This window comes from Miscanthus floridulus, chromosome 4, assembly GCF_019320115.1.
Source record: "Miscanthus floridulus cultivar M001 chromosome 4, ASM1932011v1, whole genome shotgun sequence".
NCBI classification, from domain to species: domain Eukaryota; kingdom Viridiplantae; phylum Streptophyta; class Magnoliopsida; order Poales; family Poaceae; genus Miscanthus; species Miscanthus floridulus.
Window position 1 is genome coordinate 94516508 of NC_089583.1, and position 69792 is coordinate 94586299.

The 69792-nt window shown below is 45.8% G+C and overlaps 7 protein-coding genes across 16 annotated transcripts; 2 read left to right on the forward strand and 5 right to left on the reverse strand.

The window, feature by feature from the left end:
• Window positions 1-13321: 13321 nt before the first annotated feature.
• On the reverse strand, window positions 13322-14638 carry LOC136552169 (homeobox-leucine zipper protein HOX6-like). The gene is made up of 2 exons (XM_066543701.1): window positions 14172-14638; window positions 13322-14005 (listed from the first exon to the last, which is right to left on the reverse strand). The coding sequence occupies exons 1-2, from the start codon at window positions 14532-14534 to the stop codon at window positions 13643-13645; spliced, it is 726 nt and encodes a 241-aa protein (XP_066399798.1). The 5' UTR covers window positions 14535-14638; the 3' UTR covers window positions 13322-13642.
• Window positions 14639-18703: 4065 nt separating this feature from the next.
• Window positions 18704-21115, reverse strand: LOC136550045 (EIN3-binding F-box protein 2-like). The gene has a single exon (XM_066541478.1). The coding sequence runs from the start codon at window positions 20893-20895 to the stop codon at window positions 19099-19101; it is 1797 nt and encodes a 598-aa protein (XP_066397575.1). The 5' UTR covers window positions 20896-21115; the 3' UTR covers window positions 18704-19098.
• A 7835-nt stretch (window positions 21116-28950) lies between these two features.
• Window positions 28951-29539, reverse strand: LOC136552170 (small ribosomal subunit protein bTHXm-like). The gene has a single exon (XM_066543702.1). The coding sequence runs from the start codon at window positions 29451-29453 to the stop codon at window positions 29187-29189; it is 267 nt and encodes an 88-aa protein (XP_066399799.1). The 5' UTR covers window positions 29454-29539; the 3' UTR covers window positions 28951-29186.
• A 2180-nt stretch (window positions 29540-31719) lies between these two features.
• Window positions 31720-40792, reverse strand: LOC136550047 (uncharacterized). Of its 6 annotated transcripts, none has more exons than XM_066541479.1 (7): window positions 40101-40792; window positions 39849-39955; window positions 39527-39729; window positions 38707-38785; window positions 32970-33075; window positions 31995-32114; window positions 31720-31916 (listed from the first exon to the last, which is right to left on the reverse strand). In XM_066541479.1, the coding sequence occupies exons 4-7, from the start codon at window positions 38781-38783 to the stop codon at window positions 31881-31883; spliced, it is 339 nt and encodes a 112-aa protein (XP_066397576.1). In that variant the 5' UTR covers window positions 38784-38785; window positions 39527-39729; window positions 39849-39955; window positions 40101-40792; the 3' UTR covers window positions 31720-31880. The 6 variants fall into 6 exon arrangements, 2 of the variants coding, with proteins under 2 accessions (XP_066397576.1, XP_066397577.1); XM_066541480.1 differs by having other exon boundaries at window positions 38678-38785; XR_010782153.1 differs by lacking the exon at window positions 32970-33075.
• Window positions 40793-41188: 396 nt separating this feature from the next.
• On the reverse strand, window positions 41189-48882 carry LOC136550049 (kinesin-like protein KIN-7J). The gene is made up of 14 exons (XM_066541481.1): window positions 48795-48882; window positions 45515-45707; window positions 45333-45422; window positions 45132-45232; window positions 44904-45017; window positions 44718-44799; window positions 44546-44613; window positions 44396-44461; window positions 44168-44292; window positions 43682-44015; window positions 43432-43548; window positions 42453-43346; window positions 41948-42249; window positions 41189-41841 (listed from the first exon to the last, which is right to left on the reverse strand). The coding sequence occupies exons 1-14, from the start codon at window positions 48831-48833 to the stop codon at window positions 41529-41531; spliced, it is 2838 nt and encodes a 945-aa protein (XP_066397578.1). The 5' UTR covers window positions 48834-48882; the 3' UTR covers window positions 41189-41528.
• A 3329-nt stretch (window positions 48883-52211) lies between these two features.
• LOC136550050 (B-box zinc finger protein 18-like) lies at window positions 52212-55694 on the forward strand. Of its 5 annotated transcripts, none has more exons than XM_066541482.1 (5): window positions 52212-52584; window positions 54723-54850; window positions 54947-55062; window positions 55142-55369; window positions 55473-55694. In XM_066541482.1, exons 1-5 carry the CDS (start codon window positions 52508-52510, stop codon window positions 55557-55559), a joined length of 636 nt encoding a protein of 211 aa, XP_066397579.1. In that variant the 5' UTR covers window positions 52212-52507; the 3' UTR covers window positions 55560-55694. The 5 variants fall into 5 exon arrangements, with proteins under 5 accessions (XP_066397579.1, XP_066397581.1, XP_066397582.1 ...); XM_066541484.1 differs by having other exon boundaries at window positions 54735-54850; XM_066541485.1 differs by having other exon boundaries at window positions 52216-52584; window positions 54754-54850.
• A 7178-nt stretch (window positions 55695-62872) lies between these two features.
• LOC136552171 (auxin-responsive protein IAA26-like) lies at window positions 62873-64271 on the forward strand. The gene is made up of 5 exons (XM_066543703.1): window positions 62873-63010; window positions 63140-63267; window positions 63407-63497; window positions 63604-63723; window positions 64179-64271. Exons 1-4 carry the CDS (start codon window positions 62880-62882, stop codon window positions 63677-63679), a joined length of 426 nt encoding a protein of 141 aa, XP_066399800.1. The 5' UTR covers window positions 62873-62879; the 3' UTR covers window positions 63680-63723; window positions 64179-64271.
• The last annotated feature ends 5521 nt before the right edge of the window (window positions 64272-69792 follow it).

Consider the following 69792-nt stretch of genomic DNA (forward strand, 5'->3'; position numbering starts at 1 on the left):
ACTCTGAATAACAAGGTTGTTCATCTCATCGAGATCTACAATCCTTACATAGCTTATTTTCCCATTTGAGAAAGTTTTATCAAACACTAGTCACAAATTCTTGAATCTCATATAGACTGTCTGAAACTATGTCACACACTTGTCAAATTTGATCTACATTTTGTTCAAACTTTCTCAAATGAAAAAATGTACTATATAAGGATTGTATATCTTGATGAGATGAACAAACTTGGTATTCAAAACTTTTCAATTTGAGATAACCTAGGGTTTCGAAAACTAGTTTGTAGGCGTCGAAATTTAAAAATCACAAATTTGAACCGTCCAAACTTTCTCAAATGGAAAGTTGACCAAAACAACAATTGTAGATATTGCTGAGATGATCAAACTTGGTATTCAAAACTTTTCAATTTGAAGTTATTTAGAGCTCATAATACTAGAGTCAAAGTGTTGTTTTTTCATTTGACCAAATTTGACTTGGTCAAACTTGCTCAAATGAGACACTAAATGACCTCAGATGGAAAAACTCTGAATAACAAGGTTGTTCATCTCATCAAGATCTACAATCCTTATATAGTCCATTTTTTCATTTGAGAAAGTTTGAACAAAATGTAGAATTTATAATTGTGTTTTTATGATATAAAAATATAGAATTTATAATTTAAAAAAATATTTGTAGGGGCGGTTGGATCAGGAACCGCCCCTAAAAATAGATTTGTAGGGGCGGCTGGATCAGGAACCGCCCCTACAAATGATACCTAGTATAAATTGGAGGGTAGCGCACGGGAGTCATCGTCTGGGCGCTGTCTTCTCCCTCCGACGCCGTCAGGCTGCTAGGGTTTCCACCGCTGCCCACGCTGCCGGCCCCGCCGCTGGTCCCGCGCCCGCCCACACCAGCCCTCGGCGCTCGGCGTCCCGCCCCCGGCCCCTGGAGCCCGCCCCCGCACGCCGACGACGTAGGCTCCCGGCGCCCCGCGCCCGGCCCCCGACGTCCTGCCCCCGCACGCCGACGACGGGCGAGCTCCTCGGCGGTGGGTGAGCGCGGCCGCGCCCCTACGGCTTCTGGACCTTCGACCGCTTCAACTCGCCAGGCCACCGGCCGTCAGGACCCCTTCGACGACCTCATCACCCGCCACTCCGGCTCACCGTCGTCTTCTGAACACCTGTGCCGGTACGCTCCTTCTTTAGGATCTGCTAGAAACTAAAATGCATTTAGACGAATAGCTTGAATCCTTTGCTGGGAGATGCATTTAGACGAATTGTGTGTTGGTTCTATCTAGGGTTTTATTTATCTTGCTGTTGGTCGTTGGTCGAGAGCTCTGCTGATTTTGATTCTGCAAAAAGTCATAGACCACGCGTCCGCGTGCAAATGAGCCACCGACGCTCATATAGGTACTTTACCATTCATATAGATAGATAGACTTTTTATATGACTTGGCTGATTTACTTCTAGGTGCACATACAATTTTCTTCACACCACTTTTGTTTTTTCTTCACACCTACTTTTGTTTTTACCCAGGCAACCAATTGAACTGAAATATGTTTTTTTCTATAGTAAACTCTCTGAAACTATATCTACTTGGAATCAAAATTTATCAATTTTCATGCTTTATTTTTGAAAGTTATATGTTTCCAGTGTGGTTTGACTGTTTGCCCCCATGGGGCTGACTGCAGCCTAGATATTTAATCACTCCCTTGAAACAGTAGGAAATCAAAGTATTCCAACAGATTCAACCAATTTTAGAAGTCGATTTCATGATTTTGAATATGAGAGCTGAGATTGGGAGGTTCTCATTTTAGCTGTTAGAACACGCTTCCTTTCTGTGAAATAGCAAGTGGCATCCTCTTGCTATAGTGGTGATTGGGTTAGAAATGTGTTTAGAATACGAATTGTTTTAGCAGGAACTGATCGGTGGTACCTTATCTCATGTGCTTTGCTCTCAATTTGTTTCACAACAATTTGATTTGGCTGCAAGGATGGAATACTCAGTTTAGGGTGGAGGTGCTCAGTTTAGGTGTTGGAATACTCTTCCTTTCATCAAAATAGCAAGTGGCATCCTTTTTCTACTTTTAGGCGTAAGGATTGCTGCCACATAGAATCGAGCTAAATGTAGTATTGCTTATCTGTTTGTTTTGTCAATGGTTTCTATTATCGTAATTTAACTATTTAAGAAGTTATTCGGGTTTGCTATTAGAACACACACTTAGAGTGAACTAGAAAATATTGACATCATTTTGGTATTTTTGGGATTCGTCTCTACTGCTTGTGTTCACTAGCTGCTAGAAAAGGCTTTCCTGCTAGCTCTGTTTGTGTATTAGAACAATTTAGAATATTAGTAGTTGTGCACATTTATAAGACAAATCACCTTTTTTTCCTCTTGGATGGGTGTTGCTGCTGCTCATGTCAAGGCCATCATAGGATTCCAGAACCCTTTTATTCCTTGCAATGCCAGCAACCTTTGCTTCTCATACTCAGTGAGGAAGCCATAATTATTTTTTCTTGTTTGTACAACCATTTTTTGTCCTGAAAATGAAAAGGGCATCAGACATCTAGTACCCTAGTGCAATTATTATGTGGTTGAAGGAAAACAAAAAAAATCATTTCATAAAAGTTGAAGGCAACAATTATGTGGTTGTTACTTCAGCAAGTTTGTTACTTCAGCACAGCAATAACAGCAGGTGTTTGTTAGCTTTTGTTCATTCATCAAAGCTATTTGTACCCAATCAGACATCTAGTGGCTGCTGGTTGGTCTCCTACAACTCCTATTACTACTACTTGCTACTCCTACTATTACTCCTGCTCTTCTCCTACTACTCTACCACTCCTCTTCTACTACTACTCTCCTGTACTGCACTCTACTCCTCTCCTCTCCTCTACTCCACTCTACTCTAATTTTATATGGGTGAAAACTAACTGTAGCTCTATATGGGTGAAAACTAAAATGCTAATTTCTGTTGTGACCTTGTTTAGGATCTGCTAGAAACTTTTTATTTCATATAATATTACCAGTTATTTATATTTCATGACTTTTTTGCCTATGCACTTACCAGTTATCTCTATTTCATATAATATTTGGATGTTGCAGCTACTACATCCTATTCTTCATCCGACCTGCAATCTATTTGTTTGCAGCTTGCATCCTATTTGTCTACTATTATTAGGTGCAAGTGGCATCAATTTCAGCAAAAACGTAGTATTACGTTTTCTTTGTTTTATCATGATGTCTTGGTTTCCTGTTTGGTGATTTTGAGTATTAGAAATGTGGTTAGCATGAGCGAAATCATTGATTTGCCCATGTACCAGTGGCTGCTGCTGGCTGCTGGTTGGTCTCCTACAACTCTTATTACTACTACTTGGTGGCTGCTGGTCAGCTGCTCCTACTACTACTTGCTACTCCTACTACTCCTCTCTCTACTTACTACTATTGCTACTTATTATCTTCTGTCTTCTATCAACTCTTACTACTAGTGGCTGCTGGTTGGTCTCCTACAACTCCTATTACTACTACTTGCTACTCCTACTACTACTCCTGCTCTTCTCCTACTACTCTACCACTCCTCTTCTACTACTACTCTCCTCTACTGCACTCTACTCCTCTCCTCTCCTCTACTCCACTCTACTCTAATTTTATATGGGTGAAAACTAACTGTAGCTCTATATGGGTGAAAACTAAAATGCTAATTTCTGTTGTGACCTTGTTTAGGATCTGCTAGAAACTTTTTATTTCATATAATATTACCAGTTATTTATATTTCATGACTTTTTTGCCTATGCACTTACCAGTTATCTCTATTTCATATAATATTTGGATGTTGCAGCTACTACATCCTATTCTTCATCCGACCTGCAATCTATTTGTTTGCAGCTTGCATCCTATTTGTCTACTATTATTAGGTGCAAGTGGCATCAATTTCAGCAAAAACGTAGTATTACGTTTTCTTTGTTTTATCATGATGTCTTGGTTTCCTGTTTGGTGATTTTGAGTATTAGAAATGTGGTTAGCATGAGCGAAATCATTGATTTGCCCATGTACCAGTGGCTGCTGGCTGCTGGTTGGTCTCCTACAACTCTTATTACTACTACTTGGTGGCTGCTGGTCAGCTGCTCCTACTACTACTTGCTACTCCTACTACTCCTCTCTCTACTTACTACTATTGCTACTTATTATCTTCTGTCTTCTATCAACTCTTACTACTAGTGGCTGCTGGTTGGTCTCCTACAACTCCTATTACTACTACTTGCTACTCCTACTACTACTCCTGCTCTTCTCCTACTACTCTACCACTCCTCTTCTACTACTACTCTCCTCTACTGCACTCTACTCCTCTCCTCTCCTCTACTCCACTCTACTCTAATTTTATATGGGTGAAAACTAACTGTAGCTCTATATGGGTGAAAACTAAAATGCTAATTTCTGTTGTGACCTTGTTTAGGATCTGCTAGAAACTTTTTATTTCATATAATATTACCAGTTATTTATATTTCACGACTTTTTTGCCTATGCACTTACCAGTTATCTCTATTTCATATAATATTTGGATGTTGCAGCTACTACATCCTATTCTTCATCCGACCTGCAATCTATTTGTCTGCAGCTTGCATCCTATTTGTCTACTATTATTAGGTGCAAGTGGCATCAATTTCAGCAAAAACGTAGTATTACGTTTTCTTTGTTTTATCATGATGTCTTGGTTTCCTGTTTGGTGATTTTGAGTATTAGAAATGTGGTTAGCATGAGCGAAATCATTGATTTGCCCATGTACCAGTGGCTGCTGGCTGCTGGCTGCTGGTTGGTCTCCTACAACTCTTATTACTACTACTTGGTGGCTGCTGGCCAGCTGCTCCTACTACTACTTGCTACTCCTACTACTCCTCTCTCTACTTACTACTATTGCTACTTATTATCTTCTGTCTTCTATCAACTCTTACTACTAGTGGCTGCTGGTTGGTCTCCTACAACTCCTATTACTACTACTTGCTACTCCTACTACTACTCCTGCTCTTCTCCTACTACTCTACCACTCCTCTTCTACTACTACTCTCCTCTACTGCACTCTACTCCTCTCCTCTCCTCTACTCCACTCTACTCTTCTCTCCTAAGCAGCTTTTGCTACTTCTACTACTACTCTACGACTTCCCTACTACTACTGTTTACTACTTCTACTTCTGTCTGGCAGTTGTTGCTTTTTTTGGGAAGCAGCACCTGCTTTTTTTTTGCCAAATCTCCCCTCTCCTCTATTTTTGCCACCTTTCCTATCCTCTATGTTTGGGAAGCAGCAGCTGCTTTTTTTATACCTTTTCTTCTCTATGTTTGTTAAGCAGCAGTTGCTTTTTTTTTGCCAAATCTCCCCTCTCCTCTCCTCTCCTTTGTTTTGCCGATGATGAAATTGTCCAAGTCCATACATTATATGGAATATGAGCTGATGATCAAGAACTTGTGAGGAACTTGGCATCATTAGCAGCCGCCCCTACATTACCTTCTCCTCTCTTCTCTGTTATGATGCCTTGATGCTCCAAGTTCAAGATTAGATGATGATTGACATGTTTCTGAGGCCTCTACCACTGCTACTTCTTGTTTTTTTATATTGTTGTTTTATAGGACTACTTTGGTTTATAGACCTTTTTGATTTCTTATACCTTCTCGCGTACCTAAAGCACACTTTTTTGCATCTTTTAGAACAAAGCGCGAAATAATGTCGCGGACAACAGACCGTGCAGCTCGATGCCCCGAGCATGATGAGCAGCCAACCCTTGAGGAGCAAGCACTAGAGGACCAGCTTACTCAGGAACAGTTCGATAACGAGGTAGAAAAAGATCTAGAAGTGATGCTTACTCAGGAGGAGTGTGACGAGGAGGAAGGCCCTGAAGGAGAGGCTGCTGAAGGCGAAGAAGAAGAGGATGATGAGTCAGAAGAGGGATATGAAAGTCCCGAGGATCCTTTCCCACCTGAAGCAAGAAGGAGGCCAACGGAGGAAGATTTGGACAAGGATTTTGACCCGAACGAGGAGGTAGGGAAGAAGCCTTAGCTTGTAAATTTTGCTAAAGCTTTGGCTGTGTTACCTCTGCTAACACTTTGACCTGTCCTATATACAGGTCCCTCCTGAAACTCAGAAAAGACGACGTCGACGTCCGCGACATCTCGCTGGACAAGACGGAGTAGAGGAAAGGAGAGCAGAGGCAACAACCACAGAGACTGGATCACGATGCCTCTGCTCCACAAACTCAAGACACAACCACGACTACCAAGCCTAAGAGGAAATGAGGGGATAGAAAAGGAAATCTATATCCAGATAAGGCTTGCTATGTGATAACGGAGGTTGGGCCAGCAGGGGAGATCCTTGAGCCGAAGGAATTAAGAGGACGATTCCGTAATGCGATCGAGGGCCCTAGTAAGAGATAAATTGAACCCAGCAATCCCTAACTAGAAAGAGGTACCAGAGAACATAAAGAATGCACTATGGGATAGGCAGCTGAAGGTCAATTTTAGATTTCCAGAGGGTAAGCACGAATTGGTAAAAAAAATGCTATCAGGATGATGGGAGAGTCATTGCGACGTTGGAGGTCGGAGCTTAACACGAAGTATATCCAAAAGGGGTTAACTCCCTTCAACGAGTTCGGCAAAATAACTCCTTAGTCAATGGGAGGAGCTCATGGCTCAGAAGACTTCAGCGGAGGCATTGGAGCTCAGTGCTCGTAACACCGAGCTAGCGAAGAGGAACAAACACCACCATCATCTAGGCCCCGGTGGCTACTATGCCAAGGAAGAGCAGTTTAGAAAGATGGATGAAGAGGCCGCAGCTGCTGGGAATATCGATGTGACGAAGTTGAAGGTACGCTCAAGGAACTGGATATATGCGAGGAGTACAGAACCATCCGGTAGTAATCTTAAGTTTGATAAGCCGGAGACCCTAAGAGGCGGTATCAAGGATACTGAAATATGCTGAAGACAAAGAGAAGGGCTCATTCAATCCTTCTAGAGAGAGGGACGAGCTTAGCCTTAGCTTGGGAAACAAGGAGCACACAGGCCGCACCAGGGGGCTAGGGAAAAGGATGACTTGGAAGCAAGGATTCGAAGAGGACAAGCACATGTACAAGAAACTATGGCCGAGACCTGGGAGACTAGTCTTGAGCTCCAAGTGAAGGCTCTAGTTGCGAAGGCACTGGAGGAGCAAGGAATGTCTATGGAGCCACGTATATTAGTGACGCCACCGAGAGAACTGGCATTAGTTGGCAGCCCTCCTGAAAGTTCCTAGCAGCCAAGGTTCCACTGCAGCCACAACCTCAGTCGATCTCATACGGGAACCTACTAGTTGCACCTTGGTGTTTCTCAGCGGCCGGCAGAACACTATGATGGAGGTGGCAACGGGTGTTGCACATCCTCCCGGTGGCTTACACCACAATAATAACATACCGCCGGACTACACTAGGGTCGAGGTGCATACAGTGAAGCCCGAGTTCATGCAGTGGAGGATAGACTACGCAACTCCCGAGGGGCTGGTGTTACTCGGAGACGTTATGGGGCAGTTCATCCTCTGGCACAAACGGGACATTATATTGACTGCTTCTTCGCCGCCTCCCCCTCTCCCAAATTTGGAGCGAGTTGTTGAGGCCGGGGAGATATTTTCACCGTCTCGTGACCCCCACATTCCTGAGATGCCACATTCTTCCCCGCCTCCTATCGAGCATGTGCCTGATGAGATGCCACAACCTTCTCCAGCTCGTACCGGGCAAGTGCATCATGAGATGCCACAGTCTTGTCAACAAGCACAACCGATACATGAACAACGAGTGCCTCCTGAAGAAGGTGATGCACAAGAAGATGAGGACGTGCCTGAATGGGAACTCCGAAAGAAGATTCCAATCCACATAAGGCCAGTTTATGTTCCGATCAAAGACGTCTCGTCGGTGTCCAAGTGGTATTCCCATGATCAGTTCAAGCCTGAAAACCAAGTTAAAAATGTCCCATCACGGGGTTCTGAGGAGGCCGTCAGTAGCAAACTTCACCAAATTGCAAAGCAGTATCCAAATGTTGATGCCATCGAATGGTCAAAGGATTGCCCGAAAAAATATGAAAGAGGCAAGCCCTTCCTACCAAACTGGGACATCCAGCGCCTACCACTTGGAATGAGAAGGTTTCATGATTGGTACTTGCGTGTTCTCCCAACGAGCATAGATATCATACAAGCATGCTTTCCCACCGGCACATTTGGAAGCCCAACCGGGAAAATTATCTTTGACTTCAATGACATGCACACATGCTTTCACCTGGAAGAAATGGAGATGAATCTAATTCGCACGTGGTGCCTGTAAGTCCTTGTCCTTCCGATATGATATGAATGTAATCTTTGAATTTTGTTGTAACTAACCCACAGCCGTGATTTGTAGAATGCAAGTGCACATTGTCAAACAAATGCCAAGTGTGAAAGCCGGGTATGTAGACCCTCAAGCTATAGCCCAAACAAATTTTAATTACCCTAAACGGTGGACACTGGATGCCAAAGAGCTAGCAGCTGCAAAGACTCTTCGGGAGAAAGAGCGCATCCGTAGTGCGAAGCTAAGGGAAGAGTCCCTTAAGGTTGCGGCATACATTGCTCTGGCTTTCAAAAATCTCCAACAACACTCTACTATATGGCTACCATACAACTTCGAGTAAGTTCAACTATAACTTAAAGCTATGTTCGATATATTTTATTCGATGTAAAAGAGCTTATCTAGTTCTATGATTAAATCCATGCAGCAACCACTGGATTTGTATAGCCGTCGATGTCGGGAAGAGCATGGCATGGGTCTTTGATTCAATAGATAAGGACCCGGCGACATACAAAGACTTCATATCGATTCTCAAGACGTATACATATCGACAATCCTCATTAGCTTATATGTCTGTATACATACTTGTAACGTTCACTTATGCATACTAACAAGTTGTATTTGCTAAAATAATTCGAACAGGGCATTTAGGTTCTATGTCTCGCATCATCACGGAAGGCATGATCCAGCGAGGAAGGAAAAGCTGGCTATAAAAACACTATGTGCGGTAAGTGTAACTTACTTCTTCAGTACTCCGTTACATGGCTGTCAAAAGCATTACCTAATATTTTCATATGCAAAACACACAGTGCCCCAAGCAGAGGCCTGGGAGTGTACATTGTGGATACTATATATGTTCTATGATGAGTAACACCGGTGCCTACAGGAGACACCCCTTAAGGGTAAGTTTGAACCTCTTCACCCGTAGTATAAAAACTTTATAAATGGTATGAAATACTAAACTGAAACTTGTTTTCTTGTAGTGGAGAGAAGAGAAAGGAATGAAAAGAGACCCATACAAGGATGACCAACTCTTAGAGCTCGTCGGCGACCTTTGCAACTTCATATTGGACCAGATTGTACACGTGAGAGGCGCCTACCATGATCGAGAGTCTGACTTAGGTACAAATCCTCAGTACCAACACCTTCGTGAGACTGAAAGGCTAGCTCTAGGACGTTGATAACAATGTGTATGAAATTTGTATATTTAATGATGGATTGTATATATATATATCATTACGAATTGGACTTGTAATTGTACTTTATATAGTCGCGTTCGGAACGTTGGTCGCGTGGCGTTCGGCAACGCGAACGCGGTTTGGAACGTTGGTCGCAGGCCGTTCGGCAATGCGGATGCTGGATGGAATACGCAGAAACAAACAGTTCTGGTCGAATTTGAATTGTAAATTTGAATTTTTTTTTGCGGGAAAATGTACTGTAGGGGCGGTTCTAGATTGAACCGCCCCTACAAACAGGTATTATAGAGGCGGCTGGCACTACAGCCACCCCTACAAATAGATTTATAGGGGCGGTTCGTAATACCAGCCGCCCCTACAAATCTATTTTTAGAGGCGGCTCAATAACCAACCGCCCCTACAAATCTATTTGTAGGGGCGGCCTGGGAACCGCCCCTACAAATGCATGATTTGTAGAGACGGTTCGGTAGGGGCGGCTGGCCAAACCGCCCCTACAAAGGGTTACCAGCCGCCCCTAAAAATGCTTTTTGTAGTAGTGATTATTGGGTAATAGTAATATTACTTATACGTTGCCGTACCATATGCTCATTTTCTGTGTGCTCCGTAACTTGTTTGGCGTCGACACCTATTGCCATTTGACTCTTATAATGGGAGATTCAAACTAATTGTGTGTTCGAGGCTCTATGATGGGAGTGCATTGCAGCATCCTCTGATTAATAATAATTGTCTGTAGATGGTAGCTGTAGCATATTACTATCGTGGGTTCAAAAAAATAAAATAAAAAATGTGCATTACTATCGCACTGAGTAATAGCAAGCGACGTGTACATCTGATTACGCCAGAAATCTTTCACTCGATCAAACTGGCTGTACAAGTGGCTCCATTTGTCGCCGGATTAGGAAATCGATATACCACTAATCTGCATTAAACTATACACCATATTTGTTTGATCGTATCAACCATGCTTATCAGTCATAATATAGTATTTTTCTCTCATAACAAAACAGTATCAGTCGACTTATAAGCCACGTAAACACTCAAGCTAACATGGTGGCCTGGCCTTCCCCTTCTCCGATGGGGCCTTCTTTGCCTTTGACAGGGACGCGTTGCTTATAATACGTGGGTCATGAGTTGTCACGTTTGAGTGGAACCCATATCGGTTAGATGGAAGCAACGCTAACCACCCTCACGATAACACGACAAGCTCCTGTGATATTCTGGAGCCTCCCCTCATTCAAATATATATAAATATAACCTGTAGAGCCTCTCTGGATTCTTTTTTTTTAGGTCCTAGAATTCTAGTATCAAAGTATTCTAGCTAAATCGTCACCGTGTGACATGTCACTATATGCCGTGGGGCCGGCGCGGCAGCAGCTGAGGGCGAGAGAAAGAGACCTCGCCGAATAAAACAGCTTGAATTCGACGGGTTGCGTATGCGTCCGAACAAACAGCGGGTGATTCGCGGAGTGTTCGGCGGGTCTTTCAGTCAGCTTATTTGCTAGTTTGTAAGTCATGGTATAATATTTTTTTTCTTAAAAAAATCAGTTATACAAATTAGCACCAGCGGCTTTACCATCAGCCGAACACTTCTTTGGTCTTATATTAATTACCGGCAGTAACTTTTTTTTATTGCCTCTCATCTGGATAGAGCTGTAGCATCTGTTCGTATACACGCACGCCAACTCAACACACGCACACTACTTACACTACCCGTGTACAAACGAATCTATAACTACACCTAGATCTGAAGACCGCGTCTTTTTTACATTATCGAAATCCACTGATTTCGTAAGCGACGGGCATATCACGATTCCATTGTGGGATCACGCTCGAGTGTGTAACCTGTCCCTTCTTCGCGAAGAAGGCGAAATCAGCATTGGCAAAATAGGTTCAGTTACCACGTTTATTTTAAGAAGAAAAAAAATGCTGAGAGCTCTTTTTACCACGTTTGTACTGGTCGCTGTCAGGACTCTAGAACTATTGTGGGGTAAAAGTTTTGTCGCTTCTACCTACGATAAGTACGTCTCGGTAAATTAGGGCCAGGGTAGGGCAAATGAGGTCGATCTTAGTGTCCAGCGTCACGCGTTGACTTCATTTGCAACGGAGTCGTCGAGGTTCCAAGTTTAGAAATGATATAAATTGACGATCCAATCCAACATGGAGTTGGCAGAGTCGTGCATCAACCAGCATGCATGATTTTACTTAACATCAGTTTCCTCGTTCGACGCGACGGCCTCGAATCACATAATAAGCTTATTCAAGTACAATCACGGAAGCCTTCCATGAAGATTGTTGTACGAGGATGAGCGCACGTCCCCCGTTGATCCTTTCTTCGAAATAGATAGGGAAGTTATCTGAATTCCAGTCAAACGAGAAGTGACATATAAATTAACAATGAGAAACTTCATTCACATTTACTTATCATATATTTTTCCAAACACAAGTTACGATATTATCGAATCATTTCTTTTGGCAAACCCAACTTTATCATATTTTCCCGAATAAAATTGACCTAAATCAAAATTATTTGAGTGTGCCTTGCCGTGTTTCATTGCAAAGAGGGAGTAGTGTACGTTATATTTATATGTTTGCCGCGACGTCAAAGTCGATTTGGTATTTTCTTCGGGTAAAATACATTTTTGAACCATAATAACACATAAAACAGGGATAATGGATGCTCTCTAACTGTCAATACCAGAAAATTTTTATGCTCAGACTGGTTTATATAGAGTTATTTGACTTTTATCTGTTTGGAATAAATAATGAACATGACTATGAGCAATAAAACAATAGAAATATGAATAAATTAGTTCAAATAACTATATATAAATCATAAATAGGTAGATAGAATTGTTAGAAAATAAAATTGGTACAATTTTCATATTTTTCTGATTTAAAATAAATCATGTGGATTTTTAGACAATAAATTATATTGTTATTATTTTTATAAAATAGAAAACCACGATACCGGCAAGAGGATTAAATTTAGGGCCTGTTTGGATTGCAGGAAAAAATTCCTGTTCCTGTGTTTTTTCTGTGAAATTGAACTGATTCCTATAAAATTCCTACAAAATTCCTGTGAAATTCCTGCGTTCCAAACAAGCTCTAGTTTTTATAGTTGGAGGGCGTACTTCACCCGATTTCGTTGAAAATCGAACTGCTATATAAGTTGGAGGTTGAAAATGTATTTTATACTATTTTTTCAATGAACGCCCATTGAAACTTTGCTTGCACCAGTACCTTCGTTTGCCGTCCTTAACTTGAGTGCGATCCACACTAAACTACACTAGAGATCTCTTATCAATCAAATTAAAAACAAATATACAATGCATTTCGGCTTGACCTAGCTAAACAACGCGCCTTATCATCTGCATAAAAGAATGGCTGCAATGCTGCATGCATGTTACTTGTGTGATCTGTGCCACCCTGTACCCTCCCCCCGTACTGTACTCAGCCTTGCTGTTCGATTCCCTTCCCCTCTCCTGCTCGATTAAGAATCTCCATCCCCTGTCTTCGTTTGGCTTATAAGCCGTATTTTTTCAATCAACAAATAGTATTTTTTTTCATAATAAATTAGCCAACAGTATTTTCAGCCCGTCTTATTAGCCAAACACGTCGGCATCTTTTTGCAATCTGTACTTTCATGTTCTCTCTAATAGCTAGCTAGCTGTTCATCTACTATCTTTGGGAGAAAGAACGAACGAAGAAAGCAGCCATTGAACATGCTTGGCGAATAAAATTGACTAGCTGAGCTCGCATGTGACCTTCTCTATAAGCTCGTTTGATCTTTCTCTACATGTTCCTGGATTACATGATCTGACAGAGACGACAAGGTTGGAAGATGTTGGGGAGAGAAAATTTCGTTTGCATGCATGATGATCGATGACGAGAAGAAAGAAGAAACTGCTTGATGGACAGACCTGGACTTTGATCTAAATTCGTTTGCATGCATGATGATGACGAGAAGAAAGAAGAAACTGCTTGATGGACAGACCTGGACTTTGATCTACTGAAGCTATGTACACCGTTGCTCTGGGGCTGATCTGATGACCCCTAAGAATTCGTCCTTAATTACGTGCTTGGAACCGATCGAGTGGCCCGTTGTGATCGTCGTCGCATGATCTGACCTGACGATCGATCACTCACTGAGGGACTCGAATTCCCACCATTGCGAGCCGCTGCAGGTCTGCTCCGTCGTCGACGATGGCCAGCAGCTGGAGTGGAACTGGAACGGCTGGTGCTCCGGCGGCCCCGACGACGTGAAGCCTGCTGCGATCGGCTGCGGAGACGGCCGGAAGAGGGCTCCCACGTCGTCGTCCGTGAAGTGCGCGAACTTGCCAGCGCCACCGCCCTCGGACGAGTAGAGCGCGGCCCCAGCGGCGTCCGTTAACTCCTCCTTCATGCCACCGACGCCCGAGCGCACGTCGTCCCCGGCGCCGGCGTCCGCATTGCCGCCGTACTTGCCCCGCGGCTCGTGCAGCATCTCCGCCAGCTTCTCCAGCTGCACGCAACGCATTCAAGAACCGATCGATCATTAGGGCGAAAAAATGAACTGGACATGTATGCATGATCATCTGAGAGCATATATGCAACGGATCAACACGGGGCGCGCGCGCGCGAACGAACGAGAGATGGGAGATGAGTGACGAGCTTGACATCGTCCTGACCTGCTTGAGGAGCGCGTGCTTCTCCTTCTTGAGGGACTCGTAGCTACAGAGGAGCGTGTCGTAGTCGTCGCGGAGCGCGGAGTACTCGCGCTCCAGCTGCTTGGACTTCCAGCGCGCGCGCTTGTTCTGGAACCAGATGGCGACCTGGCGCGGCTGCAGGTCGAGCTCCCGCGCCAGCTGCAGCTTCTGCCGGGGCTCCAGCTTGGTCTGCGTCGCGAACATGGACTCCAGCGACTTGATCTGCTCCTCGCTGAAGCGCTTCTTGTTCTTGTCCAGCGCGCCGCCGCCGCCTTTTCCTCCCTTCCCTCCGGCCCCGCCGCCCACCTCCATCATCCACTCCGGCACGTCGTCCTCGCCGTCCATGGCCGCGCACGCACGCACGCCTCTCGGATCACGAGCTCACTTCCTCAGCTAGAGCTAGTACTAGTAGTGTTGCCTGGCTAGCTCGCTGAGGAGGAGGGAGGGAGGCAGCAGCCCGATCGATCACAGGCGAGGCGAGCTGGGCGATCGACTAGTTTAATCGGCGTGATGGCAACGGCGTGGCCAATGGAGCGCGGTGGCGTGTGCGCGCGCGGCCTGTCCCTCTCCAGTCTCTCTATAGCTAGCTAGCGAGCGCTGTGCCGCGCGGCCCCGCCCGCGTCGCTGTCGTGGGGCAGACAGAGGCCGGGAATTCGCTCCCGATCCCTATCCCTCGGGGGTGTTCGGATCGTCGAAAGACTAAACACGAGTCTAATGAAGCTTAATAGATTCATCTTATAAATTAGTCTTAATTTGTGCAATTAATTTTATAATTAGTCTACTTTTAATACTCCATGTATTCGTCCAACATTTGATATGACAGGGACTTGAGGTGTTCGAATTCAAGAACTAAAATTTAGTAGATGTCACATCGGATATTTAGATACTAATTAGAAAGACTAAACATGAGTCTAATTAGGTCTAATAAATTCGTCTCGTAAATTATTCTCAATCTGTACAATTAATTCTATAATTAATCTACTTTTAATACTTCATACATGTGTACTATAAATTTTAGAATGTGTAACCAAAACCCTACACCAACGACGGAGCCAGAGCCAGCGCCAGCTCGCATGCCGACGGCGGCCGCGATTTTTACCGGTGCCGCGGTGCGTGTGCGAGCAAGTGGTGGTGCTTGTTACGGCGCCGCGCGCGGGTGGGGCGGGCCAGGGCGTGCCGCTGGCGCCGACCCGGTTGGTGCGGAGGGAGACGTGCGTACGGGCGCGGCGGGGCGGGGCGGGATAAGGTTAAAAAACTGCCCGCGTGGCGTCGCGTTCCTGCGCTGCGTTGCGCTTGCGTGCGCGGGGTTGGCTGGCTGGTTGGTTGGGAAGATGGGCAGGAAGGGACGTGTCGGGCGTGCAGTGGCGGCGCGTCCCCGTGCCAGGCTAGGCTAGCTACCTGCCGGCCGCCAAACCCTCGCCCCTCGGGGAGCGCGGGGGGTTCCGTCGTGGTGGTGGCGCGGTTAACGACGCGCGGCTGAATTTGGCCGCGGCCGGCGGGGGTTGCAGGGCGAGTGGTGTCACCAGGTTGTTTCGATTCCGCGGGCGCTAGCTGCTGTTTCGATTCTGCGGAACCGAACCCTCGCTGCTCAAGACTCAAGAGCTAGCATACGGCTCTCAAACGGCGTCGCCGATCGAACTTGTCAACGTTTGCAGCAATCACCACCGGCGAAGTACATTTTGGGCTCCGGAGTACCATACACATATCACCATTTTATGCTCAGTACGATGCGTGGTCCGCGTTACACGTACTGTGGCTACTGGCTAGTCTACGTTGACGGCACCTATATAGACACGAAAGCGCCCAGGTCTCATTTTCAGTGACGCGCCTGCGCCCAAACAAAGACAGCAAGCAGATGGCGCGGTTGAGTTGGACTGGGAGGCGCAAGGCAAGCCAGCCCTGTTCCCACCGTATTTTTCCACGCAACGAACAGTATTTTTCTCTCATAATAAATCAATCAACGATACTTTCAATCATGGCTTATCAGCCAAACGAACAGGACGGTTATCAGCCTCCTGCACATGTCATCCAGGTGTCCTCCTTTTCCGGTGCCGCTGGCGACTTTTGCTTGGACCGTGTGTGTGTGATCGCTCGCTCCGTTCGGCAGCAAAGTCTGACACCGCCCTTCCGAGTCCCTGACCGGCTAGTTGGCTCTCGTTGATCCCTTCCCGGTTACTATCTTATCAAGTTGAGTATTATGCCATCGATGATGGCCCCTCAGATTTTCGTGTCTTGATAAGTTACCTATCGTGGACTGACTGACAAGGGCACACAGATAGAAAGGCCTTTCGCCGCAGTTTGCAAATGGACTCAATGCATAGGAAATTACGTTCAGGTGCAACGTCGGACTGGGTGGGCTAAGTACGCGCGTAGAGGCTACAGGTTTTCTGTTCATGTGGGTCTGGATTTCCCTGTCGTTTCATTAGACAGCTAAGAATTTGTTCAGTGCCGGGCCGGGTCTTTATATAGGCTAGGCTAAAACGATCGTATACATCGTGGATTATTATTGCTGACTGGTTTGATGTGAGAGAAAAATACTATTCTGACTAAAAATTTACGATCGTTTACGACCAAGCGAATAGACCGTATGTAGTTTAGGGTCTACGTTTGAACGTGGCTTTAATTGTGTAAGACGAATTTAAGTTTGGACAGGGCATGTACGTCTTCCGGCCGGCGCTGATCGGATGAGCTCGTGCTCATCCAAACTTTATCGACTTAGTACTTATCCCATCGTTTTCGACTTTTCGTCGGGCAAATAAGGCCCGGTTTAGTTTACAAAATTTTTAGTGAAATGATACCTGTAGCATTTTCGCTGTTATTTAGGCAATTAGTGTTCAATCATAATCTAATTAGGCTTAAAAGATTCGTCTCAGTGAATTTCGTCTAAACTGATGTAATTAGTTTTATTTTTTATATATATTTAATGCTTTATGCATGCGTCAAAGATTCGATGTGACGAAAAATCTTAAAAAAATTGCAAAATAAAGTGGAACTAAACGGCGTCTAAACGAAACTCGACCGGAGCCGATAGATAGCGGCGAACAAGAACCTACCCGACATGAATGCTGCCGCACGGCGTGGAGACTGTTCACGGGGGCCCTCCTGCTACGCTACGCTACAGCGCGCCGATCTATCGGCATCGGCTGGCCGCGTGGTGCTGGACTGCTGGTGATATCACGCGAGGCATATGGCCGGCCGGGACGAGACGGGCAGGTAGCGCCGCAGCGGGTGGCCAGCGAACGAACGAGAGGCGAGGAATCGGCCACGGCCAGCGACACGTACTACCGCTACAGTGCCTTCGGCATGGGCCCTGGCCCTCTCTCGATCGATGGATGGATCGACGGCCGCCGCGAGCGCGGGCGCGGAATCGACAAGGGCGGAAGGGCCAATGGCTACCGAATATCTCCGGTCCCCGACTGGCTTCTTCACTGAACCGTATGGCTGGCGAGATACGTATATCATCATAATTCATACATACATAGTTTCATACATGCCGCCATGTGTTGTTACTGCAACAAGTACTGCGGCCTGTCTCTGTTTTTTTTTAAAAAAAAAAAAGAAAAACCGATGAGTAGATTTGCTGGGCATATATTGGTAGAGAAGAATATAAACTGACAACCGCCACCGTGCTTGTCTGCACGGTGAATTGGCAATGTAAATCTGCTGCTAAGTAAGGCAGGTAAACGATCGAGACCGACCGATCCTTTTTTACTGCGTGAAGAGGAAGACTTTTCCTTTTTCTTTGTTTCTTTTGTCTGTGGTGGACGGACGTCGTGATCCTTTCGGACAAGCAGCGTAGATATATATGGTTTCTTCGACCAGGACAAGCCCTGGGATGAACAGCAACAGTCAACGCGGGCTCCGCTCCGCACAGGCGGATCGACGGGGACAATCTGCTGTTGACTCGTCCGTGATCTCATCGCCATCACTCGAGAACGCCAAGCCTTCAGGGAGGGAAGAGGACGATCATGGCGAACACTGAACAGTGCTGCCTGTACCCTGTACCTGAACCCCCCATGACCGACGCTGAAGGCTGAACAAATATGCTGTGATTCGTCGAAACCGGTGACTCCGGCACAGCGCCATGATCAAGGGTCATGGAGCTTTTCTATGCTTTGCTTGCTCCGAGGATCACAGAGATTACTACTTGTACTAGCTAGTAGATAGCTAAGCCAAGAGCTTTCTGGTCGCTCGCTTGTCATGATCAGGCACTGCTCATCGTCATAGGATCCATTACCTGACGGCAGCCTGATGGATAGGCATTAGATCCAAGAGCATGACACCATTTGAGGAGCATTTCAACGACAGGTAATGGCTAAAGCTAAGGTCCATTCTCAGCGATCAGGTAATAAGCTAATCGTCTGATGTAGCCGCCGCGTCGAGGTCAAAGCCCCGTCAACTGCCTGCACATTACCTGATCGCTGAGGCTAGCATGATCTCACTACCTGAGAATAGACTTGTCATTGAAACCAGATACAATGGGCATTTTCCGCCGTGTTCTCATCTCGACTTGCCACACAAATGAAATTAAATTATAGATGGTGTTGCCAATCATCAGAACAAAAAAATAAGCACGGGCTGTCGAGCACCTCTGCTGTGAGCAGTCACAGGTTCATAGATGCAAAATCTGGGCTACACTTTTGCATCTTTTGGCAAACAGAACAAGCAGTCCAGCACCTTATGCTCCAGAAATATAAACCGGAAAACAAAAGCAGCACAGCAGCTCAGAGGAGCTGTGAACATAAGCAGCAACAGGACCGACATTGTCAAGGACGATACCACATACTTCGGTTCCACAAGACGACAAAAGTTTCAAAGGTGAAATCAAAGTTTACGATGACCCTACCAGATTTAGCTGCAAACAGAAGCACACAGCCAAGTTTATTTTTCTTCTGGAGGTTCAGCTCCCTTAGTACTCGATTTCCCAGCGACGCTGGTAAATGGCAACAGCCTCCTGGGTGACATTAGGGCAACCTGACAAATTGATTCTCTTCAGGTTGGGCAAGGTTGATGCATGTAAGATAGCTAGTAACCTATCAGTGATCAAGGGGCACTCCATTAAACTAAACTCCTCAAGTTGGTGAAATCCTACAAGCATAAGAATCCTGATTTGGACATCGCTGATTTGAATATGATTCAAGGTCAACTTGATTAGATTGGGGCAAGACTCTCTGAGACACACGACAAAGTTGCCCCGGATGTTCGGGCATTCACCCAATATAAGTTCCTGCAGAGCTCCCTGGCATGATTGAGCTACAATGCAAACATGCCTGTCTGTCAAATGGTAGGATTGCAGTTCAACCTTTGTGATCCCATTGCTGTGCAGGATGCCACTTAAAATGAGTTCCATATGAGAAGCCTGACCACGTGCTGGAAAGCCAACGAGCCTAAGCTCCTTAAGCCCACGACACACCATGTTGACCCATAATAAGAGCAGCTCCATAGTTCTCTCACAGTGCTCCATACTGATCACCTTCAGCTTGGGACACTCACAGGCCACAGCTTCATCAAGATAGTGTGGCATTATCATGCCAAAATCACATGAATCCATAATCATTGATTCAATTGTACTGCTGATCAAGGACATAACTTCTATTGCAGCTTTATATGTAAAAAATAGGAACCTGACAAGTTTAATGGTCTTAAGCTTAGTGGGATTCATGGCATTGCCCAACAGCCACTTCAAGCCAAGTTCTGTCACTCCCCTGCAGTCATCAATTACCAAATGTCGTAGCAATCGAAAGTGAATTCTAGCAAAGTTAAGCATGCCTAGGTTCCGTAAACCTGGGCATTTCACCAGGATGAGGCTAGAGAGCTGGCGAAATAAGCATAATTGATGGAGGGCTGATGATTGTCTAGCAAAATTTATATGTGATTCTCCAGTCATCATGCCCTTGAGCTCAAGCTTGTCCAGATAAGGTTGGTTCATCAGTAAAGACAAGATGGCATCTTGCCCAATTTGAGGGCAGCTTCCCAGAGTAAGAGACTCAAGTCTCTTGGCATACTGCACAAGGGCTCTTAGAGATGCCTCAGTTATGGACAAGCACCCTTCGATACGGAGGAACTTCAGGTTTCTGCATTGCTTAGCAACCTGAGAAAGACCATCATCACTGATTGAAGACTGTAACATAACGAGATTTTCTAATGCAGGGCAGTTTGAAGCAATGATCCTGGCAGCTTTATCCGTGAGAGAGAGACAGTCAACGAGACAAACTGACTTCAGATTGCGGCATGCACTGGTTACAAAACGGATAGCACTATCAGTGAGCCGTGGAACTCCATCAACAACAGCCCCACATGGTGCACAATGAAGATCAAGATCAGTCACCACATCCCTTGCGCATATGTCAACAACAGCCGCTGCAAGCTTGACGTCATAAACGTTAGACAGATGCAGGCAAGGGTGAACGGCTTGATGAACACTGAAGGGGCCCCAAAAGTTTGGCCGCTGAGAGACCAATACGTTGGCCCATCTCCAACAGACAGAGGCACATGACTGCCGATCTTCTGGGTTTTCCACATGCCTGAATATTTCAGCTATGCAAGCTTCTGGCAGCTCATTTATCAAGTCCTGTGGAAGAATTCTTGATTGATAATTGGAATAACCTAGTCTTATATTGTTACAGGATTCATAAGCAGTTCTAAGGCAGCTTGATTGCCTCATGTTTCCTGCCATACAAACAATTTCGATCAGATTTGGTGGCATGAAGAAATAATGAACTGATTATGAATTGAGTTGGGAAATCTTTAATAAAATATTGGCATGCAAAAAACTCTTCCAAACAAAGAAATATAAATATATTGTACTGCAACATATACCTTTACTAATAATATGAATGCATCACAAAAGATACCCAAAAGAAATCCTAAACTCCAGAACTCTGTTTAACATTCCTAAAAAGGAACTTTCATTTGCATAAATAGCATGTACCACCTACTGCAAACATATAGTTTTTTTTCTAAGTGTGTTAGTCACTATCCAAAAACAGCAAAGCATGGTCGTCATCAGTTGTGTTTTACCAACCATATAGCAAGAAAGCAAAATTAACCTGATAATGTTATTGAAGATGATCTATCAATGTTATTTTCAACTGCCCAGTATAGAAGTTTGTTTACATATACTGGTAAAAGTTAAAGGCTTTGTTGTTGTTGTTGTTGTTGTTGTTGTTGTTGTTGATACTGGTAAAAGTTCAGAAAGCCTTAATTGCGCATGAATCCATCTTGTAGTAATGCATAATGCAAACTTTCCATTTCAAGAAATATATTGGGAATTTACATTTATTCCAATTTAATAAAACTAAGATTGAAGGGCAAGTTTGTTTGCTTTTTTTTATCAAAAATCTTCGCCAGGCAACCTTTTAGTTAGGCAAGGTGCAGCCAACCACCACCTCCATGCAATATGTAAACCCCGAGCAAGCTGCCTGTACATCTTGACTCATGCCAACTTCATTGCTAAGACCCTCATCCTCCACTCCACATATGAACTTGCACCAAACCAAACAACCAGATCACCAAAACACGGAAGATTCGAGAACTGTACATCTCTCTTCATTTTTCCAACAACAACAAAGCCTTTAAGTCCCAAACAAGTTGGGGTAGGCTAGAGTTGAAACCCAACAGAAGCAATCAAGGTTCAGGCACGTGAATAGCTGTCTTCCAAGCACTCCTATCTAAGGCTAAGTCTTTGGGTATATTCTATCCTTTCAAGTCTCCTTTTATTGCCTCTACCCAAGTCAACTTCGGTCTTCCTCTGCCTCTCTTCACGTTACTATCCTGACTTAGGATTCCACTACGCACCGGTGCATCTGGAGGTCTCCGTTGCACATGTCCAAACCATCTCAACCGGTGTTGGACAAGCTTTTCTTCAATTGGCGCTACCCCTAATCTCTCACATATATCATCGTTCCGAACTCGATCCCTTCTTGTATGACCGCAAATCCAACGCAACATACGCATTTCCGCGACACTTAGCTGTTGAATATGTCGTCTTTTCGTAGGCCAACATTCTGCACCATACAACATAGCAGGTCTAATCGCCGTCCTATAAAACTTGCCTTTTAGCTTCTGTGGTACCCTTTTGTCACATAGGACACCAGACGCTTGCCGCCACTTCATCCACCCTGCTTTGATTCTATGGCTAACATCTTCATCAATATCCTCGTCCCTCTGTAGCATTGATCCTAAATATCGAAAGGTATCCTTCCTAGGCACTACTTGACCTTCCAAACTAACATCTTCCTCCTCCCGAGTAGTAGTGCCGAAGTCACATCTCATATACTCAGTTTTAGTTCTACTAAGTCTAAAACCTTTGGACTCCAAAGTCTCCCGCCATAACTCCAGTTTCTGATTCACTCCTGTCCGGCTTTCATCAACTAGCACTACATCGTCCGCGAAAAGCATACACCAAGGGATGTCCCCTTGTATGTCCCTTGTGACCTCATCCATCACTAAAGCAAACAAATAAGGGCTCAAAGCTGACCCTTGATGTAGTCCTATCCTAATTGGGAAGTCATCCGTGTCTCCATCACTTGTTCGAACTCTAGTCACAACATTGCTGTACATGTCCTTAATGAGCCCGACGTACTTCATTGGGACTTTATGTTTGTCCAACGCCCACCACATAACATTCCTTGGTATTTTATCATAAGCCTTCTCCAAGTCAATAAAAACCATGTGTAGGTCCTTCTTCTTCTCCCTATACCGCTCCATAACTTGTCTTATTAAGAAAATGGCTTCCATGGTTGACCTTCCGGGCATGAAACCAAATTGGTTCATAGAGACCCGCGTTATTGCTCTCAAGTGATGCTCGATAACTCTCTCCCATAGCTTCATAGTATGGCTCATCAACTTAATTCCTCGGTAATTTGTACAACTTTGAATATCCCCTTTATTCTTGTAGATCGGTACCAATATACTTCTTCTCCACTCATCAGGCATCTTGTTCGATCGAAAAATATGGTTGAACAGCTTGGTTAACCATACTATAGCTATGTCCCCGAGGCATCTCCACACCTCGATTGGGATACCATCCGGTCCCATCGCCTTACCTCCTTTCATCCTTTTCAACGCCTCTCTGACCTCAGATTCTTGGATTCTCCGCACAAAGCGCCTATTGGTGTCATCAAAAGAGTCATCCAACTGAAAGGTTATGTCCATATTCTCACCATTGAACAATTTGTCAAAATACTCTTGCCATCGATGTCGGATCTCATCCTCCTTTACCAAGAGATACTCCCTTTCATCCTTAATGCACTTAACTTGGTTGAAGTCCCGTGTCTTTCTCTCACGAACCCTAGCCATCCTATAAATGTCCTTCTCTCCTTCCTTCGTACTCAAATGTTGGTAAAGATCCTCGTACGCTCTACCCTTTGCCACACTTACAGCTCGCTTTGCAGTCTTCTTTGCCACCTTATACTTCTCTATGTTGTCCACACTCCTGTCATGGTACAAGCGTCTATAGCATTCTTTCTTCTCTTTAATAGCCCTTTGGACTTCCTCGTTCCACCACCAAGTATCTTTAGCCTCACGTCCCCTTCCTTTGGTTACTCCACACACCTCTGAGGCTATCTTCCGAATGTTGGTTACCATCTTGTCCCACATATTGTTTATGTCGTCTTCTTCCTTTCAAGAGCCCCCTTTGATAACCCTTTCCCTAAATACCTCTGACATCTCCCCTTTCAGTTTCCACCACTTTGTTCTTTCAATCTTAGCTTGTTTATCCCTACGGGCACGCATCTGAAAACGAAAATCTGCCACCAAAAGCTTATGTTGAGAAACAACACTCCCCTGGTATCACCTTGCAATCCAAGCATGCTCGTTTGTCCTTTCTTCTTGCAAGGACAAAGTCAATCTGACTACAGTGTTGTCCGCTACTGAAGGTCACTAGATGAGATTCTCTCTTTCTAAAGAAAGTGTTGGCTATCATCAGGTCAAAAGCTACCGCGAAGTCTAGAGCTTCCTCCCCCTCCTGATTCCTACTACCATACCCAAAACCTCCATGAACTGTCTCGAAACCTGCGCTTGTAGTACCTACATGCCCATTAAGATCTCCTCCTATAAAAAGCTTCTCACTACTAGGTATAGCTCTAACCAGGCCATCTAAGTCTTCCCAGAACTGTCTCTTAGCACTCTCGTCGAGGCCTACTTGGGGGGCATACGCACTAATTACGTTTAAGACCATATCACCAACGACAAGCTTGACTAAGATAATCCTATCTCCTTGCCTTCTCACTCCCACCACACCATTCTTGAGGCTCTTATCAATCAAAACTCCTACTCCATTTCTATTCGCGACTGTCCCTGTATACCAAAGCTTGAAACCTGTATTGTCCACCTCCTTCGCCTTCTAACCCTTCCATTTAGTCTCTTGAACGCATAATATATTTACACGCCTCCTAGTCGCGGTATCAACTAATTCTCTTAACTTACCTGTAAGTGACCCTACATTCCAACTACCTAAACGGATCCTAGTTGGTTCGACTAGCTTCCTTACCCTTCGCACCCGTCGACTCTGATGCGAAGACCCTTGCTCATTTTTCACTACACCCGGACGCCGATGTAGCGCGCCACTAAGGAAGCGACGACCCGATCCTTGGTTACTTGACACCATGCCCAGATCACGACACGGCGCGTCACGGGGGTGACGACTCGGCCCTTGCCCATTTAACACCATACCCGGGTTCCGATATGGCGCGTCGCTAAGAGGGTTACGCCCCAACGATTTTCTTTCGGGTTTCATCTCCATTTAAGTGGCTAAGTTTTTACATTGGCTCGCCACGCCTAACACAACCCTCCTCCTTTACCAGGGCTTGGGACCTGCTATGCTGGGACACCAAAGGCGCCCCACCATTTTTCCAAACTCCCCCATTTTTATTAACAGTGCCTCAAAGCATAGTAAACAATCCATCTACATAAAAACCAGGGAACAATTCTACATCTTCCATTCTAAAATGCCCAACTATACAACAAAACGTAAGCAGTTCTTATTGATATGCTAACTGCTTCATGATATTCCAAATATTCTCAATTCATGAAAAAAGTCTATTTGCAAAAACAATTGCACAAACCCCATGCATAAACATATACATTAGTCAATCCAAGACATACGACACTTATACCACATGCAACTATTTCTACACATCAAGTATATAATAGGAAATATATTGTGCTTCAATATAACCCCTGATCAAGCCAAAATATAATCATATTGAGGTCTCTTCCCAAACTCACCTAAATCACCTAAAACTGCAAAAGGGGGAGACACTGAATAGGCACCAATGGACCTCAAGTGAACCACTTGAAAAATGTAGAAACATGGCAATTCAATTTGAGAGTTCATGTACCTAAGTGAACCACAGAAGAAGTTCGAGGACCACCGGTGTATTTTACACTTGACGAATTCCAGCAAGAAATAGAAGAGCTACATGCTACAAACTGGGGGCAGCAGAGCAAACTAGATGCATTCACCAAGACACTAAAGTACTAAACGCGAAATGGTTGGTCACTCATTGTTTAATGTTTAGGATGTGTAGAAAGCAACTACACAGTTTGTAATATAGCATGGTAGCATCAAGAACTTCAAGCATATGCGCAAACATATAACTATAGATGGCATGTTTCATACCATATTTTGAAGTGAGAAACTGATTATGAGATATGGGGCATAACTATTAGGATTTCTACTTCAATCTTTCATTGTCCTCAAATTCATTAACCAACGATTCATATCAATAATTGCCATAACAATTCAGCGCCAGCTCTAATCTCACCACAAAATGATTTGTCTGATAGCACACAACCACTACAAACTGAGCAGAGCAGAGCACATAAGCATAGGCCAGCACAGAATGCACACAAGGTAGAAAGCAAACTAGTTGCTACAATGAAGATAATCAATAGAGAATTAGCACAAACATTCATGGAGCAGCACGACACAGAGCACAACACACCAAGCACTAGAGTCTACAAGAGGAGGATGAAAAAAAATACCTGGAGCTCGAGTCTCGGATCTGGGTAGATTGGAGATGAGAGCTGGACGAATGGTAAACAGCCGAAGAAAAGAGGCGGAGGAGAGCTAGACTGCACGGCTCACTGAGGAGTGAGGATCCAGGTCGCACACGAGCAGCTGTGCTGGCATGCAATGGACAACAAACCAGTGGCAGCGGCGGCGGCTGGACGATGAGGAGTGGTTGCGGGTGGAAAATGGAAGAGAGGAACCCTAAGGTTGTAATTGGTTGCTTTCATTAGGGCCTAACCAGTGGTAAGCTTGTAATATTTGGTTACTCAAATTGGGCCTTAAGCAGGCTTAGGGCCTGTTCGGTTAGCCCGGAATCCACCCAGGAATCGTTCCAGCAGGTCAAAGGTTATATAAATTAGGCAAGCAATCCAGCCAGGAATCAGTTCCAGGTAACAGGTCCCTGGAAACCGAACGGGCCCTTAGGGAGTGCAAAAGCAGGCTCCAAACCTGCATCATGGATCATGCCAAAATTGATTGTGCTAGCTTGTGTAATCTTGCACAAACCATGGGTCCACAAGGTTGAAGTGCCCTTATGTCCCCATTTCCACTGCTTACATCGTCCCAGACTCCCAGCCTCCCAGGTCACTTACCATGGCTGACCTCCACCGTGTTCCCAAGTGCCCCCTCCCTTCGCCACCCCTCCTGGCACCCACCACGCCACCTTGACACTTCCTAACACATCGTGGCCACCGCAGATCTGGGAACCACAGGTAGCGAGCCCCCATGGCCCTTGACACGGTTGAGGTCCAGGTCGACCTCATCAACATCGTAAATGTGGAGGCGGATCATAGGGATCTCGCTGTTGCCCCTGAGCAGGAGTAGTAGGATCCCACCGCATCCCAACATAGGACACGGGGGCCTCCGTCTTGTGGGACGTGGCCACACTGACAACACCAGTGTGTGGCGAGCCGGCGAGGTACGGGTAGGATGACAGCACAGATGGATGGGCATCGAGGAAGCGACAATGAAGACGAGGTGGTGTGAACTAAGATGGAGGTGGGAAGGTGGAAGTGATTATATTTTAATCTCACCACAAGAACAAGGAGATGACCTCATGCAATACAATTCAGCCAATCAAACATAATCTTACCAAATGCAACTCCATGCAGGGCAATCAAACACCAACTAATTGCATACATTTATACTGGGTTGGGCTAACTTGGCTTGGACCCAATACAGTCTTGGGTTAACGCAAGCAACCAATCATGCCCTAAAGGGCTTACAAACAGGACAGGCCATGTGCGTGCAATTCTTCGTAGCCACATACTATTTTTTCTCGCATATGTGGCTGAGCTTGATCTCTCAACAATGCTAGTTTGCCGCCTACACGTGCTGGTCACCACCTAGAAGCAAAAACACGCAGTCCCGCTAAGGCTGAGAATAAAAGCTGAGGCTTGCCAAGATCGAGTATAAGGCATCCCATTTAATTGGCCGAATACCTCAAAAACTATGCAATTGGCATTTCTGTAGCATTTACACATTGGCTAAACAACAGCTCGGGAAAGGAGGAACAGAAAGGATGATGATGGGTATCGGAAGCTAGGTAACGGCCTTGTCAGGCCAGCAGGCCAGCCTGCCAAGCGTAACAGGCTGTTGTTCCATGTATGTTAGTGCGACAAGGCTAAGCCCACATTTGTAAGTAGAAGGTCCAACGCATTTGATAATTTGAATATGGTGAAGGGGGCCACGTACAATAGTGCCAAATTGGGGAATGGACGGTGGCCAACCAAGGGTCGAGCATAAGACTGAAGCTTGAGTTAAATCTTTTCTCCAACTAGGAAGTGAAAATCAGACATGTTCTCAATAGCACATAGTTTCAACTTGTTTTGAGCCCTTAACAGCAAATCTGGAAACGGTTTTCGTTCCTGTAGTATTTCAGAAGTCACCTATGTGTGCTTTCAGACAAAATAGGAACATACCCTTGTGGCAGTTCAAAACCAAATAATACCTTGAAAGTGAACGCCAAAGTGCCACGTGAAATGAAATGTTGTGTGCAAAAACTCCATAGGCACAAGGAATAAATGATTGATACACTCAGTCTGGCTATTGGGTTATTGGTTTGGGAACGATAAGCAGTACTGAGCTGCAGTTTAGTGCCAAGGAGGTTGAACAATACAGTCCACAAAGCACTGGTAAAGATCTTGTCTCTGTCAGACAGGATTGTTTTACAACATTATTTAGGAAGAGTTTAGCTACTTGAGGGGGCAGAGAATGGATGTTTCAGTGGAAGAAGGTATGCATATTTAATAAACCCTTGTATCCCAGCTTCGATTGGATGAATTCTGGGATTCAGAGCGAGCAAATGATAAAAATATAAGAGAATTTGGGACGCTTTGAAGAACAGCAGAAGGGAAATAAGTGAGAAGAGTTGGGGAGGAAGAGGATTTCGTTTTGCTTGGATAGTAACCCTGTAACACAGGACATACAAATAAGATGTTCATTCAGTAAGTTATAATTTTACAAAGAAATTACAGTACAAGCACATGTACCTTGAACACCTTGAAATTCAAGACACCAATAATTTGGATTTTGTCATCTTAGAAATATATACTTGGCAGTTTTTGCCATTTCATTATGAATGGCATGTGACTGAACTAAGTGAAGACAGTAGAACAACAAAGAGAGGATCCAACCTAAGCTGGTATCCTTCAACAACTCTATTAACAGGCGTGGAGAACATCATTAACTGCTGATGAGTAAAGGGTCAATTTATTTTCCAATTATGCATACACTAACAGAAGGATGGAACAGAAACATTATTTCACTTCCATCCAAAAGGATATTGCATTGGTCAAAGTTGAACCACAGCAGTTCGACAGTACATATCTGACACCACACAATTGAGAAACAATTAAAAACAAAGCAAACACACGCCCGTGCAGGCGTGCAGCTAACTGGAAACAGCGAAGTAGCAGCAACTGTTACAGTAAACCCTAGGTACTCTCGCGAACCGAGGGGGAGGGGGGCCTGGGAGTCCCCACTCAGATAAGCTTGAAGGGGAGGGGCCAGGGTGTGGAGCGGGGCACCTCGACGCGGTCCTTGATGCGCTCAATCTTCTTCTCCCGCTTGGGCCGTGCGTTGCCGTAGGAGCCCTTGAACCGCTTCCCGCGCTTGGTTTTCTTGTCCCCGCGCCCGCACGTCACCGCCTCCGCCTCCGCCGTAGATGCCGCCGCCAGTACGGGTACTGGTGGGCGCGCCGGAACCAGGCGCCGCACGAACGCGGCGGCCGGTGCCAACCGCATCGCCATATCGTGAAAGCTCGGAGTGCCGCCGCCGCCTCCTTCAGATCACCCGATTGACCGTAGAGGAGACGAGAAGTGTGAAAATGAGGAAGAGGGGTTGCATCTTGCAAGGCCCAAGACAAATTTACTAAAGCCCATTCAAAACAAATTAAGCAAGGCCCAATGGAAGCCTGCTACTGATTGGTTTCCCCCAACCACGACCATGACGCACGGACGCTCTGCGTTGTTCTTTGTAATTTGGAGAGAGAGAGAAACATCCACACACGACTATGAGTCACCGGAACGAGATCGTCTACAGTTGGCCAACTGAACTGTACTCTGCAGTTGATCATCGCAGCCGTTTGTTTTAGATCCAACTGTGAGACTCTAAAAGTAATGAACCTAACCAATTTAATAGGCCTACAGGCCGGCCCATTTTAGCCTAGCCACTCGACTCCCTGTTCCCCTACGTGAGTTGCCCCTCCGTCGCCGTTGCGGACTCCCCTGCTGCGAGTCGCGCCTCCGTTGGCTAGCACCCGGTGATGGCGAAGGAGGAGGAGGGCGGCGCGGCCCAGCGGACCATGGAGGCCCCTCCGCCGGAGACAGAAAGCATCGTGTGGAGGGAGGACAAGGGGAGGTTCGAGACGCCCGACGGCGAGGCCTTCCTTCAGTACCACCTCCTCGACGGCAACGGGGCGGTGGGGCTCCTGCAGCGGCTGTGATGGACATGGTGCACACGTACGTGCCGATCTCTCCGGTAACCACTCTTCGTCAGATCCGCGCCTCGACGTTCTCTGCACTCTTGCAATCTTCACCTAGCCCCTCACTGCTTCATCCAGGGACCATTAAGCGCGTGCCAGGAGAGGCCACCGCGGCGGAGGTGAGCCCGGTGGTGCAGGTTCTGGACAAGCTGAAGGCCTTTCACAGTGCCAGCGGCGGGTCGGAGCAGGATCTCGACGGACTCGTCTCTCTGCTTGATGAGTTGCGCGGCCTGTGCAGCTCCGGCGAGGGTTCAAAGAATGCAGGGATCGCGATACGGAATGGAGTCGTGGAGGCGCTCGTTGCCCTGTGCGTGTCCGCTCGGTTCAACAGGAGAGGTTGCTTGGATCGGCCTTGAAGATGCTGAGCTCCGTGCTCCGTGGTATGACATTGGTGTGCTTGCGGGTCTTCTGAGATGCATTTGGAAACAGCTACATGTTTCTGTTGGGCTAAACTTATAAGTGCATGAACGCTATGAAATGGCATGCTAGAAACTAGTGTTTTCAACATATTCAGAAAAAAATATGAATTCACTGTTATGATAAATTCACCACGAAGTTGCTGTATTCAGATGACTATTATGGGCATTATATAAACCTCCATCCATATGTAGTTTCACAAACTGCACATAGCTATAAAATGTCTTGTTCTGCTATACCCTGCATATCAGTTATGGTTCTATGCATAGTTATTTACCTCATTATTATAATCCAACTTTTTCTTGATCTTGCACTACAACCTGGTGCTGAGAAAGGTCTTGTCTACTCTAAATTATACCATGTCATAGACAATTTCCATTCTGTTTTAACTTCAGGAAATATTCAATCCGCAAATGTGGCAAGCACTGAAAAGTTCAGACAAAGTGAGGGATCCAAAATTGTCATGGATCTCTATCTCACGTGTGAGCTGCTTCTCCATCTCGCCGGCGCTCCCCTCCGCGCCACCGAGCATCGTCATCGTCCCGTAGCCGGTCGCATCGGCGGCGCTCCTCACCATGCCGAAAGTTCCTCCCTGCCACCGCATCAATCGGCATCGGGGCTGCAGGCGATGCCACTCCATGGCCAGGCACACTGGTGGTCACTGATTGGGGATAAACTGTGTTCCCAGTAATATTGTAAACTGAGTTCCTATTACTGTAAATTCTACAAGTGCTAGCAACCTATGTAAATTGTGACTATTGCCATGAAATTGTAAAGATTGTCGTTGTGCAAGTGTGAGCAAGCTTCCCATTGTATTATAAATTGTTCTATAATACTATTGCCGATGCAATGCACAAAAGCTATTGCTGGGAATTGAAACTTCAGAGGCTACATATAGTTTCAAGTGCATATGACATTATTGCTGAATATCTGCACAAGATTCAAAGGAGGCTGATGATCCATGTTCCATGATGCAGAGACTACATGATCTGTACAATTAGAAGTCAGCGATAACACCATATTTGGTGCTGCTACATCATCATGGAATGCAACTTGTATATTTTCTTAGTTCCTTCAGATAAAAGAGAACCAAATAATCAAATACAACTGAACTGTTTTTCAGTGAACCCAATATGTCATACACCTTGAAACAACATTGTCACAAAAGCTGCTAGCAGACTGCTGAACATTACACTTGAAATATAGAACCATAAAATATATGAACATGATGACATTGCTTTTGGTGAGCCATATATTCCATACATGATCTGTACTACTAGAATTCACCAATAACACCATATGTCATTGATCCCTAAAAATAAAAGAACAATAGTTCAGCATCATAGCCATGTATGGTTTAAAGAAAAGGTTTGTTACTTTGAAATATTACCGTCAATAGTTCAGAAAAGGTATTAATGGCCATGTATTGTTCAAAAATCCCTTCCTCGAACAAAGATGACATTTGTACTGCTGCGCCATCATCGCCCGTCACTTGTATAGTTTCTTGCTCCTTCAGATTAAAGAGAATCAAATAGTTAAACACAATTGAAACTTTTACGATGGATACAATTAGAGAAATCTGATATATATATTTTTTGCCATTATGGGCTCTCAGGAAGGTCTCAAATAGCCACTTGAAGGATTCAAATGTCTCATCATACATGAGAACAGCACCAAAAACCACTGTTTCTCTAAAATGGTTGAACCCAACAAATACGCCAAAAGGCCTACTCTCCTTGTTTATACCAAAGGTAGTATCAAAACTGACAACATCACCAAAATATGCATAGTCAGTGAGTATTTTAGCATCAACTCGGAATATGTATGCAATCTGTTCTTCCTGATCCATCTGTAGTGCATATTGAAATGATGGGTTCTCAGCAATTTTTTCCTGAAAATACATAAGCATGCTTCCTGCTTGACCATATGCCATCTCTCATTGCCGCTTGCCCCATAAATAGTTCTTGTGGTCTTGAAGAGTGTAACTGAGATTAGCTGAGCCACCAACTTGGATGCAAGCCAACTCATGAGCTGCTTTGGGCCCAATTCCTGCATCGTCAGCCGTCTCAATTTCAAAATCTTGTAACTCTGAAATTTTCCTTTGGGACGCCAGCAAGTGTGAGGTTTGTGGCAGCTGAAGGGTATGATTGTGTTCCAAAAATAGATCAGTCACTTTATAATTTTCTTTTTTCTTGTCCATTATAAGTCCCATGCGAACTTGACAGTTGGTTCTGGTTTCAGCTCTTGGACACTTTGTTAGATGATCTCTTTTATCTAGCTTTCTATGACCCTCATTTGCACAAACATATATGCAGGAACTAACCTTCTCATCTAACTTTCTTTTGTTTGTGTACATTTTCCTCACCTCAAAGCCTTTCTGACCCCCATAGCTAATCCAAAACATCCAAGCCTCATCTATAGTGGTGAACTCCATGCCAACTTGAGGTAAAAGACTAGAAAACAAGCCCTCCCTACAAGAAAACAAATAAAGATGGCATGATATTGGACGGCAAATTGAACAACTAAAATATATACCCTAAATAGATAAATAAAAAGAAACAACCATGACATTACGCACATATTTTCTTCCATCTTAAATATGCAAAATTTAATTTGATGCAACCAAATAGGTGCCTTCCTTCAACCTTCCATATCAGGTTTCCTTCAATCGATCAATTCCAGCACAATCCAATAAGGGAGGATGGAAAAACAATCAAATCAGAACAATACTAGTTTAAGTCCTAGTTATTTGGACCGGACTAACGGTCGGACCGGTAACAGACCGAACCAGAGCCTACACTGGTCCGGTTCAGTTCAAAGACCGTCTGTGCAATCAGACTGCTATAAACCGGTTGAACCGGATGGTTTTTCATCAAACCGGTGAACCGGGCGGTTCCATACGAACCAGTGGGTTTTTGATTTTTTCCAAAGTTACCCCTCTGTGCACTCAGGACAACCTTATCTACTTAGGGGCATTGATGTACATCGGTAAAAATGAGTCCTTTAGGGTTGTTTGCTGGCTGAGGGAGGGAAAAAATTACTCTTATCCTTGTCGTGGTCATTTTGGGTGGGAAAAAATCAAGTTCAAGAAAGTGATATTGCTATGTGACAATGAGAGTGCAATCAAGCTAACCAACAATCCGGTGCAACATACAAGAACAAAGCACATTGATGTCCGCCACCATTTCATAAGAGATCATCAACAAAAGGGAACATTTGCATTGAGAGTGTAGGCACCGAAGATCAACTTACTGATATATTCACCAAGCCATTGGATGAGAAAAGGTTTTGCAAGCTAAGGAATGAGTTGAACATATTGGATTTCTCAAATATGTGTTGATGCACCCCCACTCATATGACATGCCTATCCTTCGAGCAATCCAAGGTAAAAGTTGATTGGCATGACACACATCCTTGCTAAGGACATGTTTAGTGCATCTAGCCATATTTTCAATCTAATTAGGACTTTCAAATGGTTCTATTTTATTAGGCTCATTCATGGAAATCAAATGAATTTGATGTTTATATGGTATCACAATTGCTTCTATGCTTGATTTGATCTAGTGATAGCATATAACATGTTTATGGGCTTATAAACCTAGTGTTTGATCTAGAAAATAAGCTCTAAGTGTTTAACTCAACATGGTACAAGATAACTCTTATTTGGAGGTGTGAAGAAACTTATCCTTGGATCAAACCGAGTTAAATATCTTTGGCATATATTCTAGTTTGAACCAAATTTAGGAAAATGATCCTCGCCCCATTGATTGACATTGATAATCTCGACCCTACAAGTAATACTATCTATATTTAGAACCTTTGTGGTCATTGATGACAAAGGGGGAGAGAAACAAAGATAAGGGGGAGAGAAACAAAGATAAGGGAGAGAGAAACAAAGATAGAGAGAGAAACAAAGATAGGGAGAGAAACAAAGATAGTGAAAAAGGGAAAAGAAACATAGAAAAGAAACATAGATATCTTGATATATGACATAGGGGGAGAGATATGAAAAAGGAAAGGGATCAACTAAAATTTTGAGCACACAAGTAAGATCCATGCTTGTGTGATGAATGTTAGTTGTAAGATTGAATAATGAAATGAAATTACTAAATAATTTTCATTTTCAAATAAGTCTTTACAAGTCGTATCTTTCAAAGTATGTTTCCAAGTGATATTAAGCTAACCATGATGCTAAGGATGGTATATTGGTGCACTCCGATTAGTATCACGCTTCAAAGGTCCATCTCTTATACCTTAGCATCATTTGGTAGACATTGACTCCTATATTTTCCATCTAAGCATATGTGCAAGCTAATCCAAACTCTTAGCACACATGAAGGGGGAGCAATTGCTACCATTTGGGTTCATGAAACTTGTCCATATCCTTTTACAATTGATAAATATGCTTGGGCAAGCAATATGGATTCAATTGAATTTTAATTCATATCTTTATATAAGGGTTGTCATCAATTACCAAAAAGGGGAGATTGAAATCTCTAATTTGGTTTTGGTGAATTGATGAAACCCTAAGTGCTAACCTAGTTTATCAAGTGATCATGAGATAGGTAGCACACTTCAAGTGGAGAAGTCAATGAAGATTATGACATGACAATGGTGATGACATGGCGATGATCAAGGGCTTAAACTTAAAAAGAAGAAAGAGAAAAATAAAAAGCTCAAGGCAAAGGTATAATGTGTAAGAGCTATTTTGTTTTGGTGATCAAGACACTTAGAGAGTGTGATCACATTTAGGTTTGATAGCCGTACTATTAAGAGGAGTAAAACTCGTATCGGAATGCGGTTATCAAAGTGCCACTAGATGCTCTAACTCATTGCATATGCATTTAGAATCTAGTGGAATGCTAACACCCTTGAAAATATTTGTAAAAATATGCTAACACATGTGCACAAGGTGATACACTTGGTGGTTGGCACATTGGAGCAAGGGTGAAGAAGTTAGAAGTGAAAATATAGGAGATGCCAGCGTCGGTCAAGTGACCGGACGCTGGATCCAAAAGCACCGGACGCTGACTGCCTGCGTCTGGTCGCGCTGACTGGCAGTACAGTGGCTAGGGTTTACCACCGGACGCTAAGTTGTGTCCGGTCGAGGTGGACCGGACATGTCCGGTCAAGGAAAATCGGTTTTTGACCCTTACTGTACTCGACCGAACGCTGAGGCTCCAGCGTCCGGTTAGTTTTGCCGGAACGTCCAGTCAGCTTCATAGCCGTTGAAATCTGACGAACAGCGTTTGAAGCTGGTGACACGTGGCGTCCATCAGTGGACCGGACGCTGAGGACTGGCGTCCGGTCAAATGGACCGGAGCGTCCAGTCAGAGCGCAGTGTGCCTAGTGAAGGAGTACAACGGCTCTATTTCGTGAGGGCTTCTATTTAAGCCCTATGGCCGGCTGTGGCTCATATCTTTGGCCATTTTCATTGACATAGCAACCTTGTGAGCCTAGCCAAAGTCCTCTCACTCATCTCCATCATTGATTTATCATCATAGTGAGATTGGGAGTGAATCCAAGTGCATTGCTTGAGTGATTGCATCTAGAGGCACTTAGTGTTCGTGTTTCGCTGTGGATTTCGCTTGTTACTCTTGGTGGTTGCCGCCACCTAGACGGCTTGGAGCAGCGAGGATCGTTGAGCGGAGAGTGGTGATTGTCTTTGGCTCTGATCGTGGTGATTGTGAGGGGTTCTTGACCTTTCCCCGGCGGAGTGTCAAAAGGTACTCTAGTGGATTGCTCGTGGCTTGTGTGATCATCATCTTGTGTTGGTTGTGTGGCACCCTACTGAGGGTTTGGCGTGTGAAGCCAATTAGCGCGTGAACCTCCAAGTGAGTGAATCGCCACAACGAGAAGTAGCTTGCCGGCAAGCAAGTGAACCTCGGTAAAAATCATTGTGTTCATCCTTTGATTCCGAGGTGGTTGATCTTCATTGTTATTCATCCTTATGATTGATTGGTTCACTCCTCTACACGGCAGTATAACTATCTTGATCGCTCTCTTTACATTATTGCAAACTAGTTGACAAGCTCTTTAGTGTAACTAGTTGTGAGAGCTTGCTTGCTTGGTTGGTGTGGCTCTTTAGTTAGCCTTTGAGAGCACACTAACATAGGATAGTGTCATACCTCTTGTGTGAATCGATACTATCTAAACTAGAACTGTGGTAGGTGGCTTGCATTTTGAGTAGGCTAGCGCAACACTTGCTTCGCCTCATAATTGTCTAACCATTTTGTTAAGTGTTATTGTAGAAATTTTTATTAGGCTATTCACCCCCACTCTAGCCATTAGGACCTTTCAGCCGTGATTCTATATTTTCTGTATTTCTATGATGTATGAAGTATGGACTATATATGAAGACGAAAGTTATGTTATTGTCATCAAGCACTTGATGTTTTGAATTATGAACATGTCATTCTATATATACATATGTATGAACCTTATAGTTGTGCAATTAAATTTATGTTGTTTGTCATCCGTCAATTATTAATTATAGCATATATAATTATACATATATATATATATATATATATATACACCGGTTCAAACTATTTATGACCGGTTCGATTTGTCCGGTCCAAAACAATTGAACCGGCGGTTCAATCGGTTCGAAACGGTTGGACCGGTGAACCGACGGCCTCGTCGGTTCGATCTCCGGTCCGGTCCCAATAACTATGGTTTAAGTACACAGCAATAGATGACATGAGTGTAAAGATTTTGGCACTAGTTCAGTCTGGAGAGCACCAGCGAACAGCGGTCGCCGCTGCATGACCTACACTGCTCACGCCAAAAACATGAGTCGGGCGCCAAAGTATTGAAGCTTCGCGCCAGAAAAATTACCGCAGCCACATCTCTTACGTGCGTCGTGCTGAATTGGGTCGGCCCAGCAAGCCGAGTGGGACAGCAGATATTTCTCGCTACACCGTTCGATAGGGATTGAGTGGCCAGATGCACGTCGACTGCAGAGACAAGTCATTTTGGTCGACTTTAGAGGATCTGATTCCGAGTCACTGACTCACGACGGCTCGTCGATACTCGCCCACTTTCCTCGTTCCCTCGTCGTCGCGTGAATGTGATGGAGTCAATGTATTTGAATGTAGGGATTAGTCTATTTTTGACTATTCAACTTTCGCTTGAGAGTCTGAGTTCGACTATTAAACTCGAAACCTAGCTAGAAATCTTTGGTCATTGAACTATTAAAACCATCAAACTGTATGATTTTAATAGTCGGGTGGCTAAAGATTTCTGTTTTTCAAGTTCAACAGTCAAAATCAGACTCTAGCGATAGATTGATGGCAAAAAATAGATTTCTCCCCTTTTCACATCAAGGTGAAAGTGTTTTTTTTTCAAAATCATGTTTGAAGCCCTCTTGAAATGAGTTATAAACTAGAAACGCGGGCGCGGCTTTGCCGCGTCTTCCTTTTCGATTAGGCCAGTGACAATAAGAATATAGGTGCCAAATATACACTCGCCCAAATAAAAGCGAAAGTGCTACAGTAGCCCAAATATGCAACTTTGGGGAACTAAACACGCTCTGAGAGGGCCTCTGGATTGCGGGTTGATTTTCAAAAAATAGAAGAGGTTTTTAGAAAAATGACCGCGGCTCACCCGATCTGGGCCGTCCACGCGCCCGATCGAACGGCCTCGAAAAGCACGCGACATGGCCACGCTGCCTGGCCAGCTTTTGGAGGCAGGATTCATATGTAAAAGATTAGTAGAAGGAAGATGGTTTGATACAAAAGACTTCATCCACTCCAATGCTCCAAATCAGGATGGGACATAATCCTGCAATTGAATGGATGAAGTCCTAAAATTTTACTTAATTGGTTTCCATAGTCGCAGGTCGTTGTCGTAGCCTGCTCCGTCGCCATGAATTGGACAACCATATCGTTGAAGCAATAAAAAAGAAGCTCACCTACCTCTTGGAATTGGCAAAAAACATCATTCGGTCTTGAGGTTTTTTACCACTGTATTTTAGAAGATATGGTATGCCATGTAAATGAGACAAGTTCGATTATATGGCCATGGTTCTAAAATTTCATGCAATTGCAAAATATAATAAAACAGGCATACTTTATGGAAATATCAGGATTGAGACTAACTGTAGAGATTGAAATAGGACTTTTAGGATAGCCCATGGGCAGTGTGATCTGCAGTAAATGAATCCATCCTGGTTCATCCCTGGCAGATAGATAAGCCATAATTTCAGACAGCATAATAGAATTAAAGAGATGCCCAAATACATTTAGCAAGATTTGAAAAACTCATAAGAAACTCAGATCACCGAAAACATTATTTTCAGGCATTTCCAATTCTGAAATAATCCTAAGCATCAGCAAGTGTTTAACGTGGCAGGAAACACAATAGAGAAGCTAGAAAAAAAAAAAAGAAACTCCCATACGATATACAACTATTATTGTTGTTGTTCCTTTTGATTTTCAATGACAGCAGCAAAGCTAATGATATGTGCATTTTGCATATCTCTCTCTATACGTAGGAAGATTCCTGGATAAAGATTCCAAGTAAGCTACCAATATCCTGCTCACAATATTTTAACAAATCAAATAAGGAGCAGTTTGAAACCTCTACATCAAACAATAGTATGAACAATGTTTGATAATAAAAATATAGTTGGAGAAAATATATGTTTTTAGTATGAAAATTGAAAAGTATGTTTGATTGAACAGAATGCTTTGCTGCAATCAAAACAAGTTGACCCTTTCTATCTATGATAAAGTATACATCATCATATATTGATTGCAGTGTGGGTACAAGTGTTTGATGTACTAAGACTAATAAGGCAAAATAAAATGTACATAATTTTTTTATTATGTGTAACTTGAGAATCTTTCATAGTCTCAAATAAACATGAGAAGTTTAATTGAATTTGAGTTGTATGTATTTGATGGCATAAATGCTCACTTGTTCCTCACTGTAGGTCGTCTTGTCTCATATATGACATGCACAGATTAGCATGAAAACTGCTAATTCAATTTTCAGTTGGAAATATTTGTTGGCATCAATACTCATCTGTTTCTTGCTGCAGATCAGCTTGTCTCGACCCTTTCTCAACATATAGAGCAGTCAGTGGCTACATGGTTGTTCAAAATGATTGATATCTGTACCTGAGATTAAAGATCCATCAAAATTGCAATGTTAATTAGTTACAAACTGATAACAACATGATGCAAAGTATGACAGTACAGAATATCTCAGGATAGTCTTGTGGAGGTTAGCTTCGGACCTGGAATAAATTAAAACAACACAGGACCTGCCTGGTTCCTCTAATGTAGAAAAAAGTAACTTTTTGAAATCTCAGCCAATCACCAATGTAGAATCAGTTCCTGCAATCTGTGCACAAATTAGTCAGATAGTGTCAAAGTCAATACCTATATTCTAGATTTCTAGCTAGGCATTTCAACGAACAAATCGTATGCAGTGGGCTGTGAGCTAGTGGCCATAGAGCGACAACAGGATCTTCGCATGGAGCTCTTACAATGAAGTCATAGCCGATGAGGAACAGATTGTAGGATTCCGGGAAGTCTACGGCCACCAGCCCCCGGACCCGCGCCTCCCACTGCCATCATGCGCCCACCCGGCCGCCACCGGCCTGTGCAGGCACAACACGTGCATCGCTCGCTGCACAGATGCGCCACCACCGCCTGCCTGACTTCGCCTCTGCACCCCGCGCCACCACATCCGCCAGGGGCTACCGTGCTTAGGGATCTGGCCGCGCCGCCTCTAGGTCCGCCTTGCCCGTGCATCTAGCCGCGCTGACACTGGGGCCACGCGAGTGGCCGCCCACCGTGCCGCGAGGCGGCCATGGAGGAAGGGTCCACCGCCGATCTGGATCTAGGGCGAGGTGGGGGAGGTGAGGGGAGAGAGGGTGGAGGGTCGTCGGTGGGTCGGGGATGCAGAGGCGAGGAAGTACCGCCGCCACTATCGCCGTGCACATCCCCATCCAGCCTGCTCACCGGGACGGAGGGAGCGCTGATGAGGGGAGGGGCGCCGCCGCCTGGGGGAAGGAGGTGGGTGCCGCAGTCGGTGGAGGGAAGGGGGCGCAAGAGGGCCACCGCCGCGTGCGGGTGAGGGACGAGGGCCACCGGGGCCCGCTCTTGCCGGCGCGCCGCCCGTGGGACGTCGTCGCCCTGCGTCCGCCGCCGCCTCGGGAGAGAGAGGGAGGGAGGGAGGGGCGAGGTGTTTTTTTTTTTGCAAAAATATACGGTCTATGGAGCGCGGGTTGATTTTCGAAAAATAGAAAGGTTTTTTTTAGAAAAATGACCGCGGCTCGCCTGATCTGGGCTGTCCGCGCGCCCGATCGAACGGCCTCAAAAAGCACACGACGTGGCCACGCTACCTGGCCAGCTTTTGGAGGCAGGATTCATATGTAAAAGATGTCTTTTGAGTCATATAGAAGTGTTTGAATCTAGTTTCTGAATGGGGTTAAAACACGCAGAATATTCCCCGTTTAATCATAATCGAAGTTTTTTGAGTTAGTTTGGTCATATATTAGCATGATGCGCCTCTTACAAAGAGAAAGGAAGGGAATGAGCTTACAACAACAACAACAATAAACGCTGGCATTTTCATAGCATCTGATCTACCTTAGCAAAGAATCAAGTAGATTAGATATACATTCGATGCAAAAAAATTCAGAATAGCAATACATCATACAGTTAGGTGCAAAGGGTTGGTTTCTCATGTCGGTTCATTTTGACAGTACCGCAATGCAAAATCCATCACATGTACACCTGCATTACAAGTGATACGAAATATATCGGGCATTAGTGAAAACCAATGCTGGGATGAGTTCAGATCCGACAAGAGATCTCCTCTACCATGTATTCATCATTTACCATTATGCCATTGTTGTCGTCTCATCCAGCCATCAACCATCATAATCGTCATTGTCACAATGCTTAGTTTAGGAGTGAGCACTAACCCAGCTGAACGTTCTTTGATCAGCTCGTGGGTTCAGTGTGAAGCTCAACCCAAACATCTCCTTGATAGCCTGCCCCTTCTCCAGATGTTCTACCAGTTTTGTGACAAGAGCGGCACTTTCCTTCACATGTTCCATGTCAGTCTGTGTCCAGATGCGACGCGATAGCTGCAGCCTTCGCTGTTTGGAATTCAGATCGATCCCCCATTTGCTGTAAAGGCTCTCTCTTTCCGGAAGATTGAGTCTCCTCAGCATTTGCTTGTAGAGCATGTCTCTTTCATGCCGAAGATTTCTCAAGCTGGCAATAACAAGGATGCACTCAATTCGTTTTCACAGAAAGAGCTGAAAATTTGTCGATTTGAGTAACTTATTAAGGAATACATATGAACTGTGACAAAACTTACCTTGATGTAACAGTAGCATTAGGCTCACACCCGGCACTGAAAGAACTTTTAATGAAGGACAATCTCCTGTGCTCCACTCCCAAGTAAATATTGTCTGCTTTGTCCCCCTTGAAGAGGAGGAAGAAATATGTTCTGTGTACTATAGAGACATTGCATTCATGCCATAAATCAATGATTTCCTTCTGTTTTTTCTCAAAGTTAATAGTCCACCGTGAAGGAGAGTCAACAGTGGTCACCGATATATCTCTGTCAACATCTTTGGCATGTTTCATGTCTGAAATTTCTTCAGTAACGTCATCCTTCTTAAAAAATATATGCAGACATCAAAATCAGCTTGATGAGCTGAAAATGTTGGGATATTAGGAAAATCATTTGCGTTTAATCGTTTATCTACATGTAAATATCATTTATTGCTTGTGTAATGAAAATTTTGAGGTCTTAAACTAACTAGGTGTCACAAGCAGAACCGATGGAGAGACCACTTCTATAAGGAAGCTACTTGTACCTGATTGCCCTCTAGTTGGGATGTACAACACTCTTCTGACTCCTCTTTCACTTTTGTGATGCAGCTGATGTTACTGATGGCGCCTTCATCTTCATTGCAAGTATTCTTGTCTATAACTGTGTCAGATGCAACTCTTCCAGAGACCACAGGGCAGTCTAATGTAAGATCATTTTGGCAATGACCATTTTCAGGATACAGACTCCTCCTAACCTTCTCTGGCCTTCTGTGAGCATATTTGAAAATGTCACCTGGTGGTGTCATTCTCATATCCACTGAACCATCAAACCAACTATTTGGAATGACCATGAAGCTAGCTCTGCAACTTCTGCTTCTAGTTAGTACACTGTCCCTGGAGCTTATCACACACCTCTTCAGTGCCAAAGATTCATCAGTATCTGTTTTTTCAGTATCAGAAGATGGCTCAGAATCACATGTGTACAGTTTGATGGCACTGTCTGATGTGTCTGTTATGTTTTCACCATGCTTTTCTTCATCGATGTTTGTGCCAGCATGAGATCGATCAGCAAGAAAGAATAATTGACTCCCCCTAAGCTCATTCGTTTGGATGCACTGGACTTCCTTGCAATGCTCCTCAGAGACCTCCGGAGAAGCCTCCCGATTTGGTTGATATATCTGTATGCTATCAGAAATGTGGTTTCTTGGTTGATGCAAGCTAGACATTGGCTGTTCATCCACTGTTTGTTGATACGGTTCTGTTGTTGTTTTGGGAAGCTCTGGGTCATGATGATGACCGCTAGAGACATGTGACGCATCAAACGCTTTTGAGCCCAGATCATCTTGTTCTTCATAAAGAGCATCATGAGTATCAGAAGAAGAAAGTGCGTCTTCAGACACATTACGTGGAAGGGACTCTGAAGACCTATTCCGTTGATCCTGTCAGAAGGAGGCCAATTAGTATGTCATTAAGAAGATCACTGCATGGTTTTATAACAGAGTATAGTAACAAGAGAATAGATACCCATTGCCTTGTTGCATGGTCATTGAAATTGCCATCACTTGCAACTCTGCGAAAATTATCAAGTTGAGATTGAACGGTGTCTTTCTGCTCCATCAATTCCTTCAAGTGCTCTTCCAGCTGAAAGTCCATAACAATTTTTTTTTTTCATTCGCAGAACAGCATACGTTGTTGAAAATGAACAAAGAATATAGCAACACAATGTCATGAATGCAGACACAAAAAGCGAAGGACTTGTTAAGAGTAAAAACACCTGTTTGATGAGCTCATCTTTTTCTCTCAAAGCCTCAGCATGATTGCTACAAGAGGCTGATCCAGGAAACTTCAGCTCATTCTCTAGCCTTGCAATTTCTCTCTGAAGATGTTTCACTAACACCTTATCTGACATCACCACGTTGACCTTTGCATCAGTAGCTACATTTTTAGCACAGTTTGCAAACAAAAGCGTGTTCCTGGATTGCTCGATATGGCAGTGCGCTGGGCTCATTGTGCAAATAATAGCAGTTCTCGCATTGCCGCCTAAAGATGACTGCAATATACGAGTGAGCTTTGAATCTCTGTAAGGGATATGCCCATTTCTTCCCTTGCTGCATCAGGAATGAGTTGTCCAGATTCAGGCGTTCAACAGTTACAATGTTGAAGGGCATTTGGTGCAAGACAAATTGCAAAACTAGCACTAATATGATTGGAATTGTAGTTTTCTCTGCTAAAGACAGATGACTAGAGCACCTTAACGGACCTGAGTTGGCGAATGACCTTTCCCAATGTAAGCAGGCTTCTGTTAATGTGGCTGCCTTCCTTCAGCCTCATACCAGCTGATTGTGTCTGAGAGGCGCGCTCGCTTCCTGCTAAGTCAACAAAATTCTGCCCAGATGGAAAACAATGAAAACCTCAGAGGGCAATACATGGAACAATGTGCTATACTTTAAGATGTGATAAGAAAATACAGCATAATAGAGATCCATACAACACAAGCCAGAAGGGTGCTCGAGTTGCCTCGTCCCATGAACTGCTTTGCCGAGCTCTCGATCGTCTGCAACTTACACATGTTTTTTAGAACAAAAAGTAATTCCTGCTAAAACATTTGCACATCATTCAGTTCTGCATAAGGGCCAACCAGTCTGAGTATCTGATGAGATCTGGAGCTTGTTTCATTCATAGCAGTTTCCCCCATCTGTCTTTGAGCTGTCCCAGAAACCGAAAGGATTAGTGCACTAGAAGTAACCCAACGGGATGCTTCTATTAATCTTGTTTCTTTGAACGGAAAGAAAAGAAACTTTGGTTAACACCTTCACACACTGCAAGGAGCTCCAGGAGATGGCCTTTGTCCCTGAGAGTTTCCTCGGTGAGTTTCTCTACTACAGTTCCTTTCTGATCGAGTCAAGAATGGCACACATATGGATAAATATGAGTTGTAGAGGCACGTAAGAAATTTGCATTGTTTCAATTTCAGGTAACCGTCAAGAACAGTTCACCTCCGGATCATCAAGGAGCCTTAGCTGTGTTGCGTCCGGGCTTAAGAGATCCCTCACGGCTTCATTGTATATCTCCATCGCTGAAAATTTCAGGACGTACTCCCTCTCAGGATGCTGCAGGAGACCAGGACAGAACGTTGGAGTTGAATGGGAAATCACAGCAAAACAGAAAAGTGCTGCATGATTCAGACATCTGATGGACCGATAGTTCTACAGCCATCACTCAACCTTGTCAATGTAGTCGTAGATGTCTGACATGCTGCGCTCCGTGATGCCGACCATCGTGTATGTCTTCCCGCTGCTCGTCTGACCGTACGCAAATATGCTTGCTGCCATGAAGAGATTCAGAGAAAAAAATTTGTGTAAGAATAATTGCATTTCAATGTCGTGAAATATATAATTGGTATTGCTTCTGCAAAGCGTAGGTACAGTTGATGCCGCTGAGCACCGATAGGGCCACCTGCTTGGCCCCTTCCTCGTACACCTGGCGCGTGCTGCACTCCGGGTTGAACACCCTGTCTGAAGCGGAGGACAAAGGAAAGCAATGTGAATTGTGATTGAACGCGAGCGACGCAGCAGAGCGAGAAAGGGTGCATGCATGCATTTCTCACCGTAGGTGTAGGAGGCGGGGAACATGGCGCGCTCGGGGATGTTGCCGCGGAACATGAGCGAGGTCGGGCCGGTGCACTCCCAGTCGGAGCCGTCGCCGCGCTCCGCCTCCCGCGCGTTCACCGGCCGCAGCCGCACCGACACCAGGATGCGCTCCTCGCCAGCCATTGCTCCGGCCCGCGTGTGCTTTGCTTGCTACTGATCCAACACGAAAAGAAACAAGAAACCAACCCATCACCCGACGCTCACATGCATCACAAAACAACGCACGCACAACCAAAACAGCGCCGTGTTCGTGCGCATCGGGTGCAAAATGCAGCAGCAAAAGCGCCTGGTGGCGCGGGTAGAGGCCCGCCGTCGAGCAGTGACCCGTGAAAGAGTGCGGTAGGCGCCAGGTCGGTTTTGGCCCCTCGGCCGGCCTCGCCGCGCGGAGGCTGCGGTGGGTGCTGGGCCGAAAGGGGTGCGCCACCGCCCGCAGTCAGCGCGCGCGGTCGCTTGTGCGTCGCGTCGCTATCCTTGAAAACGACGCGCGCGCGCGCACGCTCGCATGGGAGACGGAAATGCCCCGTGCGTCGCAAGTAAAACCAAACGAACAGAGAATGTAAAATGCAGCGTCCATTTGCTCTCGATGTTGGTCGAAGGCAGGAGGAGAGGTCGTTCGTTACCTCCGGCAAGACGGCGGCGGTGGTTCGTTGTTTGACAGAAGCTAGAGGGCAATGTGCCGGAGAGGCGCTTCCTCCTCCTCTCCTTCGCGCGAGGGAAGAGAAGAGGAGGAGGAGGAGGAGAGGGAATGGAAGGGGCGGAGCGGGGCAGGAGATGGTGGCTGGTGGTTCCTGCCTCCCTTCAATTGGCTGGAAAACAGAAAGGTAAAAAAAAAATCGAGACGGAGGCAGGGTGTTTTCTTTTTTTTCACTTTTCTACTATCCTAGGCCGGCGCCATCATCGCAGCCTACGATGGTCACAGAGGACCCTCGTGTCCGCCGTGTGCGGCGCGGCGGTGGCGGTGGCGGTGGCGGTGGCTGAACGCACGGTGATGTCCCCCCTCGCGGACGGTGAAGGAGCAAGCGGCGCCAGGACATGCAGAACTGCAGAAGCATGCACTCGCTAAATATAACCGTGTGACCGTGCGGTGGCCTTGTCGAAATCAGAAAAATAAAAGCGGGATGGCTAAAAATGTAGTACAACGCTTGGTCAAGCTCAAGCGGTTTGGTTGCCCGTCCAGCCTCGCGTGGCCGGCCGTCGCGTCTAGGGAGGGAATGGCTTTTCCAGAGATGAGCTGCTTCCGGCTGCCGCTCCCCACAGGTCACAGGTCGTCAGGGTACGAGGCGTACGGCGTGTGCTGTGGGCACGGCCGGGCGGCCGGGCGGTACCTCGATCGCGGTTCACGTCCATGGCCGACGGCTTTTATTGCCGCCGATCACTCGATCAGCTTCGGCACGTACAAGGAGCAGGATGGTACTACTTTTGTGAAGCAGGCAGCAGTTAAAGCCATGCCGGGCCGGCGGCCAACGTTCGTCTTTGCTCTTCAGCGCGTGTTTAGCTTCCACCCTAAATTCTAAAAAAGTGTTACAGTAGCCATCACATCGAATCTTACGATACATGTATTGAGCATTAAATGTAGACGAAAAAAAACTAATTGCACAGTTTGGTTGGAAATTGCGAGACGAATGTTTTGAATCTAATTAGTCCATAATTGAACACTATTTGCTAAATAAAACGAAAGTGCTACGGTAGCCAAATTTTCAACTTTCACCCAGCTAAACACGCGCTCAGGCTGGTCCTATCACCAGCGTCGCGTCGTCGGTCAGTCTGCCCGGTCCCCGGTCGCAAGATCCGGTCGGCGATTTCGTCGCCAGCCTTTTTCTCTGAAACTGTGTGGTCCACACTACTTGAATGCTCCTTGGTCACCTATCATTTGCGCTCGCTCGATATGATGCCATTTGAATTCCGGTCACAACCGCTTTCGTGCTTGTTGAAACGGTTCGTTCCGGGCGTAGTCGGACCACCCGGTGGAGCATCGGCGTCGCTCCGTCGTCCTCCTGGGGGCGGAGGAACCGAACCAGGGCAAGGCCATCGAGCTTCACCACAAGTGCCGTGCTCTCTGTGCTCATGTGGTTCACGGGGCATGGCGTCAAGCCGTCAAACTGGCAAGCAAAACACCTCAGCCTCGATTCGCACCATTGGTGGAAGTGGAACCCGCATGAAGTACATGCATCGTACCTGCGTATATACGTACTGCATTATAGTAAAACTAGGAGAATACCCCGCAGCAACAAAAGGAAATTAGACTATTTATATTTATAGTTACATGAATAAAACTATCTTAAATTAATTTTGGTGAATGGTTTGACACACCAATGTGGACATCTAAATACATGTCAGTGGATGAAGAGATAACTATCATAATTACATGTATTAGTTGGCTATAATTACAAGTTCTAGTGAATTGTTGATGTGAATAGCTTACATGTTGAGAGAAACTTCTAGTGAGGTTTAGCTTTATAAGAGCATAGGATGTGCAGCGTGCACCGCATGCAACTAACGCGCTCTGTGACGCTGATACACGTGTACACTTACGGCAACATGGTAATCTTCAATGACGGAAGATCCTGGGATGGAGATGACGGTGCTATTCCGTTGATTCATAGTACGTCCTTTCTTTCGGACAGGCCGCCCGCCCATGTACTCCGCAGTGACTATTACGGGCTCGCTCGTTTAGGGCTATTCCTGACAGGAATCAATCCCGGTGAGAATTAGCCATATAAATTACTGAAACACTCCTAACAGGATTAGTTCCAGAGGGTGATTCCAAGGAACCGAACGTGCTCTAAGGGTTTGTTCATAAAACCCATTTTCTCCCACCAATCTGCAGCGGAGCTTCAGCCTAAATGCATGGGAGCCTAAAAACGTGCGATCAAAGAGATTAGATGTATACTACCTTCTCTTTTATAAGACGCGCACGTATATTAAGATTTAAACTTTAAAATCTTTGACCAATAATTTGACTAATATTTTTTAATTATTATAACACAAATCTGATATGGTTAGATTTGTAATTGAATCTACTATCCAAAATCATAAGCTTATAATAAATAATATAAAATAAAATAAATAGATGGTCAAAGTGTAATTTCGAAGATCGTGTCATATTATGTTGTCACCATCTGTTGGATGTCTCTGATATTCAATGGAATAAATACCCATATATACAATTATTTTCTTCACATCAGAACTTAGAGATTGGTGCTAACATGAAATCATAATTTAAAGATTATTGATTACCATGTCAGGGTTGGAGCCCATTGTGCCATCTCTAATCATACTGCGTTCACAAGATTTGAGCCGACGACAGCCCAGAGCCCATGCATTCGGTGGCCCAGGTGGCCCAGCTTGGGGCGAGCGTCCAGGGCACGTTGCGCCAAGCAGCCGGATTGGGGGAGACCGAGCGCTAGCTCGGACGGTTTGTTCGCCGGTAATTCCAGTTACCTCGCGCGAATGTGGCGTGAATATTGTTGCATCTTTCCGCCGTGTTATGTTAGACCTAATATAGTGCGTTAGGAGGCGTGCGCGCGCGCATACGTGTGATATGGTGTACTTTCTTCGTACTTAAAAAATAAAGTCGTTTTAGACAGCGACATGGTCTTTAAAGCATACATTTGACTATTTATTTTTATAAAAATATTTATCAAATAATGATATATGTAAATTTTTATGAAAATATTTTTCAAGACAAATATATACATATGGTTTTCACGTTTCAAAACTCAACCATTTAAAAGTTATTCATGATTTATATTCTCAATGCTTGACCTAAACCTTGTCCATAACGATTTCCGTTCTGTTCCGTACTTTTTGAGTCAACGAACAATATTTTTCTCTTATAACAAATCGATCAACAACACTTTCAGCCATGGCTTATCAGCTAAATAAATATGACATTCATTTTTAGCACGGAGAAAGTATGCGGTGTGAGTCAGTGCATGAGTTCGTATACTACAGCTTGTGCTCGAGGGTTAAGGAAAAAAAAAACAGCCGGATTGGCGATGTCAGCCGGCGGCCGGCAAGAAAAAGGCATGGAAGACTCCGGCTATCGGCGGTAGAGCAGCCAAGCAATTGATTCAGGAGAAAATTCCTTCATTGCCATCGAAAACTATAACAATCCCTTCATTGCCGTTCAAAATTATATGTTCCCTTCGTTGCCATCAGTTTTAGATTTTCCGTTCCTTCGTTGCCATTGCTGTCACAGAGGAGTTACGACGTGACTTGCTCCCATACCCGACGTCTCAGACACCATCGCAGGGCTGGCTTGGGGTCATGGGCTCGACGTCTCAGGATTGGAGCAGGGTGGCGTGGCGAGGTCAGTGGAGGCTCGACATCATGGCACGGCGTCGAGGTGGTCGGGGATGTCAAGCGTCCGCGTGGTTGGCTCCGAGGTGGACGCGACGAGTGCGGTGGCGTTGCGATGCCGGGGTGGATTGCAGTGCCGACGGGGCTCCCATGACGCGACGGCTCCGGGTCAGGCGGCTCGAGGTGAGGAAGATGTGACGGTGGTGCTGGAGCTCGGAGCTGCTCGGCGTACAGACATCGACGGCAGCTCGGTGCAAGGGACGCCGGTGCTCGTCGACGTGGAAGATGATGAGGCCGACAGTGGTGGCGTCTTCCACGAATAGCAGCAGGGCGGTGGCTGGAGGTGATGGCGTGCCCGGCGGAGAGCAGCAGGGCGGCGGGGTGGAGCTCAGCGTCACGGAGAAGACTCGGATGCTGCTCGAGGATGGTTGCGCTCGCATCAGCGTGGCCCACGACGTCGCGGCGGCATCGAGGCAGAGGCACGACGAGGCTCGACGCCGTCGCGGGCTCAGGATAGCGGACAGAGCACCGGGTGGCGGGGTTCCTGGCCGTCGCGTTGGCGAGCGGCTCCAGGAGGAGCCTGCCCGCCGGCGTTCTCTTCCTCCTTCCTCGGCCGCAGCAACTCCAGCTCATCGTGCTGGCTCGTCGTGGACGCCTGCCCTCGCGCTCGGCCGGCGGCGGCGTGTCGCGGACGCCCGCCCGCGTGCTCAGCCAGCGGCGGCGTGGCTGCTTGTCGCGGACGCCCGCCTGCGCGCTCGGCCGGTGGCAGAACGGCTCGCTCGACGTTGTCGCTCTCCCACGTGCTCGCCCGGCGGCAGCGCGGCTGGCTCGACGCGGTCGCCCGCCCGCGTGCTCGGCCAGCGGCGGCGCGGCTGCCCTCCCGTGCTCGAACTTGCTCGCTCGGCGCTGGAGATGGAGAAGAGAGAGAGGAAGAGGATGGGGGCAATCTTGCGGCTCCTGGTATGGACGCCGAGGCATGGATGGGACAGCAGCCAATAGGCGGCGGCGATTGCATCGGGAGCATGGCGACGGGGGCGGCGCTACTGGCGCGAGCGGCGGCGGGCGGGCACGCGGCGGCGCTGTACGCGCTCGACGTGGTGCAGTTCAACGGCAACGGCGGCGACAAGGCGGACAAGGACCCACACGCGGGGTGGCGCTGCGCGCGCGCGCCGCATGGCTCGGCCACGTCCTGGTGCTCCGCGAGCTCGGCCACTGCCTCTAGGACGGCTACGGCGCGCGCCGCGACGCTGTGGCCGGACGCCACTTCCTGCTCCACGCCGCCGCGCGCGAGCTCGTCTCATCCTCGCTGCACCACCTTCCTCCCTTCCACCACCGTGAGTCCACCACCTCCTTCCTCACCTCGACCTCGACCTCCTCGGCGAGCGCCGGCCTGGGCTGCGGCGCGGGCACGGTGGCCGCGAGCGCGCGGAGGCGGGGCCACGACGTCGACGGCGGCCACGAGCGCATGGAGGCGGAGCCGCAGCGCCGCGACCTCCGCGAGCAGGGCCTCGCGCTAGGCGCGCCACCGGGACCCCTCCCGCTGCCATCGCTACTCCACGTGGAGCCACCGCGCCTCCTCGCGCTCCTCCCAGGACGACGACGACGACGAGCCGATGCCGTGGGCAAGGAGGATGGAGGCGGCTCGGAGCGGGCAGGGACGGACGGAGGTGGCGCGGGCAGGGACTGGAGGACGGAGGCGGCGCGGGCAGGGACGCAGGAGACGGACGGGATCACGGGAAGGTGTGGGAGGTCGCGGTCGATTTGTGGAAGAAAGGAAGATGGTATAAAGATAACGGCGTCACATACGGTCCGTGAGATAAAGATGACGGGAATGGCGAGTAGGAGATGAAGTTAAATTTCTAGTGACTGAGGGAATGGACCAATGGCATACAGGGAATTTGCTCTTGATTCAGAGCCACAACCCCAAAATCCCGCTCCTTTTCCATTCTGTGGCCGACGCCTCTCGAGGGCCCACCTACGCCTAAATCCCCATATCCAAAACCGAACCTAACTCCCCACCAGCTCATCAACCCCAGGTGCGAGTCACAGATTTCTGGGCCCGCGGAAGCCCTGCCCCACATGTCGGTGATGGTCACGTTGGTATCCTCCTGTACCCCGAAGAAGACCTAGAGCATCAAATAGTATTTGGGCCCGTCTCGAGTTAGCCTGAGCACGGTCCATACTCGTGCCGAAACAGGTCACTTGCCGCTTGCTGTGGTTCAGCCGTTCAGGCGTCCTGGGTGCATAGACCGCGCCTACCAATGTTGACAGGTACGATGCCTCGAGAGAATGGGCCCACCACATAGGCAGGAGGTAGCCCTCGACGCCCTAGCACCACCACCACATCCAAATCAAAAAATACTCAAAAACAGGTTCCACCGTGTCGTCGTCCTTCGCTGGTCGCTGCCACATCTCTTCCTCGTCCAAAGACTCCAAGCTCCTGTGTGGCCTCTGTTCTGCTGCCGCCTCCTGGTCCACATCTCTCTCCACCGCCGCCGCCGTCGTCCGCCGACACCGTAGCGCTGGGAAGGGATCACACGGGAGCGCCGGCGCGAGGCGGGGGACCCGCGGTTTTGTCGCCCGGATGGCGGCGGAGCGATGACACTGGCGGCGGGAGCGGCGCGGCGTTGGGATGCGGACGATCTGCGATGTGTGCGAGAGCGCACCGGCGGTGCTCTTCTGTGCGGCCGACGAGGCGGCGCTTTGCCGGCCCTGCGACGAGAAGGTTAATTCCGCTCCCTGCCCCCGCTTACCCGCGGAGGTCGTCGTCCGTCCCTCTCGCAGATCGGATGCGAGTGTTGTTTCGATTGGACTGGCGGGCGCACGGTGGTCTTTATTACCTGCGTTCCAGTTCGCGCGGTCGGTCTCTGTTGTATCCGGCTTACTAGTTTACACAATTTTGTCCCACTTTCTCCATTTCGACGATCCTGCATCTGTTTCGATCTAGCATGAAGTTCGTAATCGTACTAGCCCAAATTGATAAGTTCCCGACGGAGAAAGGAACATTCTAGCATTTGACAGTGACAAACTTGTCCAAGTTGTTTAGATGGTTATTGAGAAAATCAGAAGAGCATGTACCTATAACAGGGGCTCGGGGTGATTCACCTGGGTTGGCCCAATTGGCCTCTTATAATCGAGTCTTATCTTATACTTAGGAACGCAAAGCATGTTTGTATGCTTTTTGCCTTTTCTATGAGCCAAGGCATTCTCTCCATAATATTTAGTTGAATTAGAGTTGTTCTGTGAGAATGTTTGTCTGCAAAATTTCACACTGTCTTGAGGCTCTGTTGCTAGGTAGGATTGTTGATATCACCAGAATGAATGGCTATTTGGGGACGAGTTTGCCATTTGTTTGATGAAGTTTCTTTTGACTGGGTGTCCCATCTGATGCCACGCCATGGGTTCCAACCCAGGTTTATGACATGGGCATGCCATGCCCTCACCACTGTATGTCGTGGCAGTTAAGGTGTTCTGGATGCTATTAAGTTATCAGCCTGCTATGCTGTATGTGGGTTAAAAGTTAAAACCATGATTCCATATCAAGGGCTGCCCAATGCTAGTGGACTTGGTCTCATACTGATGTTCAAGGAATTGAGAGACCTCATTATGTGATAAATATATTTGCTTAAAATTCATTAATGCAAATTGATTGTGTCAATTAATTAAGACCCTGGGGAAATATCATTTCCTTTTATACCGTGTTCTTATAAAATCTTGATTCGTCCTTCGTGTACTCGTCCTGTCTATTCTGTGTTTACTGTCTTGGCAGTGGGTTGGGAAATTCCCTTTCAAGAGTGTTCAAAACTACCATTTCTTCCATTGCTGGTGGTCTTCATCTTTTAAATTGCACTTTTGTCATCTGTAAATCCTGACATCTATCAGTAACATTTATTTTTCAGACTTATTATATGCTGTTTGCATGCATGTAGCAGAGGGAAAAAAATCCTCTTATAAAACTGATCGTTGTGTAAAGAATAATCCAGCTGCGGTCTGTTCACTAGGCTGCTAAATTTGGTATTTGGTATATACGCCAGTGCTTATCCTACTGATTGCTGATATGTGCATGGCAAATTAAGACTATCCCACTTTTTCAGGAAATAATTTCTAATGCATTTATTGTGAGGTGAGTTTAAACGAATAAACAAGCAGTGCCGGAGGACTAGAAAAGATTTACAACATCCATTCTTCTTCACAGTTCTTTCTGGTCCACACTCATCCAACCAAAAGAATGGGAATTTCCCAACTTATAGTCCTTATTTCAGTAGAGGAAGATCAACAAGAGTCCTTTTGATTGGAGGCAAAAGAACTAGCTTACACGCCGATCCTATGAGGTTGAGTTAAATCCATGTCTATCCAAATAAACCATATTGAGACTACAATTGAAATCCAGTCTAGTAGGACATTGGATGATTGCAATTATATTTTAGATCTTTTTCCTACTCAAAACATATATACTTGAACAAAAGTGTGAGTCTGGCATGCTTGGGATGATTCTAGCTGTAGGTATTACTACCAAGAATAGTGATTCCATTCTGGAACAGTTTTTTTTTTCAACAAAAGTTCCCAGGTTGCTGTGCCATCGTGATGCATTTTTTTGAGCTCACATTTCAAAATGGTTTGATTCGTTTGCCAAGCAGTGTGTACGGGACCTCTACTTGTGTCCTGTTGAGAAAAAACACACGAAGTGTGTGTGTGTTCCTTATATGCTGATGACAAATTGTTACATATGTATATGCAAACATTTATAAGTGAGGATGGAAAACTAGATAATTTGATTCAGTATTAAACTGATGGAATCTGGAGTTATCTTTAGTTGTGGATTCATCCTGCAATATTGAATAAAGATTCCTTGTTTGACAAAAGCGGTGTCTATAGCAATACCCTTTTGATGCAGGTACACATGTGTAACAAGCTTGCTAGTCGGCATGTGAGAGTTGGACTTGCAGACCCTAATAAACTTGCCTGTTGTGATATATGTGAAAATTCACCCGGTATGCTTTTTGATTTATGAATCCCCTATTTTACAATTAGTAGATTAATAAATCTTTCATTTGCCTGGGTTCACATTGTTTGCCCTGTCAATGTAGCTTTCTTCTACTGTGAGATAGATGGCACCTCACTTTGCCTGAGCTGTGATATGACTGTTCATGTTGGTGGCAAACGAACCCATGGAAGATACCTGCTCCTAAGGCAAAGGGTTGAAGTAAGTTTTTACTCTTTAACCTATCTGGATTGCTACTCCCTGTATTTTTTTAGTTCTCAAAATATCGAGCTATTACTAGTTTCCAGGAGATAAACCAGGCCATATGGATGACGTGCCTATGGAAATCAAAGATCCTGAAAACCATAGAGACCAGAAGAAGGCGCCCAAGGAGCAGATGGCAAACCACCATAACGGCGATGATCCAGCCTCTGATGGCAATTGCGATGACCAGGGCAACATTGATTCGAAAATGATCGATCTTAATATGCGGCCAGTTCGTACTCATGGGCAAGGATCAAATTCCCAGGTCTGTCATGCTCACTGCGGTTGATGTCTTGTTATATTTATAGCGCGCTTTTCATTAGAGTTTCATATCTTGTAACAATTGTTCTTCCTGATGGCAAATCCAGACTCAGGGGGTAGATCTTAGTGTGAACAACCATGACTCTCCAGGGGTGGTGCCGACAAGCAATTCCGAAAGAGATGCCAGCAACTAAACTTTGGAAGATCGGAATGTACATTTCAACTACGTCTACTGTTCTATAGGAGCTCATGGGGGCCGAAATGGGGTTATTCAGTGGTCTCTCTGTTACTATTACTAGTAAGTATATTTCTGGCAGAGTTGGAGCTAACGACCGCGTCTCAATTCGGCTTGTCGGCCCTAGACAGTATTTACTGTCAATTGCATTCTAGTTGCGAACTTGCGATTGTCAGAACTCATATATAGAAGCGCAGCTGCTGTCGCCTGTGCTTCGGAGTTCGGAGTCGGAGTATTGTGTGCCGTTAGAAACTGTACAAAAGATTAATGTAGACCGGTCATTTTTCTGTGGTGGCATACGTTCAGTTCAGTTGCTGGTAGGAGCATGCGTCATGTATGTTGACACGTGGCTACAACAAGGCCACCATTTTTGCCACCATTTTTCTGTGGTGGCATACGTTCAGTTCAGTTGCTGGTAGGAGCATGCGTCATGTATGGGGACACGTGGTTACAACAAGGCCACCAGTTTACAGCGTTGAGGCAATTATAGGAGTGCCATTATTAGAAGTACCAAAGTAGCTAATTAGCATGTTCGCTCGTTGTATACGACTGTGAATTATAAGCTGAAATAGTATTTTTCTCTTACACTAAACTAGCTAGTAGTAAATAATCCACGATGGTTTATGATGAAACGAACTGGCTGAATATAGTGCCAATCAATGTCGAAAACGATTCGTGGTACAGAGATCAGCTGAACTCACGTTCCACCTCGCTTGCGTAACTGGCTGCTTCAACTTCACCCGAATCATAAAAAATAGGGTCAGCAGGAGCTCGAGATGGTTTCTATGAAGCTAATTTGTTCTGAGAGAAAAAAACATTGTACCATAGCTGATAAGTTAGGCTGATAAGTTCAAGCGGACAGTGTTTTAATAAAGTTTTTGATAAGACAGTTAGACCTGTCAATGGGTTAAGGCCTCGTTCGCTGGTCCGAAACTGGTTGAAAAACATTGTTCCAGCTGAATTGTTGTGGGAGAAAAACACTGTTCCGGCTAAAAAAAGAAGCCGAACAAGTCGAATATGGGGTAAGCCGAACAGGGCCTAAAATCCAAATACAAATAAACAAGTCCACGTCAGAATCCAACTAATGAACATCCACTGTCCAGTCTGTTCCAATGAAAAGTGCCCACGATCCAATCCTATCAAGGTCGCCTAAAATCCAAATACATCCAACAAAATCCAATCACACAGGGAGAGGCCTAGACTCTAGTAGAGAGCAACTAGGGCCTGTTTGTTTGCCTGGCTGAAGAGACCAGGCTGATGGGCTGCAACTTCTGCTGTTTGATAGCCTGGATGACCTCATGGGCCAGGGCGACACGGTGCTTAAAGCACGTGGGGCGTGTTGACGGGCCTTTGGGACATGCCCTGGCGGTGCAGCGGCCAATATTTGTTTGCCTGAACTCTTTCAGAGCCTCGTCCGCACGGTGATTAAAGCACTCATGGGCTTGCATTTGGAGAAACGAAAGTGAAGTCCGTTTCCGTTGAGCCCGACTGGCTTGGACGCGTGTTGCTGGTTTCCCTCACCCCCCGTGCGGACACCGCGCGTCGTTCTTTCTTCTCCCCAGCCTTCACGGATAGAAGTGGATCTCGTCAGCGCAACCACCACCACCACCGCGCCGATCCACCCCGCCGCCGGTGGCCAAGCTCCTGCTATACTGCGCGATCGTCGGCTCCTCCGCCGCGGCGCACCCTGCTCGAGGAGGAGCGCCGGAGGAGAGGAGGGCCGCGGCGCGCCCTGCTCGACGAGGAGGAGCCTGCCGGACCGCGAGCTCGAGCACCTGCGACGCCGCTTCCGCCTGCTCTTCCTCCGACGCCGCCTCCTCCTACCTCTTCTCCCCGGCCTGAATCTGGCGCTGTGGTGGCGCACTGATGGGGCGGCGAATACGGCGGCGTTAGGAGCGGAACGGCGGCGAGGTGGAGCGTGGAGGGAAAGGCGACCTCCATTGCTACTCTCTCTCTCTCTCCCTCTCTGCTTTCCTGCTGTTGGGGTGGGTGTGGGTGCTGGGTGCTGCTCTGCTCCATTGCTCGCCTAGACCTTCCTCTGTTCGATGTAATGCCAATGAAAAGAGTGTTACCACATCCAACTCCAAGGTGACCAATACTGTGCAGGCAAACAAACAAGATCCCTGTCCAGCCTGACAACGTAGAGAAAAACAACCAAGGCCAAAACGTGCAGGCAAACAAACAGACCCATGGTAGCCAGGCCCTGAAGAAACGAAAAACGAATCCTTTTTTTTAAGGCCTCCGTTCCGTCACCTTCCCGATGCTCTCGTACTCTCACCTCACGCATGACGGGGAGGCCGCGACGGGCGGAGCGCTCACGCCTGGGTCCGGCGGGGAGAACGCGGTGGGTGGAAGAGCGCTCGCCGGCGCGTGCACCGGCGCCGTGGCCGGGCGTCGGCGGGCGGCTGCCACTTATCCACCTTGGCAATCAAAGCTTCTATACGTGTAGAAGTAACACCTCAGGCCCGGCACACGGCCCAGGCCCACTCTATCGAGGGATGAGGCTCACCTACGTTGCAACCCGCTTACGCTTTCGTCCTCGCTTTACGCAAAACCGTTAACCGAAGGTTACTATGCGTCCTTGGCCTAGCTATTTAAACTGATCTGGTGGACCTTGAATTCACAGTATGGTACTAAACTTCAGCGCTATAGTAGCCTGACCCAACCGCAATTCAGCCCATGGTGGGTCTCACATCCACCCGCCCTTAATGGATTCGACGTCATCGTTGAGCTATTCAACTAGCTTACCTATACGGGACAAATGCTCAGGATCGACTCTCTTGGCCACGTTCGTATTTGTTTAGGTTTCCAGACCATACGAAGCGTGAAACCGCGAGAGTTGGCTCTAAATACCATTTGTAACACCACAGGCCCACTCTACCGAGGGGTGGGCCCCACCTACGTAGCAACATGCTTACGCTTTCATCCTTAATTCGCGCAAAACAATTAACCAAAGGTTACTACGTATTCTTAGCCTGGCTATTTAATCTGATCTGGTGGAGCTTGAATTCACGATAGGGTACTGAACCCCAGCACTACAGTAGCCTGGTCTGACCGTAATTTGGCCCAATAGGCTGGGTCTAGTTTAGTTTGCAAAAAATTTTATAAAATTTTTCATATTCCCGTCACATCGAATCTTTGGACGCATGAATGAAGCATTAAATATAAATAAAAAATAAAACTAATTACACAGTTTAGACGAAATCCACGAGACGAATCTTTTAAGCCTAATTAGACTATGATTGAACACTATTTACCAAATAACAACGAAAATGCTACCGTGCCCATTTTACCAAAAATTTTGGAACTAAACTGGGCCTGGGTCTCGCAGTGGCAGAAGCAATTCTCGACATGATGATTCCATTCAGCATGATCATCTCCATTGTCCGTTGCTAAATCCCAGCTCTGTCAGCTTCTGCCATGGTGCCCTCACATCTTATTGCATGGCCATGGCCGGTTTCGCTACCGACATCATCTACTTTGTACACTTTGAAGATAAGCCATTAGTTAGTTTTCTAATATTTTTATTATCTTTGGATGATTGAAATATTTTTTCTTTTGCAAAAAAAAATCTCTAGAGCCACTACATTAGCCTGTTATTGTTCATTTGGTGTTTGGAATTTTTCTTTTGCAAAAGATTAGGAACAAGAAAATAGCCTGTGGACAAAGGGAAGCAGCAACCATGGACCATGCCCGCAAGGTACCTGCTATAGGCCCTAAAGCGAGTTTTACATTTGGTGATCTTCAATACTTCTATTTCTGGACCTTGGTTGACAGTATTGGTTAAGATTTTGTTTGTTTCTTATTGTCATCTCCAATTAGATGCAATGCAGATGCACATTGCTTCTTCGTGCAGGTCATTGCCGCCATGTACAATCAAATATTACAAACATAACGATGTTCATAGTCATAGAATCAATAGAGATGTCATTCAACTCCTAATGGATTTTTGCATTCTAACATGACTTTAGCAATCATTCAAGAATGACTCATGAACTTTATCATCTTCAACCCTTCGAATATCAATCATATTAAATCCTTCTACGATTTCCATGGCAACGCGTGGGGACTCCAACTAGTATCTTTTTATAAGGATAATCCGCACTACAAGTATCTTCTATCTCAATATGTAAGTCATCCATGTCATCTTGCACTAACTATCCACATAATTTCTACTAATATCCATGCCATCCCAATAACTTCTAGCCTGTTAATGCAAGCTATCCACTCTATCTCCACTAAACGCAATTACTACTTTCAATATATAAGAACTATAGTATTTGTTTTGTTGTTCTGTCTTCTTATAATTCTATCTAATTCTGTTAGAATTTTATTGAATTCTTTTATTGCCTTGCCCAGTTTTGATAGGATTATGAACATGTAGGTTTAACTCATACATGCAACGGTTTCCTTTCTAAGAAAATCCTGCAGTAACACGCAAGGTATCCTTATAGCATCTTATATTTTTAATCCCCACTAGCATTCTATCTCGCCATATAATCTGTCCACATCAGCATCCCCTAGCATGTGATTTATGACAACCCAGTGGCTCATGTAATTATGTCTTCATTCAAGCTTTTCACGTCATCCACTAACATGCATTTAGTTGTCCATATCAGCATGCTACACCATCCACTGACATGCATTCTAATATTTATTCATTCATGAAGTAAATACAAGTAATATAATTTCATTTTCAAACCATCTGTGATTCCCGCAGCAATGTACGGGATATCCATCTAGTAAAGGCAAACCCAACTAACTTTCAATCTCAACATGAAGCTATCCATATGTCATACCCAAGTACCCCTACCATTCCTTGATAGTGCTACATCATCTTCCACTAGGTACAATTAGTATTTTTGTATTCATGTACAAGTAATCCATATTGTACTGTTTGTTTGGCCGGCATATTCTCCTATAATCAAGCATTTTTATTCTTCCATTAGCTTACGGAGTTTTGGCAGCATATCTCGTACATACAACGATGCAACAATTTTATTCCTAAGAAAGTCCCATTCTATTATCCCAAATAGACAAGTGTAGCTGAATGTTTTGTCCCAAGTCTATGGGCAAATATATCTCAGAATAGCTAAAATTACATGTTGAGACGTAAGAATGGGAGTGCATTTAGGGGTCCCCAGGGTGGAAAAATACCCGATACCAATTCCTGAACCCGAATTATCCAAACCCAGAACCTAAGTAGCAAGATCGGAAATGCTCGATTATAATTTCATATAGTAACTGTAAAAACCCAAATTTAGTTAGGGTAATGTTTCCTAGTACCCAAACTATCTATATACCCAATTTGCACTAGTAATATTCCTCTTCTATTTATAATGTGAAGACATGAAATGGTTCAGTGCAGTATACATCTATTATTTGATCATTGATTTGTTGACAATTAATATGAAGACATGAAGTGATTTGAAGGGTTAATGCTTATTGCTTTAAAATGGCACAAGAATTCTGTCAAAATTGTTGTTTTTATCAATTTTGGATAAAACTCAAACCCTAACCCAAATTATTGGGAAATGCCTTTTCAGGACAGACATCGAGTAGTAGTAATTTCAAATGGCCGAATTTTCAATTACTCGACCCCAAATCTTTGGATTACCCTAGTGCCCACCCAACGGGGTCCAGTCGACACGTTTCGTGCCACTGAGGGCGCGAGTGTGCTGGTCAAACATTCGTTTTGAAGTACAGTTTTCAGTCAAAACATGGTTTTCATCAAAAGGCTCTTGGATGTCTTACAAAACTCGAGTTGAACCCAACCCATGCCGCTCCGGCCACCAACTCCGAGGTTAATCCTCTGCCGGCAGCGGGAGCCGCGAACAATCGCACACCGCCGCGCGTGTAGTCTCGGGGAGGCGCGCGCGCAAACAAATGACCAGCCGCCACACGCACCCGCTGCTCTCCCAGCAGGGGCACGACACCGGGCGCGCGCCAGGACAGTGGGCACCGCGGAAATCCACGCGCACTGGCACTGCTCGTCTCGTAGGCCGGCCCTCCCAGTGACCAGTCGCGCGCTTGCCATGAGACAGGCACGGTCACGTAGGCCGGCAACCCGGTGCATGGAATGGAACTATACTACCGCCCGCCGGTCCTGCTGCTCCGCGCGCGGAGCACGATGCTCGTGTCCCGCGAGGAGCAGTGCGCGCTTTGCCGGACACGGCGGCGGCGAGGCCTCGAGCTGTCGAGCCAGGGCCCGGCACCGAGCGCGGGGACCAGCGGCTGCCGCGGGCTGCGAAACAAACACGGGCAGCGGAGGAGGAAGCCGAGTTGGCTTCGTGCGGTGCGGGCACGTCGCTGCTGCGGGCTGCGTCCTGCCGCCTGCGTCTGCGTGCATGCACATACGCGACTCGGGTCTCCAGCGGCGTGAACCAGTGTCACGGAGGGACACATGCACGTAGCCGGCTCCCACGCGCCCACTTGCGGCCTTGCGAGGGCGGCTGTCCCCTACCCCCTCGCCAGAATCCGGATCTACTGTGGCGGCTTCCATGGACCATGGCAATACGTTCCTTTGGCCGGCCATGTGTGGAAATAGCTACTCTACGTACTGATATTGGCAGCTACAGTACATGAATGAAGACGTTCCTTAGAACAACTCTGAACATTAGTAATAAAAGTATGAAACGTACCTGTTCAGGGTTACTCAGAGTAATGTATTCATAACCAGGTTGTACTCATAGTCTGCCACTGCAGTCTTCCGTTAGATTCGCCCTGCCTGTTCGCTTGCTTATAAGCCATACTTTTTCAGCCAACCAACAGTATTTTGCTCTCACAACAAATCAGCCAACAATACTTTCAGCCACGACCAAGCAAACAGGGCATATAGTACTACCTGTCAAGAATATACTAGCCCTCAATCGTACAGAATGTCATTAAGCTGGCCGTAAATATGATTAGGCCGCCTCTGACCCACAAACCAGCGCCTGAGCACTGGCTACACAGCAATGACGACACACCAGATTCCGGTCCGGGCAGCCACGATGGCACGCGACGTGAGGCAGGAGACCAGGGCGTCTACCTGGCAACTTCCGGTCGGCCCCACGAAGGACACCGTGCCAGGGTTCATGCCGGCCGGCTGCGGTGCCTGCCCGCGCCCAACCCAACCGCCGGTATATATACGGGTGCCGCCCAGAGCTTCCAGCACCTTCAAGCTTCACGATTAGCTAGCTCCACCTCAGGTCCCACAGCTTGTCGCCGTTCGTCGTCGACGACGTACAAAGGCCGCCATCGATTGACCGGCACGGACGAAGCTGAGAGCCTGGAACGCATGGCGGGCTACGGCGACGACGGCGTGGACCTCACCGAGCTGACGCTGGGGCCACCCGGGGTCAATGCGCGCAAGGCGAGACGAGCCAGGAAGAACGGCCAGCACCAGCAGCCGTCGTCGTCATCCGGCATGTACGTTAGCTCTCCTCGGTCCTGCTCCTGCCGCATTTCTCGCGGTTGACCCGGTCGCATGTTGACTGGTGTGGGTGGCATGCACGTGGTTCTGTTTCTGTCTGACCGGCCGAGGCCGACTGCGAGCAGGATGCAAGCGTTCGTGAAGGTTAGCATGGACGGGACGCCGTACCTGAGGAAGGTGGACGTGGCGGCGTACGACGACTACGGCGAGCTCGTGGAGGCGCTCAATGAGCTGTTCTGCTGCTGCTCAATCGGTAAGCTTGCTTGGCGCTAGTGTTATGCTGCGCGAGATCGATCAGAAACCCAAGCAGATCGACGTCGCTCTTGCATATATAAGCCACAGGGAGAATGGAAACTGATGTAGAATTGCACTTCTTGTTTCGTTTCCTGCAGGGCTGATGGACGGGTACGGCGACTGGGAGCACGCTGTGGTGTACGAGGACGGCGACGGCGACTGGATGCTCGTCGGCGACGTGCCGTGGGAGTAAGCACCCTCGCTGAAACTGCAGTGCCATTATATTATTTGGACGATTGGAGTAGAGATGGTACTGGGCTCTAACAAATGGCAAATGCACGTATCTGGTTTGCAGGATGTTCGTGTCCTCGTGCAAGAGGATGAAGGTGATGCGATCGTGCGAGGCGAGAGGGTTGAGCTCCAACGCCTGACAGGCATGCCGCGACGCACAGCATTGAGAAACAGAATGTCAGAGGTGAGGGGGGAGGCGTTCAGAAATATGCTGTTTCTACTCTGCATGTGGTTGCATTGCGCTGAATGACATAATCAGCACTAACATGTTCAGAAATGTGTTCTTTTTTTAAAGGAAGAAATGTGTTCTTTTCCTGTGTTAAAAAGAATCAAAGCTTTTGTTTTTTGAGGGCATGAATCCGCTACATTGGTAAAGAACTAAAGAATAGGTTGAATTCAGAAACCCTTTGAAAAAAAAGGGATAGGAACGCTAATACATGGCAGTAGCATTGATCACACATCAAAGCTACTATACCAGAAACACCATCATAACAAGAACATCCACATGTTCATCGAACTTAAACTCGAACAACTGGAACATTTTTGTCGCCGCTGAGCATTTCAGTCATGTCCATTCTTCCCCTCTGTGGCTCTGTATATAGTAAGTAAAACACTGATTGGCTGTCAGTTTGGTTTCAGATTTGAATGTGCAGAGGCATCATCCGAACTTAAACTTGCACTGCTGCACATAGCTAGCTCAAGTGGCGAGGAAGCTGACGAAGGTGATGACGCGATTCTGAATGAGGCAATGCAAGTACGATTCCATCAACACACAGACTGCACTGCACATGATTAGTGGGAATAAAAGTTAGTTGACGCCGCCAATGCAAGAACGTACGATCTCCTCCCGCTTGCCGCTCCTCACATGAGCAGGGATACGGTTGGCTTCTCTGAGATCCAAATATTTTAGGTTACTAGTTCCATCTCCCTGCGGATCAACAAACACCTACCACCACCCAGCTCATGTCACATTGCTCTGTCTTGTTGTATGTCACATGTACATGAATCGAGAGTCGTTGCAACTCCCGAATTTTGAGACAAGTTGCATATTAATCGTGATTGGAGATGTCGGGTTGTAGCGTTGAGCTCAGAGCGCTTTTGTTTCGCGTCGATTCATCTGTCCGGATATCGTGTGACAATGGCTAGCTGCCTAGCTGCATTTGGAGGTCTGCGTATAGGCAGAGCTGAGAGCAGTGGACTTGCAATTTTCCAAAGCGTGGAAGTAGCAGAATGAATCTTTGATGCGCGTATAGTGGACGTAGCAAGTGGCCGTGTAGGTTAAGGATAGGATACGATCGTGCCAATCTCACTAATGCACGTGTATCCACTTCAATTCACGTGCGTTGGAGTGAAATAGAATGAAACTTAGTTCAATTTATATTCCAATGCACTTCAACACATGTGGATTGAGATGAATAATGCTCATCCAAAGAAAGTCTAAATGAGATACAGTACTCCCTCTGTTATGATACCATTCAGGAACAAGTTAATCTATCTATTATTTTTGTACTTGCCTAATTGGCCAACAAAATAATTTACCATGTTAATTGTCGACACCTCAAATTACCATGTTAATTGGAGAAAATAAATTTAATAGGCAAACATAAATGTTGTAACTTACCCATCACAATTATTGGCTCACTGCAAAAAAAAAAAAAGAGCTTAACTAAAAAAGAAAGCTATTCTAGTTTTATTCTGAAGTCAAACTATTTTAAATTTGGGGGTCAAGTTTATATAAAATATTATCAGTATTTATGACACAAAATATTCATACTATAAATATCGCTGGATCTATTTGTAGTTCTGTGAATAGACGTTCCAGCCAGTTTTCTGTTTGACGTGATTGAAAAAAAAAAAGGAAATTGACGGATGAACTTCCGTGGTCATGAGCTGGCCTACTTTTTTTTTTGAGAAACATGAGCTGGACCGGTGAACATGTACTCTGTTGGTGTGAGGCCCTTACTCCTAGCGGGCCGCGGCCCCGAAGGACGAAGAAGCACAATAAGCCCACCTCTGTGCGGAAACGGGCCAGCAAGCACACACGGCGAGCTGCATGCCGCAAGAGCCCGATGACGACGGCACACGGATTCATTCTGCCGGACGCATGAATCGTGGCTCGGGCCGCGTACGCGCGCCCTCCTATCCCGTGCCGTGCGCCGGTGCGCGGTGCGCCGCACGCCGCACCAACCCACGCCGCGCCCCGTGATCCGTCGGTGGCGAACTTTGCCATCTGTGACAGGGTTAAACGCCGGTGCTTCGCGACCGTGCCTAAGCTTTTTCAACTTTTAGATTAGATCCATCACCGTCGGGATATTAAGCTTTGGACTCTCGCACGCAAAGACCTGCGCAGGTTGCGCTGGAGTGTCACGCATGGTGTCTCGCAAAACGGAGGCCTGTTCCGTGAGAAAGCGCGTGCTTCGATCAATCCACCTACCAGCTTTTTTTTTAAAGGAAGATCTATCAGGATTGCAACCTTCGCTGCAAATGCTCCAGGTGTTGCTTCCAGAGTAGCTGAACTGCTCGCATTTACCTGCGTACTGTGTATATCACCTGATGGATATAGATCAGGACCCGCCCAAAAGCAGCGTGGTTGATTATTTGAGATTTTGAGGCACGATACTGTGCCATCTCGAAGTTGAAAATCCACCTTTTGGAAATAGAATTTAATTGCCATGAGCTTGTACATTTGTGCTCTGCTGAACTGATTGATTTCTCCATGAGCCTGTACACGCACCACTCAAATATGCTTTGGATTTGTCCCTTACGTGCGCAGTAGTCTTGCTTGCATTTCCGAACGACACGGACCACAGGGTCCCCATCCCCATGGGCAGGAGCAGCACAGCAATGGTCCTCCACATCGATCCGCCGGCCGGTTCCTTTTAGGCAGTTGGCAAGAAGAGAAGCATTCCGGCCTCCCAATTCGACAACCTTAACAGCTCCCTTTTCCGGCAAACGTCGCACATTTGCCGTATCCATCTCTGGTCGGTTGTTACGCTGAGCTACCCGGTCGCGATCGTCGATATTCGCCGCCGTTTACCCCCGTCTCCAACGAGAACCAGGCTCGCGCCCCTTTCGGACGGACTAACGTTTTCACGCAGATCGGCAGAATTTGTGCCTTGTCCTCTTGCTGGATTTGGATTGGAGGCTGCAAATGCCACGCACGCACGATGATTGCATTGCATGCATGGGGATGGCGTTGCAGCGATTGAGTGGAAGCATCAAACTCCGACTTGGATTTGACCTTGCGAGATACAGAAGCAAGGGGATATGGAGTCAACAGAAAAACGATGTACAGGGAATTTTTAGTTCTTTGCACCGGTGAGCGAGTTGCTTCGGTACATTCAATGTTAGAAGTACACACTAACGACTCCTTGCGCCAGTAAGCGAGTTGTCCTTTGCCGCTTACAACCGTCTGATGGAGATCCAACGGACCTAATTCTCTCCTATGCTCGTACGAGTTAGTGTGTCCAACCATGGTGTAGAGTTTGATTCCATAACAAATTGGACTACCAAGCGTTTCCATGGTCTGCCATTCTCTCTCGTGTCTATACAAGTTAGAGTTGAGTATTCAGCCGTGGCACAGAGTTTAATCTCAAAACAAATAGGAATAATGCATAACATGATCATTTGTAAATCTCTAAAATCTCACATACCCATACGAGTTAGAGCAGCATACGTCTAGCTATGTACGAAGTTTTGATTCCTAGATGAATTCAAACACATGGCATGATCGCTGAATAAATCTACTAGCCGCAAATCGTCCAAAGTTATAGGTTGCACACTGTCAACGAGCACACTACCTACCTCTAAATGAATAATTAGCCGAAAATACAAACAATCATGCTATATTGGATACTCAAAACTGGGTGGGTGTTAGCATCAGTTATGCACGTTTTTAGCAGTGTTGTATTTTTTTCTCAGAAGTATTCCAAAATTTAATATCAATCCTGAGGAACAAGTATGTTTCTAATAGGCCAAGCTAAGTGCTAACAAATCAACATGCTAGGGAACTACAATCTATTGAACTAATGCGATGTAGATTAAAACTAATGATGAGTCTACTCGAGTGCTTGTGCTAACAATTATGAGAGAACTAGTCCATCAACCCGTGCGAGAACACGGGCTAGAACCTTGGAAGATATAAGGACTCCCTCTATTCTTTTTTACATGTCACATTAACTTTCTCATGAGTCAAACATTACTATCTTTAACCATTCATTCTAAAAAAATGTTATAGTTTCATAGCGTATGAATTATACATTGTGAAATCATTTTTCATAGTGAATCTAAATTAAAACATAAATCTTATGTCATGAACCTATATAGTTTTTTTTAACCGATGATAAAAGATACACATGTTTGGCTTAGCACACAGCTAATACGACATATAAAAAGATGAAGAGAGTAGTAGTTTCTCCCTTCGGTCCAGTTTATAAGGCACAGATTGACATGACACAGTTAAACTTTGATCATTTATTTGTTTTATATTATATTGTTTATGATTATTGGATAGTATTTCATTACAAATCTAATCACATCAAGACTATATTATAGTAGGTAAAAATTATTGGACATATCATTGTTTAAAATAATAAAGTTTGAATACTAATGTGCTTGTGTGTCGCATAAATTGGATCGATGGGAGAGAGTATTGTTTAGCACTTCTAACTAATAAAAACCACTTATATTGAATTATACATTTTTCTCGTTATTCATTTTCGAACACAATAGGTATACACAAATACTCTAGTTGTGATAAACTTACCAATTATAAATCTATATATTGTTCATCCATATCCATAGTTATTTTCCCATTTGAATCCTACCTCTTTGCATTTTCAATTTTGTATTTAGTTGAGACATTAGCTTAAACAATGGTAGATCTTATTGCACCCCATATCCTATGACGTCATGAATCTAAATTGTGTTTTTAAAGTTAGTCTTATTGTTTGTTATTAAAAAAATTAATCCTCAAATTAAGTTGAAAAACTCTTGTGCTTATTGTATCTTTTACCTTTTACTAAAACATCTTTTGTACCTTTTAAGATAAGAACTTTACGTCATAGACTGCACTCCTAAGTACTATGATGACTTAAGCAGTCATGTAAAACATGCACCATGCTATTTAATATCAGTGGTAGATCATGAAGGGAGATCTACCTTGGGTAGCTATGCTAACGTCAATAGGGTATTAATATTTAAGCCTTATAGTTACTATTTACTCCAAAAGAATATAAATGGCCAAGAAGACATTGCTACCTTTGGTCTATGTTAACCTTCCCACTCAAGGTGTAGTAATGGTTATACTATCAATATGGGTATGTGTTGATGGTAGTTAACATTCATCACAAACCGTCAATATAACTTGCATAAATGGCTAAAATAGATCATCAACATAGACTTAGGGGTTTTAACTGACAAATTTCATGAGTTTTGGTGAATCTGTGTTGTCAGCAGGATTTAATCAGAAAACTGCCAAGAAGGACCTATTTGTCAAAGGAAATTATGGAATTACGCTGCGTAAACAGCGTAGGAATACTCTAAAAGACTCCAGGAGGCTCTCCACCGAAGCGAAGCCTGTGCCCCTGACATGTGGGGCTGGTCGGCCCCACCTATAGGCCGATCGGCCTATGGGCCCCCATGTCAGCCCCCCGTTGCTATGTCGGTTCTCCACCGCCTTAAGGATTGTATCTCCGCCGTTTATTCAAGTCAGTTTGATCCGAGGGCTTAGGATTGACGCTCCGACCTATATATACCTACCAGCACCCCCTCCTCCAGGGCATCCATGCATTTGATCCTGAGAGCCTGAGGATCAGAAACCCTAATCCATATTTCCACCAAGATCAGAGCTAGCAATCAAGAAAAGATTAGTCCTCAATAGGATCTAGTCTTGTATTAGAGATAGAGAGATAGAGTGAGAGAGAAGAGTTTGGAGGAGTCCCGACCTATCAGTGCTCACTCTATGGCTTGTACCATGGTAGAATCAAGTTTTTCTTGAGCTTGCTTCTGAGATTTCTTTGGTAATCAACTTCTAATTCAAGTAAGCATCTTGTTCATATTGTTCTTCAGATTTGTGACTCCCTTTTAAGTACTTTAATCATTGTAGCTCCTGGGTTAAAGTAGTATTCTTAGTATAAGCGTGGTGCTTAGACTCGATTGCTCGTGGATGTATCCTATTTTTCGTATCGGTGGTAGCTCGCGAGGGTGACTCTTATAGCCTCATTGAATCCTTTGTAGTCCACCTCCCGTTAGT

What these genes read in the sequence shown, in the direction of transcription:
- LOC136552171 (XM_066543703.1), top strand. Translation starts at nt 62,880, where the DNA reads ATGGCGGGCTACGGCGACGACGGCGTGGACCTCACCGAGCTGACGCTG. An exon ending in CCGTCGTCGTCATCCGGCAT is followed by an intron (nt 63,011 to 63,139) that starts GTACGTTAGCTC and finishes GACTGCGAGCAG; the next exon opens with GATGCAAGCGTTCGTGAAGG. An exon ending in GTTCTGCTGCTGCTCAATCG is followed by an intron (nt 63,268 to 63,406) that starts GTAAGCTTGCTT and finishes CGTTTCCTGCAG; the next exon opens with GGCTGATGGACGGGTACGGC.
- LOC136552169 (XM_066543701.1), bottom strand. Translation starts at nt 14,534, where the DNA reads ATGGACGGCGAGGACGACGTGCCGGAGTGGATGATGGAGGTGGGCGGC. An exon ending in AGCACGCGCTCCTCAAGCAG is followed by an intron (nt 14,006 to 14,171) that starts GTCAGGACGATG and finishes CGTTGCGTGCAG; the next exon opens with CTGGAGAAGCTGGCGGAGAT.
- LOC136552170 (XM_066543702.1), bottom strand. Translation starts at nt 29,453, where the DNA reads ATGGCGATGCGGTTGGCACCGGCCGCCGCGTTCGTGCGGCGCCTGGTT.
- LOC136550049 (XM_066541481.1), bottom strand. Translation starts at nt 48,833, where the DNA reads ATGATTAGAGATGGCACAATGGGCTCCAACCCTGACATG. An exon ending in GCACCCTTCTGGCTTGTGTT is followed by an intron (nt 44,293 to 44,395) that starts GTATGGATCTCT and finishes CCATCTGGGCAG; the next exon opens with AATTTTGTTGACTTAGCAGG. An exon ending in CCCAACTAGAGGGCAATCAG is followed by an intron (nt 42,250 to 42,452) that starts GTACAAGTAGCT and finishes ATATTTTTTAAG; the next exon opens with AAGGATGACGTTACTGAAGA.
- LOC136550050 (XM_066541482.1), top strand. Translation starts at nt 52,508, where the DNA reads ATGTGTGCGAGAGCGCACCGGCGGTGCTCTTCTGTGCGGCCGACGAGG. An exon ending in TCCTAAGGCAAAGGGTTGAA is followed by an intron (nt 55,063 to 55,141) that starts GTAAGTTTTTAC and finishes AGCTATTACTAG; the next exon opens with TTTCCAGGAGATAAACCAGG. An exon ending in GGCAAGGATCAAATTCCCAG is followed by an intron (nt 55,370 to 55,472) that starts GTCTGTCATGCT and finishes TGGCAAATCCAG; the next exon opens with ACTCAGGGGGTAGATCTTAG.
- LOC136550047 (XM_066541479.1), bottom strand. Translation starts at nt 38,783, where the DNA reads ATGAACCAGGATGGATTCATTTACTGCAGATCACACTGCCCATGGGCT. An exon ending in GGGGTCAGAAAGGCTTTGAG is followed by an intron (nt 32,115 to 32,969) that starts GTGAGGAAAATG and finishes TTTAATCTGAAG; the next exon opens with GAGCAAGAAACTATACAAGT. An exon ending in CCTTTTCTGAACTATTGACG is followed by an intron (nt 31,917 to 31,994) that starts GTAATATTTCAA and finishes TTTTATTTTTAG; the next exon opens with GGATCAATGACATATGGTGT.
- LOC136550045 (XM_066541478.1), bottom strand. Translation starts at nt 20,895, where the DNA reads ATGCCACCAAATCTGATCGAAATTGTTTGTATGGCAGGAAACATGAGG.